The sequence below is a fragment of the Euphorbia lathyris genome, chromosome 2 (genome assembly GCF_963576675.1).
Source record: "Euphorbia lathyris chromosome 2, ddEupLath1.1, whole genome shotgun sequence".
Classification (NCBI taxonomy): domain Eukaryota; kingdom Viridiplantae; phylum Streptophyta; class Magnoliopsida; order Malpighiales; family Euphorbiaceae; genus Euphorbia; species Euphorbia lathyris.
Genome location: NC_088911.1, coordinates 79,415,740 through 79,487,828, shown reverse-complemented (window position 1 = coordinate 79,487,828; position 72,089 = coordinate 79,415,740). Strand labels below are relative to the sequence as shown.

The 72,089-nt window shown below is 39.0% G+C and overlaps 2 protein-coding genes across 3 annotated transcripts; both read right to left on the bottom strand.

The window, feature by feature from the left end:
* Positions 1-2,780: 2,780 nt before the first annotated feature.
* Positions 2,781-3,982, bottom strand: LOC136218697 (protein LIGHT-DEPENDENT SHORT HYPOCOTYLS 4-like). Its single transcript, XM_066005751.1, has one exon. It carries the CDS (start codon positions 3,688-3,690, stop codon positions 3,070-3,072), a length of 621 nt encoding a protein of 206 aa, XP_065861823.1. The 5' UTR covers positions 3,691-3,982; the 3' UTR covers positions 2,781-3,069.
* A 32,893-nt stretch (positions 3,983-36,875) lies between these two features.
* On the bottom strand, positions 36,876-40,805 carry LOC136218696 (putative E3 ubiquitin-protein ligase XBAT35). 2 transcript variants are annotated; one of them, XM_066005749.1, is made up of 10 exons: positions 40,562-40,805; positions 40,274-40,388; positions 39,890-39,970; positions 39,536-39,624; positions 39,324-39,415; positions 39,068-39,149; positions 38,653-38,755; positions 38,417-38,470; positions 38,064-38,149; positions 36,876-37,584 (listed from the first exon to the last, which is right to left on the bottom strand). In XM_066005749.1, exons 1-10 carry the CDS (start codon positions 40,661-40,663, stop codon positions 37,015-37,017), a joined length of 1,374 nt encoding a protein of 457 aa, XP_065861821.1. In that variant the 5' UTR covers positions 40,664-40,805; the 3' UTR covers positions 36,876-37,014. The 2 variants fall into 2 exon arrangements, with proteins under 2 accessions (XP_065861821.1, XP_065861822.1); XM_066005750.1 differs by lacking the exon at positions 38,417-38,470.
* Between the last annotated feature and the right edge of the window lie 31,284 nt (positions 40,806-72,089).

Sequence of the window (72,089 nt, the reverse complement as noted above, 5' to 3'; positions counted from 1 at the left end):
TAATTAAACTTGGATTTGAGTCTTTTGAGCCTTAATTCATGATCTGGGCTATCTAATTAAAGATGTAGCACAAGATCCAAAAAAAAAAAAAAAAGTAAAAAGAAAGAAAGAAAAGTGAAAGTGAAAGATCCCCAGTAAAGTAAACTTCCAAAGAGATATGGAATATTCAGTTAATTATTTATCAGGTGAATTAAATCACAAGTCACTTCACTTGTACATACAGCTGAACAAGATCAGCAATACTCAACATTTCCAAAGTACACTACTCCTCCTCCTCCTCCTAGCTACCTAGCTACTAGGGCTTTGCTTTGCTTCTTAAGTATAGATACATCCATGCACCAACTTCATATCTAACCTAATCAACTCCACTTCAATCCCTTATCTGATGCCTACTCTACTCTTCAATGTCAAAACCATTCTTCTTACTTATACAATATACTTTTTCTTTTGCTCATATCAATGCTATTTCAGATCAAGACTAATCTTTTTAGGTAACTCTCAGGCCCAATAAAGCCGGAGTTCTCTTCTAAAATGAACCATTTAAATCAAAAGCACCTGAATGATCTCTCCATCTTAATACTTTATGCAAAATGTGTACTCAAGTTTATGAGCATTCAACTCCAAGCATATATTGTTCTTGAGAGAGTGAGAAGACAGCATTTCAATCAGTTAAAATAAAAAAAAGGAAGGGTGAAAGGGTCGGACATTATCATGACAAATATAGCTACAAGGCAAAGCAAAGCAATTTTCATAGCTTACCATATAATTACTCTAATGGAAACTGGCGCCTATAACTTAGCTTCTTCATGCTATATTTTCAATCATTATCTACTAAAATTTATATCATTCAATTTCTGATAATCAACTCCAAACCCCTACCATTATATAATCAATACATATTAGGAAACTTTCACTCCAAAAATTCTGGTCCTTCCCAAATTACTCCTACTACACATTTACTATTTTTAATATATATATATATATATATATATATATATATATATATATATATATATATTGTATCTTTGGATTTAAGTTTAAGTTTTTGTTTCAAATGTTTTCTATATATATATAAACAGGTTGAATGCCTCCATTAATTCACTTGAATTGATATTGGCTTTTCTTTTTTGCTGCATAAATCCAATTTGAAAGAAGATTGCAAACTTTTAATTAGAGGATTGAGAAATAGAAAATTCACATCAAAACATAACAAACACACACTTATATAATATATACTGCATGCTGTCTATTTTCAATTATTTAACTTGTTCAATATAATACTAATAAAATTCTCAAAACACTCCCCAAAATTATAACATACTTTGAAGGAAACAAAAAACCAGCACAAAAAAAAAAAACACATTAACAAATTTCTAACGATACAATAACTTCTATAGAAAGCAGGCAAAATAGTTGTTATAATAGATCAAACTAATGGGTCATATATATATATATATATATATATATATATATATATATATATATGGTGGAAGGTTCTATTAATCTTTGCTAATTTTAATTAAGAACTGAAGCAATCACCCAGACCTGCAACAAATTAATTCATTCCTAATAGCTCCAAGGAATTTGGATGATTTTTATTTTATAGCCATATTAGTTTCTGAGATGACAACATAATTTATATAAATAATCCATCTAATACAATCAGTTTGACACAATTGTAGTTTTTATTGCATTATATTACATATAATAATGTAAAATACATAAATCAATAAGATGGTTATGATATGACAACTTGTTTTGTTTTGACATTCAAATTTTTTAATGATATTCCCGGATATGATTCTAATGAAAGGCTCCATATATCATACACGTTCACATTTTTGTGTGGGTATATATACACAGTAAGACAAACTTTCAATAACAAAACATAGCCAAATTTATACTTGTCTGGTATTGTTGCATAATACTAATTTGGTATGAACGTATCTTACAAAACCTAATCCAATCTACTAGCTTTGTGCATTGAATTTGTTTGTTCTAAGCTAAAATGTGTTAAAACTCCATATACTAAACATCAAACTTCCTCTCCATTGGAATTTGTATATGAAATTCGGAGATGTATCAAAATTTGATGAATGAAGAAAAGGTTAAGAAAGAAGTAGTAAAGAATCATGTGATAAGAAGTCCATGATATGGATACTTAGAATAGCATATTTATATAATGTGATTGATTTCAGCAGATAAAATAGATGTAATAAAGGGAAGGGAGTGATGTAAAAGAAGCACTAGTGATGGGTATAATAATTGAAATAACTAATTAACTAGATTGCACTGTTTGGGGTTTAATGGGACTCTCACTTATTTAATGATATCTCCTCTTTAGGGAACATACAAAGATTTGATATGACACAACAGAGAAATGGGATCATGTGATTAATAATATATTAGTAAAAGCCAAAGAGAGGGCAGACCAGACCAGACCATGCAAACCAAAGAAAGAAAACAGTCCATCTTTTGCTAAACTACCTTGGAATGTTGAGAAGAAGCAACATTATTACATCTTTTTTCCCTTTATAAGTAATCAATACAAGTTTGCAGGCTCTCCATTTTAAGCTCTATTCAAAAAAGCAATACTACTGAGTCATACACTACCAAAAATAAACAAAATACATACAGAAACAGTGCTTTCACAAATCTGACATATAATCCTTTTTAATGCCTTGAATCATTTTCCAATCCACCCATTTTAAACCATGTCACATTCTATAAATAAACCCATTTGATCCTCAATATCTATTGCTTGTACTTGATAGATGACCTTTCCAAATTCATATCCGTGACAATTTCAATTCTAACTCAGAATCTTTGTTTCACCTGTTTAAGCTACTATCAGAAACTACTAAATTATAACAAATGGAACTTAATATAATGATAATCCATCCATTAATTAATTTCCCTAAACAACACATCATACATATGATCATGCAACAACATGGATCGATTGAAACTAGAGATAGTACTTATCTTGCAAATAAAATAGCTGAGTTATTATCCTCATGATTCTTCTTCTTTTAATCGGAAATGGGTGACTAGGGACAACTTAATTCCTTACTGATCATCGCTTGAACTATTAGCGGCAGCTGCATGTGGCGGCGGCATCAGGAATGTAGGACTCTGGTGCTGGTGTTGCGACGGTAATTGCTGAGGAGGTCTCTTTCTCTTCTTTTTCTCGTAGCTAATTCCTCTTGCTTTGGCTTGTGAATCTCTAACATCACGTAAATAAAGCCTAACTGCACGAGCACCAAAAGGGTTGTTCTCCGGCTGTCCACCGTGCTCTTCAAAGGCAGCACGGAGGCGGCCAATGAGTGCATCAAGGCTACCCCAGGCCTGCCGGAGAGGACACGGGCAAGGAGCCGGAGGATTTGGGTGTCCAAAGAAAGGGCAGAGCTGAGTATGCACTTTGGTTTTCCCAAACTGATCAAGGTAACGGAGGAACTCCAGAACATGGGCTCCGCTGCACCGGGAGAGTGAGAGCGGAGGACGGTGGTTGCGTAGGTATTGTCCGAAAGTGTTCCAGTCTCGCCGCTTTTGGTTCTCATAGCGGCTGAGAGTGGAGGTGGAGGAAGAAGCAGAAGAGAGAGTTGTGGCGGTGGTGGTAGTAGTAGTAATACCGACGGCGAGTGGAAGTGTGGTGGTGGTTGTGGAGTCTAGATCTTGAAGTGGATCCATTTGAAACAACTAAACTAGAGGTTGATCAAGTTGAACATATAGATTTGATGAAAAAGGGTATCAGAATTTAAGCTAGCAAGCTAGGGTTCAAGATACATGATCAAGTCAAGAGAGAATAATTGTGATGAAGAAGAGGAAACAAAGAAAAGAAAAGAATTTGTTTTCTTTGAGGTTTATTGTCTGAAAAATGAACCCTAGAACATAGTTGATATGTTAGTGGGGTGGGGGAGAAGAGGGGAGGCTTGTCCCTCCTTAGATAGATTTATTATATAAACTTAGTTACTACAAGGTTATATTTTTTTCCCCTGAAAAGAGGGAAACAAATGGCCTCCTAATAATTAACAGAGCAGGAATATAAGTCAGAAGGAGATAATTAAATAATTAAAATCACTGTTGAAATTGATAGTAAGAGATAGAGATAGAGACAGGATAAATAAAGGTAGTGGGTTTAAATAATACTACAAGGGAATGGGAATAATATGATTTTGTTTTCTTCAACTAGTAATAGTATTGATTGACAACTCCTCTTTTCCAACTACCTATATTGCCCTTTTTTCATTTCCACTTCCAACCTTTTTATTCTAAAAAAACAAAAAATATTTAGAGCAAAAATTATATATAGACTTCAACAATGACAGCGGAAATCGAATTTCTACTTAAACCACCTTTATAGGCCATAACTTGCAATCTAATTTCAAAGCTTAATGCATATATATAATTTTATATGGAGCTATCAGAGATTTTAACAATAACAGTAGAAATCAAACTCATATGAAAATACTATAAGAGTCATTATGTTACCGATGAAACCACCCTTACAACTTGCAATCTAATTTCAAAGGTTAATGCATATATGTGGGGCCATTTGCCCAAAAGAACTGCTTCTTATCACTGTACATGAGGCATTCACAACAAATCAAATCTCTAATGATGGAGATTATTGAACAAATCTTCGAACTTTCACAATCAACAAATTTTTGCATTTAAAAAGAATCAACTTTGCAAATCTTCCAGTGATCATGATTATATATATGTATATGCATCTGTTTACAAGGAAAATGCCATTTCTTTTCCTTTTTGTGAAGCTGTAATTGTGGTTTACACTCACATATAGGTTTTGCTTTTTCACTTAAATTTAATTAAGGACAAAGTATAAAAAAAATGCTCGTGGTTTGCCTTATTTATAAATAGAGGTCCGTGGTTTAAAAGTTTGCAAATAAAGTTATGTAGTATGTTTTTTTTTTTTACAAAACAAAGTATTTAAAATTACATTGTTAAAACGTTTTCAAAAAAAAAATTACATTGTTAAATTTTGATAACAATTAAGAGCATTTTTAATTTTTTTTTATGAAATTACATTTATATATTGACAAAACATAAACCCAAAATTAAATTGCAACTTTGTAAAATGAATTTTAATATTAATTTAGTTCATAAACTATCAAATTAGTAAAAAACGTAAAATATCCACCATATGATTTATTGTTCGATTTAGAGAGTTGTTTTTTGGGGGGTTTATATTTTATCGATATGTAAAAATAATTTCTTAAGATAAAAATATATTTGGTTGTAATCAGAACATAAATGTGTAATTGTAATACTTTGTTTTGTAAATAAAATATATCACGGATCTCTATATATAAACTTTTAAATCATAGACCTCTGTTTGTAAATTGGGTAAACCACATACATTTTTTTCGTACTTTCCCCTTTAATTAGAGTTTGTAAATTGTAAGTAAAGTACCTACTAAATGTAGGGTACGAGCACGTAAATACAAATGAAATTTAACAAGCTTTTATATCAAGTCACCTGGAATTATTCATATATCATTTCTTAACATATTCTATCGTACTTTTACTTTTGAAACAATCAAATTTTAAGTTTGTTTAGGAGTAATATATTGGATGAATCAATTATTGTTATATATATATATATATATATATATATATATATATATATATATATATATCAATTCATGCTTGTATGGACACTTTATGGAAGTGTCAAGGAACCGATTGAACTAAAAGCTCGAGCTGATAGTTAAGGCCCAATCATATATCTTATATTAATCTCCGACACACCCCCACACACAAATGCCCATTGGGCTTGCAGCGTGCACAACATAGGCCCATCCCGCCATGTGTTTTATTAATTCCACAAATTAATGAGGTTGCCGGGACTCGAACCCTCGACCGTTTGATCATAGTGGCTCTGATACCATGTCATGGAACCAATTGAACTAAAAGCTCGAGCTTATAGTTAAGGCCCAATCATATATCTTATATTAATCTCCGACAGGAAGCAACTTGGTCACTTGGCGATGGAAGAAGCAAAAAGTGGTAGCAAGATCATGCACAGAGGTAGAATTTCGAGGAATGGCTCATGGAGTGTGTGACCTTATATGGGTAAAATGCATTTTGAGTGATCTAGGGATATGTCATTAGAAACCTATGCTATTATATATAATAAGGCAACTAAATAATTGCAAATAACCCAGTTCAATATGATAGAACCAAACATGTTGAGGTTAATCAACGTTATCAAAGATTGATGACCCGCGAGGCTAAACCGGGTCATATTCATTTCGCAGGCCCAGCCCATACTTAGACCTATGGTCTAAGATCGGATGAGACCCGAATAAAGGAAGCGGGCGCAGCGAGTAACCGCCCCGAATGGGACCCGAATAAGCGGAAACGGGTGAAGCGAGTAACCGCCCCGAATTCCTAAACGGAGCATCAAGACTCCCACTCAGAACCACGTTCGTTGCCATGAAAGCCACGAAAGGGACATGGCCTAAAAAGGGGGAACCGCCCTCAGAACGTGGCCCACTAAGGAGTAACCGTCCTCGGCGGTTACCTAAAAAACACCTATAAAAGGCCTTAAGAACGAGGGAAAAAGGTACGCTCACAATTTTCCTCGCAATACTATTGTCAAATTACCAACCTTCTTACAAAAACTGACTTGATCGTCGGAGAGTTTTTCCGAAGATCCTGTCTCCGGTTCTGTTTTGCAGGTAACTCTGGCAGAGAATATCAAATCGGATCCGGCAAGTTATCATTGGTGCGGTGAGCGTGGACCTTTTTTACCAACATTTGGTTAAAGGTACTCGAAGAACATGTCAGAACCATCACGAACGACCGGCGTTACCACTAGATCAACCAGTATGAACTCCAGGGGACCACGGATTGCGAATTCGCAACCTGCAAGTACACAGCCTGTGGTGCCTAGCTCATCGGGTCCTTCGGGACAATTGAGTCCCTTATTGGAAGTCCAAGTGCAAACTGAGATGGAAATGTCCAATAGTGATTTCGTGCAGATGGCAGGACAAGTCTTGGCTTCGAACATGAGCCAGGCGGCTGGAGATCGAATGATTAATTTACTAACTGCCCTCGCCGAACACAATACCGCCGTGGCGGCTGCTCCTCAAGAACCTGTGGTTATCTCAAAACAATCACCGACTATCCCTGTCATATCGGCCCTCCCGCAGCCATCTCAGGCGCCAAATCAAGTGGGCCAGAGTAGTCGCACAAACCCACACAGCCACCCGAGCAACTACTCGCACCCAGATCTCATTACGACGATACATCCAACCTGGCAGCCATCCCAACCGTTGCCAGGAGTGCAAGGCACTCTTCCGCTACAACAAGTGGAACCTTTTCCTCACAGACATTCGGAGTTGATGACTCCTGGGCGAGAGCACACATGGAACTTTGATCCTATAACGGGACAGCGGTTAGTCCCCCAACAGGCACACGTCTCAACACCGATGGGCGGGTGGATGCCACCCAGAATTCACCAGCAGCGGATGGAAGAAGTCCGGCGAATACCCGATATTGACTTAGAAGATCAATTACGAAGCATGATGGAGCGAATGGGGTACTCGCCTAGGCCGAGAGCAGAGGTCCAGAGAGATTCACCTTTTGCCCCTTCGTTGCGGGAATTCATTCCAGATCACAGAATCAAAGCGCCCGCGATACCTAAATACTATGGGGATCCAAATTCTGATCCTGAGGCTCATGTCAGGAACTACAGAGAACTAATGGATGTTGCAGGAGCGAGTGAAAGCATCATTTGCAGGTTATTCTCGACAACTTTGGGCGGAGCCGTATCTGATTGGTTTCGATCTTTACCCGCAGAATCTATTCACAATTGGCATCAATATAGTCGGGATTTCTGTGCGAAATTTGTGGGCTGTAAAGCAGCGGATGTGACGGATAGGCAGCTGAAGGAGATCAAACAGAGGAACTATAATTCCCTAAGGGAATTTGTTGTCGCATTCAACGATATTCTGGTGCGATTGCAAAACCCGGATATCGTGAGCATCCGCAACATCATGGCAGATGGAACCACAGATTGGAGTATGCGGGAGGAAATCATCCGCAACAAGCCGCGCACAGTGGCCGAGCTCATGAAAATATCAAAGGAATTCATGGAAGTGGATGATGTCAACAGGGAACATAGGGGTCAAACCCGGCGAGAAAGAGATGCCGCTAGATCCACTTCGGACAATCGGCGCCAGACCCAGTCCAAAAGTAATTTTGTTCGAAGAGGCGATTGCCCCTTTCAAAGTGGCGGATATCAGACACCATTAAACACGACTCGCCAGGAGGTGTTACTTTGGATCGAAAAGAGCCACCTGAAGAAGGATGTGCGGTTCCCCGAGGTAAAAGGTCGAACCAGTTTGGGGCGACATCCTAACAAATATTGCAGGTTCCACAGATTGAACGGCCACGACACGAACGATTGCTATGAATTGAAGAAGGAGATTGAAAGGCTGATCGAAAGGGGCAAGCTGAATCAATTTGTACGAAAGGAGACTAGTGACGAGAAAGCAACGTTACCACATGAAGAAGAGGCAAGGCCCGAAAAGAAGCATAAAAAAGGAGTGATAAACGTGATAGTCGGCGGGATCTATGAGCCTCCAATAAAAAGAGCTCGCCGTGAACAGCGAAAAAGCAACACTCATAGGGGGGATGCCCTCAATTACTCATTCGCGCGAATCACGGAGCCGCATGCGGATGCTTTGGTGATTACAATGGCTGTAGAAGGATGGGACGTCAAGCGGGTCCTTATTGATACTGGCAGTTCTTGTAATGTTATTACTCGAACTGCATTCAACAAGTTGGGAATTAATGACGAGCGAGTGGAACATACATTCATGGATGTAACAGGTTTTGGGGGTCAATCCTCTCAAACAAGTGGACAGGTGGTGTTGGAGGCAGAAATGGGCGATAAAAAGCTAAAATGGCGAGGTGATTTAGAATTCGCAATTGTTGATCTCCCATTGGCCTACAACATAATTCTGGGACGCCCATTCCTGTCAGAAACGGAGTCGCTCATCTCAATGAAGCATTTAACATTACATTTACCAACACACCAAGGGCGAGTCATAGTTGAAGGTGATCAACTTGTATCTCAATAGGCCTATACATTGTCACTTGAACCAAAGCCAGACGAGGAAGATAGGGTAGAGGAGAAGTTGCCAGCGGAAGCATTGGGAGAAACGGAACTATTCGCCATCTCAAGCGACAAAAATGTGCGAATAGCGACGGGCCTCCCCGAAGAAACGAAGAAAGCCATTGCCGAGGTGCTGGTCCAATGTGAGTCGGCATTTGCCGCCCCAAATGAAATACTGAAAGGAATAAGTCCAGACGTAGCAATCCATCGTTTGAATGTAGACAAAGGTGCAACCCCAGTGCGACAGAAAAAGAGAGGACATGCTCCTGAGCGGCAAAAGGCGATTGAAAAAGCAGTGGCGGATTTGCTAAAGTCAGATGCAATTCGAGAAGTCACCTATCCGGAGTGGTTAGCCAATGTGGTGCTAGTCAAAAAGCCAAATGGAACGTACAGAATGTGCGTCGACTTCAAAGATCTGAACAAGGCATGTCCAAAGGATATGTATCCGCTTCCTAACATTGATATATTGGTAGATGGAACTGCAGGATATGAAGCTTTATCATTCACCGACGTGAAATCCAGTTACCATCAGATACCCATGGAGAAGGCGGATGAAATCAAAACATCGTTCATAACTCACCAGGCGACTTATTGCTTCAAGGTGATGCCCTTTGGATTGAAAAACGCGGGAGCAACATACCAGAGGATGATGAACAAGATATTTTCAGACAAATCCGGCGAGAACTTCTCGATCTACGTTGATGACATGATCATCAAAAGCAAGAAAATGCAAGACCACCCGCAGGATATCAAAGAAATCCTGGAAGTGCTAATCAAATATGGCCTCAAATTGAACCCAGAGAAATGCACATTCGGAGCAAGAGCGGGAAAGTTCCTGGGTTTCATTGTTAGCGGCAAGGGAGTTGAGGCGAATCCCGAGAAGGTTAAAGCAGTAATGGAGATGAAAACGCCGAGGAGCATAAGAGAAGTACAGAGACTAAATGGGCGGTTGGTGGCATTAGGGCGATTCATATCATACTCAGCTAGGAGATGTCTACCTTTCTACAATGCCATCAAAAAATCCAAGTCCTTTGAATGGACGACGGATTGTCAAGAAGCATTCGAGGGGATAAAGCGATTACTGTGTTATCCGCCCTTAATGAGTAGGCCGAAGGATGGAGAAGATTTATTTCTCTACGTATCCGTCACCAATATGGCGATATGCACTGTGATGGTGCGAGAAGAAGAAGGGCAACAATATCCAGTGTACTACGTGAGCAAAGTCCTGAAGGATGCAGAACTCCGGTATTCGAAGTTGGACAAAATGGCCCTCGCAGTGATAACCACGGCGGCTAGATTGAAACCATACTTTCAGGCGCATACCATCATTGTGAGAACTGGCATCCCAATGCGAAAGGTATTACAGAAACCTGACGCATCCGGTCGGTTGATGGAATGGTCAATTCGCCTGGGAGAATTCGATATTCGCTATGAAGGGAGACCAGCTCTAAAGAGCCAAGTACTCGCCGATTTCGTGAACGAATTCACCTGGGATGACGATGAATGTCCGAAGGCACAAAAAGAAGAGTGGAGCATGTACACAGATGGGGCATTATCTACAGATGGAGCTGGGCTGGGAGTCGTCATCAAGGGCCCGGAGGTTATTCGCCTGTGCTATGCAGCAAAATTAACTTTCAAAACTACCAATAATGCCGCAGAGTATGAAGCAATGATATGCGGATTGAAGTTGCTCAATGAACTCACCCCAGAAAGAGTGGTAATCTACAGCGATTCCAAACTCTTGATAAACCAGATCACAAAAAATTATCTGGTGAAACAGGAGGAGCTAGTAAAATACCATCAGGTAGTCGGCAGATTGACACAAGAGTTAACGCACAAGGGAGTCGTTTGGGAGATGGTGCATGTTCCGCGAGGCCAAAATGCAAAGGCTGACGAATTGGCAAAAGCAGCGGCAAGTAGAGAACCATGGAGTCAAAAGGCATGCAATTTGGAAATAAAATCGGCACCAGCATTCGAGGTCGATCAGATTATGGTCATCGAAGAACTGGAAGACGATGAAGATTGGCGGATGCCCATTCGCCAATATCTGGAGCAGGGAGATTTACCGGTTGATAAGAGCTTAGCCAGAAAGCTAATTGGGCAGTCAGCTCGATACTCAATTCGGGATGGAACTTTGTATCGGAAATCGTACACATGTCCATGGTTGAAATGCATTAGTCGCAACGAAGGAGACTACGTGCTGCTAGAATTACATGAAGGAATTTGTGGCGCGCACGAAGCTTCGGCGGCGTTGGTAAGAAAGGTCAAACTGATGGGATACTACTGGCCCAAGGTGGTGGAAGATTCCCAGAAGATGGTTGCGGAATGTCACAATTGTCAAATACATGCGAATGAAAAGCATGTTCCCGGAGCCGAACAAATCGCTATAATGATGGCGTGGCCATTCGCAACATGGGGAATCGATATAGTGGGTCCATTCCCAGAAACGACAAAGAAAAGGAAGTACTTGATAGTCGCAGTTGACCACTTCAGCAAATGGGTAGAAGCGGAGGCAGTAACCGCACAAACACCTGAGCGAATGATCGAGTTCTTACGAGAGAACATTATCATGCGATTTGGAATCCCGCAAAAGCTTATAACCGACAATGGCACCCAGTTCAACTGTGCCAAGTTCAAAGCATACTGCGAAAGCATGGGGACAAAAATCATTTTTCTTCCGTAAACCATCCCCAATCGAATGGTATGACGGAGGTTACCAACAGGGCCATGATTCAAGGCATCAAGAAGCGGCTAGGAGACAAAAAAACAGGTTGGGCGGATGAGATACCCCATATGTTGTGGGCATACAGAACCTCTGTAAAGGCAGCAACAGGTGAAACACCTTTCTCGCTAGTTTATGGAGCCGAAGCAGTCCTACCTGTTGAAATCAAGTCGCCCACAGATCGGATAATTTATTATTGCGACACACAAAATCCTATCAACATTAGAGATGCTTTGGATTCTGTGGAGGAACGAAGAGAAAAAGCTTACATGCGAATGGCAGTATACCGCAATAGAATCAAGAAATATCATGACAGAAGAGTGCGAAAAGTAATAATCAACGAGAACGACTTGGTCTTGAAAAAAGCGGATAAAATACAATCCAGAGATGGCAAAGGCAAGCTGGGCGTCAACTGGATCGGACCATACAAAGTATCCAAGAAGCTGGGACCAGCCACTTTTGAAATAGAAGAAATGAGCGGAAAGAAGCTCCCGCGCACCTGGAATCTAGAGAATCTACGCCTATATAAAAAGGCCGAGTAGTTCAAGGAAATGACGAGTACTCTTTTTCCTTTTATGAGTTTTTCCCATTAGGTTTTCTGATAAAAGGTTTTAATGAGGCTTTGATCCCACACAGTTGGTGTACCTATGTAATAAACCTTTTCTCTTTATCAATAAAGGTATTCAATTATTACATTTATTCAATATGTTACGCCCGAATGCGGATTGTTCTTAAAAACACATAAATGTGTTGCCTATTAAAGAAAGGCGGATGCATGGTTACGCATCACTCGCAAAACCCTTAGGGTTAAACTCAAAAAACACATAAATGTGTTGCCTATTAAAGAAAGGCGGATGCATGATTACGCATCACTCGCAAAACCCTTAGGGTTAAACTCAAAAAACACATAAATGTGTTGCCTATTAAAGAAAGGCGGATGCATGATTACGCATCACTCGCAAAACCTTATGATTAACCTTATGATTATATTATTTTCGAAAGAAAAATAATAGAGTAAGGCATAAAATTAAGCGAATAAACGAGTACTTAAAAATTGCAAAAAGGGTTTGGCCACCCTAGCGAAAGCAAAAATTACTATGAAGAATTACAAGTATGAAGTCGGCAAAAGGCAAGGATCATACATGAAAATAAAGTGACAATAATCGCACGTATAGGCAAAGCGGCAAGTGAAAGAAAATTAATATATACGGGCAGTTTGTTACAAAAAGTCCAAATATAAATTAAACTATGCTACAGCTTCCTCTCCTTCACCCCTATTGCTTTCCTCGCCTCCAGCGACTCCCTCATCTCCTCCAGTGGGCGGATCTACTTCAAGCGAATCCTCAACCCTCGAATCAATAACTGCTTCAGAGGGCGGTACCTCTTGCTCAAGCTGAGAGATGTCCTGCGGTGCCCCTTCTTCCGCATTCTGGGTAGGGATCTCGCCGATAATTGGAGATTCCTGAAAACTCTTCCAATCTAAGAGGAGTACCTCATCCATATCAGCATCCTCGGCTTCCAGCTTGTCCCACTTCTCAGTTAAATCCTTTTCAGGGATGGGAACCTTGGGGCGGTTAAGTACGAGACCCTGATGTCCATGCTCATAAGCGGCATGAATCCGCTCCCCATACCAGTAGATGCGGGCACCGTCTTCAGCCAGAATTTCCTCAGCCCTCTTCTTTTGTGTCTCCTTGGAATCAGCTAGATCATCGAGGGCCTTTCGCAGCTCATCGAACTTAGCCTGAAGAGATTTAAGAGCCTCCTCCTTCTCGCTCACAGCCTTCTGAAGGGCGCCTTCTAGGACCTTCACCTTCCCTTGGACATCATCATAAAGCGACTTCTGAGTCGCCAATTCAGTACCAAGACCTTCCAACTCCTTGGCTCGCTCGGCATGCCTTCGGAGAATGCCCTCAGCGAAATTGATAATCTGCATATAAGACGGCTCACGAATAAAAAAGGGCGAATAGAAATAGGCGGTTACAATGGACGCAAGATCCTTGAAAGAGAATGACAAGCAACAATATACCTCTACAGAACGCTTCTCGATCCCCTCCACAGCGGTAGGGAGCGGTACTTGTTCGCGCACACGGGAAGCAGAGGGAAGCCGCCCGAGGACATTGCATATGGAAGAGACAATGTCCTTGCAAGAAAAACTCACGGCCATGCCAAAGGTCCTAGTCCACCATCCGCTGATGTCGGGAATTGGCTGCAAAGGCGTAAAGAAAAATATCAAGAGAACAGCAGATAGCTCATGAGGAAAAAAGTAGCAATATAGAAAGAGGGAATAGATCAAGATACCTCATGAATTGGGGTACTGCTCTTTCCTTTGGATGAGGTGGATACGGGTGTACCGCCAACAGTAAGGGACACGGAGGTGTTCTTCTTCTTGGGATGAGAAGACTCTGTATCCGCACTTATCTTCCGCTTCCTCGTCAAAGGAAGATCCTCGGAGGTAGAAGCGGGACCTTGTGAAACGGAGGCCCTTACAGGAGAAGCCGCCTCAATGGAAGGAATCGTTCCTCCAGAAGAATCCACCCCTACAACGGAGGCGGTTCCCGCCATCCGCTTCTTCCTTCTCGCTAGGGCTTTAGCCTCCCGATCTGCAGCGATTTGAGATAAAGGATCACCCCTGCAAAGGGTTAAAAGAAATCATCAACTTGGAAATAAAAAGTACCTTGTACAAAAACGCGATAAGGGATATAGACCACGCGATCCCCCTCGCGGTAGGCAATCGCTACTCGGCTCTTTAGCATATGGAAGGCCTGATCATATGTCCATACAAAAGGAGGGGTACTCTTCAGGAACTTGATGACGGCGGATTCTTCCTCGTTGGGATAACCGAAGTTCAAACTCTTCACATTGGGCCGGCCCCAATGGCGAAGGAAGTTCGGATTTCCCTCATTAAACTTGATAAAAAAGTAAGAGCGATCCCACTCGCGGATCTTGTTCAGCTTCTCGTCAAAACCATAGTATCCGCTCTGGCGGATGAAAGTGAAATACCCCGCCGAACTCTTGAAATGATGAAGCTTGGAGAAAATTTTAAGCGAGAAAGGAACCTCCAAACAATCCGCCAGAAATTTATCCAGGGTCAAGTCGGCCCATCCATTTGGATGTAACTGCCCGGGTGCGATTCCGTAACCGCCGAGGACGGAAGCAATCTCATCCGCCAGCGGATAAGTGAAGCCGCAGATAATCTGGGCGACGAAAATGGTGAAATACCCCTTTGGGTAATCGCCCGGTCCTCTATCCTCCCCGGGAATGATGGTCTCGAGACCTTGGAGCCAAGGATATTGCACCCGCAAATCCTCAATGGTCTCACGACAAACTAGGCTTCCCGACCTGTCCCTCTTTGGTAACAAACGGGGGGTTGGGACAGGTGGCGGAATCAACTTCTTAGGGTCAAAACCTAGACCCTCGTCGGTTGTATTCGCCAGGTGGAGGAAGTCAGCGGGGTGGGAATCAGACCCATGAGAACTGGTGGAAACTTCATCAACCATCTCATCAACTTCATAAGAAACCTCGCGGACGTAGCTCTCATCGAACGGTGCGAAGTCAAGGTCGGGGTTCGACATGTTGAGGAAAAGAAATAAACAGAAGTAAAAAGCCGAACGAGGTACAAATTATGAAGAGGAAAACTTACATGGGAAAGACAACACAGAGAAGTGACGGGAATAAGAGGTCAACGCCGGAAAAGAAATAACGAAAGAGGAAAAATTCACAAGTTTTTGAATTTTGAATAGACAAGCAAAAACGAAGCGTCCCCTATGAACAGACCCTAAAGGGCTCTTGTATCAAACTAAAGGGGAGGCATGTGATGACCCGCGAGGCTAAACCGGGTCATATTCATTTCGCAGGCCCAGCTCATACTTAGACCTATGGTCTAAGATCGGATGGGACCCGAATAAAGGAAGCGGGCGCAGGGAGTAACCGCCCCGAATGGGACCCGAATAAGCGGAAACGGGTGAAGCGAGTAACCGCCCCGAATTCCTAAACGGAGCATCAAGACTCCCACTCAGAACCACGTTCGTTGCCATGAAAGCCACGAAAGGGACATGGCCTAAAAAGGGGGAACCGCCCTCAGAACGTGGCCCACTAAGGAGTAACCGCCCTCGGCGGTTACCTAAAAAACACCTATAAAAGGCCTTAAGAACGAGGGAAAAAGGTACGCTCACAATTTTCCTCGCAATACTATTGTCAAATTACCAACCTTCTTACAAAAACTGACTTGATCGTCGGAGAGTTTTCCCGGAGATCCTGTCTCTGGTTCTGTTTTGCAGGTAACTCTGGCAGAGAATATCAAATCGGATCCGGCAAGTTATCAAAGATCAATGTAACAATGGTACAATCAACCTTCCATTTGTCACCTCCCAAAATCAACTAGCAGATGCTTTAACAAAAGTGGTTTCAGTAAAAGACTTCCAAATCTCACCTCACAAATTGGGTATGATTGGCATATACTCACCAACTTGAGGGGGGTGTTGGTCTAAGATAAATATCCCTTTAATTTAGAAAATGATTAATGTATAGTTATATAGAAAGAATTTAAGGTGGTGATAAAGTTACTATAGAACTCTGTAAATAGGAAGCAAGTTGTATTACAACTGTATCTTAGTCTTTATATATACTGTTGCTCCTGCCTTTTCGGATTGGTGCGAGCATGCAACTAATTTTGTCAAAAAATTACAAAAGTATGAAATCCGACTTCTAATAAAAAAAAAAGATTGTGTCAGTGATGCGTATTTTATGTATACATGCATGTGAAGGCAAGTGCACCTTAATTGTGTATCAAGTAATAAAGTGAAAGTAGAGTACTGTTCCGACGAGGATGGTGATTATAAGTACTAATGTCTTTGCTTACTATCTATTATTTAAACAATCAAAAGATAGAGTTTGTTGGGTAACCAAGTTAAGACTTAATTGAGAAGTGAGATGAAAATTGTACAAATTAGGTGAGAGAATACTTATAATGAAAGAAACTAAGGCTTCTAACTTCACTTAACCTCTTTGCTTGGTAATATCATTTAACCCCTTTTAAGTTGTTGTATCCTTTATAAGATAGCGATTTTTCTTATTAACTAATAGACTTTCGAGATTGGTTCTAAACTCTCGATTAATTACTTTACTTTGGTCCGGCTCAAGTAATTAATCTAGAGAAGCATTAATTTTTATTAATCTAAACCTTTTTAACCTACTTTACCTTGGTCCATCTAAAGTGATTACATAAGATTCAAGAAAACTGTTCGAATAATTAGTTCTTAACTTTTGATTAATTACTTCACTTTGGTTCGGCTCAAGTAATTAATCCAAAGAAGCATTAAGTTTTCTTAGTTCCAAAACTTCGATTTATTACTTCATTTTGGTTCGGCTCAAGTAATAAATCTAAGATTTGTAATAAGATTCGTGAAAACCCTTGGAAAACCAAGAAGCCACACTAAATGGTCATTAGGTCCAACTTATGAGTTTCGATTAATCAATTTAATCACGATCAAATATAAACGATTAATTATATTCGAGTAGGAATTTGGTCCATCTCCAACAAGCATTAAGAATTATAAGTTAGTTCTTAAAAAGGATAAATATAGCTTAAATAGGTTAAACGTAATTACCATATAATTAAGGTTAAGATCTGCTTTTAGCCTTAGTTAAGAGGGTTTTAGCCCATGATTAGATTAAAACACACCTTCGAAAGATAGATAATGGAGTTCATAGTAATACAAAAGATTAAAGTTTAGAAGAAACCGTAATGACGATTGCCGAACGAACTTCTTTGGTAACTTGAAACTTACTTTTATTTGATGAACTTATGCACAAACAACAACTTAAGAACAACAACAACAATTACAACAGAAAATACAAATGATTCTTGAAGAGAAGAATCAGCAAAGTAACATTACAGAGGGAAGAATTAAGCCTAAGTTTGGTGTGTCTTCAAATGGCTCCCAAGGTCTCATTTTATAGTAAAATGGCTCATATGCTTCCAAATACCAAGTCTTCTTATTTCCTCTAACTCCCTAATCTTCCAAATTCATCTTTAAAGAGGGCGGTGGAAGACTTTGACAATTTAGGAGTTGAAATGTGTGAAGGTGGGAAAGCAACCTTAGGCTTCAACATGTACATCAAGTTTGGACAATTTTTTGAGCCAGTTACACTTTGAATTTGGAGATGATTATCATTAGTCATTTGTACATCTTTCTCTTAGCTTTCGAACTCATTTTGACTCGCCTCAATCCGAGTTTGTATGAAGGATATATGATAAAAATACGAAAATGTGTCAAATTTGTCCGCCATGTGAACAAAGAGATTTTGTAACTTACAGCTCCCATCTCGATGAAATGAGTGTGCATCTCGACGATATGCATGCTAGAAGTGAATAAAACTCATTTTTTGCTCCGTTTTACTTCTAGGTTCTCGCCTTAAGCAATGACTTTGGTTATTTGTGCCAAAACCTTACAAAAGTGCATGGAAAACACACGAAAAATGACTTAGATACATAAATGATGAAAATACAAGAAAAGTATCATTAAAACTTATTAAAATGGTACAAAATAACTAGTAATTAAGTATGAAAAATACTATAAATTACGACGATAACAGTTAGCTAAAAGAACGAAAAGCTAAAAGACTCAAAATTAAAACTGTAAAGAAGATGACTTCTAAGTCTTAAATTTCTCGGTTAATATTATCTCTTTTCTTTGTTTTTTGCTTAGGGAAATAAAAACATGAAACTAAAGCTAAAATTAGCCTTTTATTTCTCTCTCTCTCAATATACTTCTAAGTAATCTCCTCAAACAACAAGATATCCATTGGTCTTTGCCTAGTCCAAATGGATAAAGAATTATAAATAAAAATATAAATGTTGTACCTTAAAACCAAAAAACTGTACATTTGTTCAAATGGTAACTTACATTTAAGGATGTCTCTCGAGTCGAATGAATACTTGAGCTTCTTCTTAGTGAGATCATCCTGCTTCTTCTTGTGGAGATCTTTTGTGGGAAGTTTTTGTTCAGTTTTTTGCACTTGGACCGACATCCCAAGATTGTTTTCTCCCACGCAAGATTTGTGTTTGCATCATCGGACTCATTTTTTGACAAAAGAGTGGGATAGTGTTTCAATGACGAACTGCTATGGATATCGCCAACACATTTTTTTTTGTGGTCGGCTAACCACTAGTATGTTGGTTTTCTTCTAACAAAAGTATGAATTGTTTTAAGCATAAAGGAATGCCATCAAAGTCATCCATGTTATGTTTAAAGCAATCTGACATCTTGCGTATCAACTCCTCCACACTACGTTTTCTTTGTGTCATATTTTTAGCGTTGTGCACCATTGCTTTGACTCGAGAATCTTGCTGTGTGTTAACAAGCACATTTTCTGCATCTTGCGACACAACAAAGTTTTATTTCTTAATTAAATTTATGATTTCTTAATGTGAGCATATGAGTAACTTTGTCAAAAAATTACAAAAGTATGAAATCTGACTTCTAATAAAAAGATTATGTAAGCTAAAAGGACGAAAAGCTAAAAGGTTCAAAATTAAAACTGTAAAGAAGATGACTTAATTAGAATAAACGGTGTCGAATCGAAAATAAAAGCTTGAATACTTGAAATTGAAACTGAAATTGAGAGATTGTAAACTTAGGAATCAAGAAGGAAATTGAATGCTTACAAACTTTAGGAATTGAAAAGGAAATTGAAAGACTTGAGATTGAAAACTGGAAACAGAGATTTGACATTGAATTTATGCAGAGTTTTTGTGTTGATTTTGTTGTTGGCCTCCCTTTGCTGCACTTTCTTTCTCTTTTATATTTGAAAATCAACGTAAGAATAATTGTTGCCCACTTTCTTCAAGGATGCTCCCATAGTTATGCACTACTTATTGTTTACAATTATGCTCACTTCGCCCAACATTCTCCTTGATTAATAAATGCTCATTGAATCTAGTAACTCCTCCACTTCTTTTTTTTTTGGTAGAAAAGGAAAGGAAAGCAAAGCAAAACAAGCAACTACACCGGGATTAGCCTAGGAAAGCTAACCCCAATCCTATCCTCTAAAAGAAGAGGAGAAAGAGCGATAGGGGGAATGGTAAGGGTAGAAACACCTAACACCCCCTCATGGCCTGCCGCCACCAAGTGATCTGCAACACGGTTCTGCTCCCAGAAAATGTGGCTGAACTCAAGGATATCAAATGAGGGGCTAAGCCTCTTAATAGCTTTAATAAGGTTGCGGCTATGAAGACCCATGGCATGACTATCCAAAATCATATTGATGGCCTCCAAGTTATCAGACTCCACAGAAAGCCTCTTAACACCCAGCCTAATCGCCAGCTGGATCCCAGAGAGAATGCCCCAGAGCTTCGTAGAGAAGGAAGAACCCAAACCCAAATTCTAGGTAAACCCAGAAAGCCAGGCGCCTCCCGCATCCCTAAGAACACCTCCGGCAGCAATCTTACCATTACTGAGGCAGGAACCATCAGTATTCAGCTTCACAACCCCCTCTCTCGGCCTGCTCCAGCTCACGAGGTGGACATCACTACTCGGGGAAGATCTGGCAAGGGACTCACCTTTGAAACTATCAATAATAGAGGAGAGTTTCTTCAAGAAGAACTCAGCTAAGTTAGGCAAAAGCACAGCTTTATTATCAAAAATCTCCTCGTTCCTCCATTTCCACACTTGATGACAGATAATGGCAAAGAAAATGTCCCCATGCTCCATATAAGACAATAACTTTCCCCTAATACCATCTAAGAACCAGTCGTTCACAGAATGGGACATGAAGGAAGAGAAAGTATGATGAGGGAGAATTTTCTTCCAAACCTCTTCACTCTTAGGGCAATCCCTAAGAGCGTGGCACAACGATTCAACATGGCCTCTACATCTACCGCAAGCTCCAGAGGTCGCCAAATGCCTTCTGTATCTATCTGAGTTAGTAAGTAATCTGTCTTTAACGCCCAGCCACAGGAAGCTCCTCATGCGGTAGGGGATTTTAAGGGACCAAATGGTCTTCCAAATATCCGAGGGATTATTAGTCCTGTTAAGGGAAAACGCTTCAAAGGCAGATTTGCAAGAATAGACTCCATTGTTAGTCAGCGCCCAATAATGCTTATCCATGTCTTCCTCTTGATTACTCACCTTCACTCCTCTAATTTTAAGGAGAGTCTCAAGGCTAAAGAAAGAATCAAATTTAGGCCAAACCCAGTCCCCTTAAGAGTCCACCACATCGGCTAACCTCCAGTTTTGGATATCACTAGGCGGGGGGGGGGGGGGGGGGGGGGGGGGGGGGGGGGGGAAGTGCACACATCCACTAAAGGTTTATCCCCAATCCAGGTATCAAACCAGAAGCTTATGGACTTACCATTACCCACATCCAGACCAACCCCCGAGCAAAACTCAGCAAAAACGGCGCTAAGCCTTTTCCAGAGGAAGGAACAATTGATAACTCTCTCTTTCGGGCCCCCAAAGATCTTATTTTTTCGATACTTACCACAAAGAAGGCGAACCCAGAGAGAGGAGGGGCATTGCCACATACGCCAAAGGAGTTTCATTAATAAAACTTTATTATTATCCTTAGCTCTCCTAATGCCCAAACCCCCTGAATCTTTGGGCTGACAAACCTCACTCCAAGGCACCAGGTGGATCTTTCTTCCCTCCGCAGCTTTCCCCCACAGGAACCTTCGGTTAATCTTATCAAGATCATTAAGCACAGGATTTGGAAGCTGACAAGCCTGCATGATGTGGTTGGGAGCAGCAGAATTCACAGATTGAATTAAAGTCAGACGGCCAGCGAGGGAGAGAGTCTTGGCTTTCCACGTGGCACACCTCGTATTGGCCCAAAGTATCTTTAAAAGAAACTTTAGACACTCTCTCACTATGGAGAGGAATCCCCAGATACTTCCCAAGAGAATTAGTAAGAGGAATACCAGACAAATCACTTAATCTTTTACAAATTCTCGGATTCATATTCTTAGAGCACATCATCCTAGATTTCTGGATATTAAGTCTCTGACCAGAGGCCGAACAAAAACAATCTAGAATATCCATAATGACACTCAACTGCTCCTCATTACCTTCAAGAAAGATAAGGACATCGTCCGCAAAGAATAAGTGAGTAACTCCTCCACTTCTACATGTGCTAACTTGATTAAATTAACTAATTAATATAATCGACCAACTAATTAATGATCAATTAATTTAATTAATAAAAAAATCAATTAATTAATTATATATTAATTAATTTAGGTACATTATTTCATTAGGCTAGAAAAAATATGTAATTACGAAATCTGCCATAATTAAAATAGGGGTGTAACAACTGTATATTCCAATTAGAGTAAATCAACGAATTAAAATCTTATAATCCATTGTATCATATTGCTCTATATTTACACTAGAAAATTTTGAATAGGTGTATTTGTGTTCACACTTCAAAATAAGATCTATCTCAGTTTTTTTTTCTTGGCAAAGTAAAAGTAACCCACTAATTTTATTGTATGCTTAACGTGTCACGTCATTCATATGTGCAGTCAATAATTTAATAGTATTTGACACTTCAACCAATGAGATATTTTTTTTTGGTAGAAATAAGAAAAGAAAAGAACAAACAACAAACAAAGAAACCTAACCTGGGATCAGCCTAGGGAAGCTAACCCCAATCCTATCTTCTAACAGAAGAGAAGAGAGAAAAATAGGAGGATCAGAAAGGGTTGTGACACCCAACATCCCCTCATGACCAGCCGCCGCCAAGCGATCAGCAACCCGGTTCTGCTCTCTGAAAATGTGGCTGAACTTTATGAACTCAAAGGAAGAGCAGAGCCTTTTAATAGCTTTGATAAGGTTACGGCTATTTAGACAAATAGCATGATTATCAGAAATCATTTTAATGGCCTCCAGGTTATCAGACTCAACAGATAACATCTTCAAACCCAGACTCTTGGCAAGCTTTATACCAGAGAGAATACCCCAAAGCTCCACTGAAAAGGAAGAGCCCAACCCCAGATTCTGGGTGAACCCAGACAGCCAGGCGCCCCCAGCATCTCTAAGAACACCTCCAGCAGCAATCTTCCCATCATTGAGACAAGAGCCATTCGTATTCAATTTCACCACCCCTTCTCTCGGCCTGCTCCAACCAAGGAGGTGGACATCTCTCTTCTGGGTAGACCTAGCAAGGGAACCCCCTTTGAAACTCTCAGTAATATTAGAGAGTTTTTCCGAGAAGAACTCAGCTAAGTTAGGAATATAAATAGTTTTATCACCAGAAATCTCCTCATTCCTCCACTTCCAAATTTGGTGACAGATGATAGCAAAGAAAATATCACCATGCTCCAGGTTAGCCAGTAACTTCCCACTAACTCCATCAGAGAACCAGTCACGCTGAGAGTGGGCAAGGAAAGAAGAAAGAATGTGGTGGGGGAGAATTTTCCTCCACACCTCTTTACTCTTAGAGCAGTCCCTAAGAGCATGGCACAAAGTTTCAACATGGCCTCTGCATCTACTGCAAGCTCCTGACTCCACCAGATGCTGTCTATGCCTATCCGAATTAGTAAGCAGTCTGTCCTTAACCCCCAGCCACAGTAAGCTCCTAATGCGGTAAGGGATTTTTAAGGCCCAAATGATTTTCCAAGTTTCAGAGAGAGGAGCGGACCTATTCTGGTTAAAAGCTTCAAAGGCAGATTTGCAGGAATATGCTCCATTATTAATCAAGGCCCAGCAATGACTATCCTTATTTTCCTCCTTATTACTTATCTTCATTCCTCTAATTCTAAGGAGGGTATCCAGGCTAAAAAAAGTGTCAAACTTAGACCAAATCCAGTCCCCCTCAGAGTCAACCATATCGGCGATCCTCCAATTACGGATATTACTAGGCGGAGGGGAGCTACACACTTCTAATAACGGTTTGTCTCCAATCCAGATATCATTCCAGAAGCTGATGGATTTGCCATTACCCACCTCCAAGCCAACCCCCGAGCAGAACTCTGCAAACATAGCGCTAAGCCCTTTCCAGAGAAAAGAACAATTGAAAACTCTCTCATTGGGGCCCCCAAAATTTTTGTCTTTACGATACTTCCCACAAAGAAGACGAACCCAAAGAGAGGAAGGGCATTGCCACATTCTCCACAGAAGTTTCATTAATAAGACTTTGTTATTATCCTTAGCTTGTCTTATCCCAAGCCTCCCATACTTTTCGGCTGGGAAACCTTCTCCAAGGGACAAGGTGGATCTTTTTCCCCTATCCAGAATCTCCACAAAGGAAACGCCGGTTAATTTTGTCAAGTTCATTAAGAACAGGCTCAGGCAGCTTACAAGCTTGTATGATATGATTAGGAGCCGCGCAATTGACAGACTGAATTAACGTAATACGGCCCGCTAGGGAAAGAGATTTAGCTTTCCAACTGGCACACATCCCATTAGTTTTCTCCAGAGTCTCTTTAAAAGAGGCTTTGGAAACTCTGTCACTGTGGAGGGGGACCCCCAGATACTTACCCAAGGACTGAGTTAGAGGAATACAAGATAAATCACTTAGCTTTTTAGAAACGCCTTTATCCATGTTTTTAGAGCAAAGCATCCGAGATTTTTGGATGTTGATCTTCTGGCCAGAAGCAGCGCAGAAACAATTGAGGATATCCATAACCATACCAACTTGCTCCTCGTTCCCTTCTACAAAGATCATCACATCGTCAGAGAATAACAAAAGGGTAATAGGAGGGCAGAATTTGTTGATGGACACAGGATGGAAATTCCCATTGCTCACAGCCTCTTGGATCAGGTGCGATAACCTCTCCATCGCAATAACAAAAAGGAAAAGGCTCATAAGGTCCCCTTGACGGATCCCCCTAGAGGGAGAGAACTCATCTGACATATCTCCATTGATCAAAACCTGAAAAACAGGAGAAGAAATACAATCCTTAATCAATCTCCTCCAGCTATCCGAGATACCAGCTCTCTTTAAAATATCCAGAAGAAAACTCCAGTTTAAACGGTCATAAGCTTTCTCCAGATCCAGTTTAAGAGCCACAATACCTTTCTTACCCTTCTTCATCTTCATGGAGTGCACCATCTCCTGGGCAATAACCACATTATCCATCATTTGTCTGCCAGGAACAAAACTGCCTTGATTCTGGCTAATAATCTTAGGAAGAATACACCGGAGTCTATTTGCCACAATTTTAGTAATAGCTTTGTACAATACATTGCAAAGACTAATCGGCCTCATTTGTAAAAAGGAGGAAGGTTTCTCAACTTTAGGAATCAAAACCAGAAGGGTTTTATTCACCAGCCTAATATCGTTGGATCCACCGAAAACACCTTTAACAAAATTGTAAATGCCTTCCTTCACAGTTACCCAGTGTTTGTGATAAAAGCTAGCAGGAATACCATCAATCTCAGGAGCCTTAGTATCTCCGATACTAGAGAAAGCCAGATCAATCTCTTTTTGGTCAATAGGATGGAAAGCTTCCATAATAGTTTCCTCCTCCAACCGAGGAAAAGAGATCCCAGAACATTCTTTGTCCAGATCCACATAATCCTCTTTAAATAAGTCTTTATAAAAGTCAAGGGCCAAGCGACGAATATCTTCGTCCTCATAAACCCAATCACCATTAGAATCTTTGATAGCATCGATCCAATTCCTCTGCCTTCTAATAATAGTAGAAAGGTGGAAAAACCTGGTATTTCGGTCTCCATCCTTAATCCAAGCCTTTCTTGATTTTTGAAACCAAAGAAGCTCTTCCTGTCTAAGCACAGCTTCCAACTCATTCTGGAGAGATCTAAGGTGACAATTCAGACTATGATCAAAACGGAACTCCAAACAGCGTTGAATGCCTTCAATTCTTTTTAAGAGCTTATTCTTTCTTCTGATAATATGGCCAAAGATGTTTTTATTCCATCCCACCACATTCCTTCTAAACCCCTCAGCGGCAAGGAGAACATTGGAATGAGGCTGCCAATTGTCCTTGACAAAATTTTTAAACTCAGGATGGGACTCCCAGGCTACCTGGTACCTAAAAAGTCTATCCCCTTTAAGCCGATGACATTTAACCAACTTAACGAGGATAGGACAATGGTCAGAGTGGAGGAAAGGAAGATTCAGCACATTCACTTCGGGAAATCTATAAATCGCAGCAACATTCGCATAAACTTTGTCCAACCGAACAAACACGCTATTACGTTTCCAAGTAAACTTGTGACCAGCGGCTCCCAGATCAGACAGCCCGCATAAATCCATATTCTGCTTGTGATTGAGACACCGGTTCACATATGATTACCCCCCCCCTTTCTGATCACTCATAAGGGCAATATCATTAAAGTCCCCAGCCACCATCCAAGCATCCACTATGCTTGTACTTATAGAATACAGGATCTCCCACAGCCTTTTGCGGTTAGCCATAACAGGATCGGCATAAACAAAGGTGAAAAGGAAGGGTTTATTACCATGGTAACAAACTTTACTATGAATAAATTGTTTATCCATACTGATAATATCAATTTTAACACGATCTGGCTTCCAGAAAAGCCAAATCCCCCCGGCCCGACCAGTAGCCTCAGATCTGACACAACTCCAATTCTTAAACTTCTAACCACCTCATCTGCTTTGCAACCACTAATCTTGGTTTCAAGCAAAGCAAAACAAGAAGGATTAAATTGTTTAATTAAATCTTTAACATGGATGCGGGTAGCCTTACTAGCCGCACCTCTAACATTCCAAACAAAAAGGTCCATCGGAAAGGAAGACTACTGACCACAGGCCCAAACCCTAGACCAGGTATTTATTCGGGGCTCCTGAGAGCCTTGAAGAGGTGCCAGTAGGCCCTCTTTTATCCCAAGAGTCCAAAGAACTATGGTTCTTTTTAGGATTAGCCTTAGGTTTCTTCATATTCAACTTATTGACTCCCATAGCCTTTCCATTTGAGACGTTAACATAAGTTTTCAAATTACTAACCTCATTGGTCTTCAATTTTCCAGTTGAGCCAGTATTCTGGGAGCTCCCCCATGGCAACAACTTTAGAGTCGAACAGAGGATTAATAGAGTCACCTAGGATGGTAGCTGGCTCAGCAGATTCTTGGCCTGGCATGCTTAACTCCATATGCTCATTAGATAAATCCGAATCCTGGCCATCCTCAATAGACAGGACCCCGAATCTTGACCCTGAACCGGAAGCTGATTCAACACCAGCACCAATCTTGATGTCGGGGGGCCTGACCTTGATCTCAGGAGCAATTTGGAGAGAATTCATCTCCTTACTGATATCAGGGGGTTGATTTCGAACAACATTTGCCCGTGGCTTTCTTCTAACCGACCTTTTAGCCAGCATCCAGGGGCCAAAATTCCTCCCTTCTCCTTGACTCTCCTCAGCTCTAACTTTATTAGTCACCATCACCTCCTCAACCACCTTCATTCTCTTAGGACAACCATCATAAGTATGGCCAAACATACCACACTCATAGCAAATATTGTGAATACCTTCGTATTCAATATGATAAATCATATTCTGAACACAGAATTTAGACAGAAGAGGCTTAGCAAGATCAATGTCGATACAAACCCTGGCAAACTTGCCTCTCACTGCCCCAACGGTAGTTTTGTCCACATGGTGAACTTTCCCAACAAGGCCTCCAATTTTATTAAGAAATCTTTCGTTATAGTATTCAATAGGTAAGCCTGGGAATCTAACCCAAGTAAGTATCCTATTCACAGAGCAGTCATGAGGATTAAAATTTGGGACCCATGGCCTTAACGCCAAAACATGATTGGATATGATATAAGGGCCACCATTAACAACTGCATTAAAATCCTCCGCCCTTGTAAATTTAATGACATAATAGTCATTCTCCAGGTCCGTAATGGTAACCTTCCCTTTCTTCGCCCATTGTGCCTGGATCCTCTGAGCAAAGTAATTAAAGTTAATCCTTTTCCCAAGCACATTGACAATTAAGGCTAATTTCCATTTAGATCTGAGGGCGCGCTTATCTTCAGAGGAAAGTCGGATCACAGGACACAGCGGGTCCTCTTGTTCACCATCCTCAACATCAGAGTCGGAAAAAACTTTCTCAGACTCATCCTCGATAATGTCTTCCTCCATCATGGGTTCCTCCTCGACCACCCCCATCACCTTATCTCTCGAGGAAGATTTCCCCAAGCCTTTCTCAAAAGTGAAATTATCTACCCTATCCACAATTTGTCGTGAGCCCGGATTAGCAATAGAATATGTAACATTTTGACCCGCAGCCCCCTGGGCCAACGACCCGCCCATCGGGGCTGCCTCAACCTGCCTCACTGCCCTAGAACCAGGGGACACAGCCGGTTCCCTCGCCTGGGCAGCCTCCACCACTACCGGCACTCCCGCGGCAGTATTGCCCACCTCTGCTCCAGCACCAGGGCACCACACGCCAATATCCCCAGCCGGATCATTGCCCAGCGCTGCGCAGAACACCTCCGCTCCAGATCCAGGACGCCGCACGCCAATATCCCCAGATCCGGATCCCCTTGCCGGCACCCCATACATACCCGCTACTGCCTTCCCGCCCCCAGCAATCCCTTGCGCCGCAACCCTAGCACTCCACTCCTTGGCCCTTTCCGTCCCCAAATCCCCTTCGCCATCCATGCTTGTTGCCGGATCCGGCCCCTCGCCCCCCTTTCGAGCCGACCGATCCCGCTCCCTTGATCGATCCCTAACCCGTTCGCCGCTCACACGTCTCTCTCTCGAAGAAACTGCCGATCTCCCTTCTCCCCTCGCCATCTCCCCATCCGGCACTGGATCCGCGTCCAGCTCCTTCCTAGCTGCCCGATCCACCATCCCCTGCCCCGATCGGCCGCCCGCGCCGCCCAGCGCCATAGCCGTCCTTACCCTCGCTTTCTCTCGTTCTTTCGCCATGCTAAATTAGAATATATTACAACTCTATTACTTTGTCAATTTATAATTCTATACTACCAATGAGATATTAATATTGTATAATTAATTTTTTTTATTTATATAAAATTTTACACATTTTTTTGACAGAAAATTTTTACACATTAAAATATATACTTTAAACTCTATAATATATAATGCAAGATTAATAAAAAATTATTAGTAGGAAGCATGGATAATGGATGTGGGTATAGTATTATTCAGTAGTGTTCACCTGGGCATTCACCGTTAAATCCAAACTTATTAAATTTAAGCCTTAGGATGATTTGTATCTCCACCACATGATCCTAATAAGCTTGGATCTAACGGTGAATGACCAAATTCATTTGGTCATTTAGGGTCATCACATACTGTCAGTATTATTTATGTTTGAGATATTCAACTGATATTAGGAATTAGTGGGGGGTTGTAGCGAAGCCTAATTAATTGGGCCCAGAAGTTAAGCACATGTGCTGCCTTGTATGAAGGTCACTTCATATGACTGACTAAGAAATTCTAAAATCTAAAATTGACCATAATCAATATTTCCCCAATTCAAATTCCATAACATAAGATATATAGCCATTTGCCTCCTCGTGATGTACTCAATTTTTACTACCTACAAAATATAAACTAATAAGAAGACTGTTGTTTGATGTTCATAAATTTTGTCTATATATGGAAAATATTTGGCACTTAAGAACTGCTCAATAAATAGTAAGTAGGTTTTTTATAATGATGCCAACTACTAACTAAATATGTCTAATCCCATAAATACTATTCAAATCTTACCTATTTCCCTTTCATTACCAAACACTTTATTTCTTCTCATCTCCTGTTCCTGTAACAAAAACCATGTTATTAATTTGCAATTTACTGTTCCTGTAACAAAAACCATGTTATTAATTTGCAATTTATGTGATGCAGCGTGGATTTCACTGAAATCGTGACGTGTTAGTTTTAATCGTAAACTAACAAAGATGTTCTTCTTTAGCTAAACTAGAAGGGGTGAATCCCAATTTCATGGACTAAATCCATAGGAATAATAAAATCCCCATTGTTGAAGGTAGAACCTTAACAAAGTTTCTTCAAGAAGAATTATATTTGATTGATAAAAAGTTAAGAACAAATACAAGAAAGAGATGTATTTATACCATCTCAACCCTAAAACCAAAATTACATAAAAGCCTATCTTACATAATTAATTAAAAAGTAAGGTTATGGGTAAAATGGGGTAATAATAAGGAGGTGGCATAGGTGTAAATAGTGACGTGGTAGAGTTGTAATTAGGGAGTGGCAAAGGTGTAAATAAGGAGTAGCAGGATTGTAATTAAGGAGGAGTTGGAGTAAGGAACAAGTTCCTGAAAAGTGAAAGTACGCGGGACATAGTTTGGCTGATGAGCTCTTCTCTGGATCAGTACTCATTCTACGCGGGACGTGCCCAATTCTACGCGGGACGTACTTTGGCTGTTGAACTCTTCTCCGGATCAGACACTCAAGTACGCAGTGCGTGTTTTCTTCCACGCGGAGCGTGCCCAATCCAAGCCCTGCGTATGTGACCTTCTGGACTTTCTCCGGATCAATCTCAAATACACGCGGAGCGTGCCCAAATACACGTGGAGCGTGTCTGAGCTGCTGTGTTGTATTGTTTTGGCCTCTTTACTCGCTTGTTGCTCGCGTTTGGTTCTTCCTCCGACTTCCCTCATCCGGACTAGATCCTAGGGAAAGATGCCCCGCATCATTATGCCTTCTATATTAAACAAAATTCTACTATACATAGGGTAAAGAATGATATCATGGAGTTGATTTCTTGTTAAGAATTAAATATGTATAAATGACATCAATTAATAAATCGAATGTATAAAAAAAAGGAGTTTGACTATGCTTACTTTGTTTTTAACAAAGTAAGTCTTACTTTGTGTGTTTTCACTATTGGATGAATTTTACACTCCATCATCCAATAGTAAAAAAAACAAAGTAAGGTTATATGAATATGAATAAAAAATAATAATCTAAACAATTAAATAATTTAAAATAGGGTTAAGGTGCAAAAATACCCCTAACGTTTTGGACCAGGAGCAATTTTACCCCTAACGTCTAAAATGGTGCAACTTTACCCCTAACGTTGGAAGCCAAGAGCAATTTTACCCCTAACGTTAATAAATTGGGTCAATTTGAGAAATAATTCATCAAACTGTCTTCTCGGTCATGAATCTTGTCATCTACACTTCATACGTGTGTCATTTTATCAGTAACAAATCATAAACATAGGTTGAGATGTGAAAAAAAATAAAAAAATATACTGTCTTTTTATACGAATTAGATAAAATAAATTCAAAAAATTCACCATATTTATAAATATTAATCTCAAATTCTATTGTTAAATTATAAAAAACATAAAATCTTTTTTTCAGAACGAATTGTTATGCAATTGGTGCTGAATAAGGAACAAAAATATCTGTGTTTTATAATAGTATCTGAAATTGATCCAATTTATTAATGTTAGGGGTAAAATTGCTCTTGACTTCCAACGCTAGGGGCAAAATTGCACCATTTTAGACGTTAGGGGTAAAATTGCTCCTGACCCAAAACGTTAGGGGTATTTTTGCACCTTAACCCTTTAAAATAATATAAACTAAAAAATCATAAATATTATTATTTTTTCAAAGCAATTTTAATACATTTTCATTTCAAAAATTATTTGTTCACCCATTGAGCATTGGTGATATTCTTTCCTTTTCCTTTTGCTCTTATCATGTCTTTAATGATTTCAATACGACAGTCTATGTTAAGGTTCGCTGGTTAGCCTTGTATCTCTTAATTTTAATAAAGTTGGTTATTGTCTCTTGTGGTGTCAAGCTAGTTGGAAGGAGTTGAGTTATGGACCGGCTCTAGATATAGACTAGGAGTGCGACCGTCTAGGATCTAGGGTCAAAATAGGTCCAATTTTTTTTAAGTACTTTTTTTAAAAATAAATGTAATTATAATATCCATTTAGATTTACAAATGAACCAAATAATATGATATTTTAGGTATAAAATAGGTCCAATTTTTTTATTTTAAACTTTTAAGTATAATTTTATTATTATTAAGGATCATTTATCTCTTATTTTGTATAGGATCCATAAAATGTTAAGACCGGCCCTAGTTGAGTTACTCCAATGCCCGCACAATCCTTTTACTAAAAAATATTTTTGTTATGAATGATGAGAGTGTAATCTCTGATATAAAATTCATTTTTAGGATAACTTAGTGTACATAAAATACATTTAGTTAAACAATACAAGCTTATCAGAATCAAATTCAGTAGGCTTTAATATCGTTTTAAAAAATTTGTGTTCCCCTTTTTGTTCTCTTCTTTTTGAAGAAACCAAGAGAATATCATATATAGATTATATGCTAATCAATCCCTTAATTTACCATATTATTCTAATTAACTTTTTTTCTAATACCTATGCTGAGAGATTAGCCCTTTTAACTATAGGGCTAATCAACTTTTAATCTTACAGTTCAGATGAAATCAAAATCTGATCAGCAGTCAAAGTAGACAACTGAGTTTTAGGCACATATATAGTTTTTTTTTCTTACTTTCATGTTCCCTCTCAACTTAAATTGATACATCAGAACATGTTAGAAAAAGTTTGATTAGTTCTCTAAACTTTCATATTGTCTTGATATCCCCTCAATTTGGTTAAAAAGCAGCCAATTAATCTCGGGTTTTGTTATTTACCGCCCCAAATTACTTATCACCACCTCCATTTGGACAATTTTTTCCCTTTTCATAATTTTTTTTCTAAACTGAATATTCTTTTAGAGAATCGGCTAAAATTTGGCCTAAACAGATGCCGCATCCGTTCGGCCCATGGCAGGGGCGGATGCGGCTTCTGTTTAGGCCAAATTTTGGCCGGTGTAAAATCGTAAAATTTTTAGTGACGAAAGCTACTAAATCGTTCAATTTTTTGTGACAAAAAATGTAAAATCGTCATAAAAAATATATATGATTTTCATGAGTTCTTTGATAAAAAAAAACGTAAATTTTAATGTTTCCGACTTGTAATCATCCATTTTCGGGATTCGGGTTGTCACACATCAATTTTTTTTCATAATTTCAATTATTGTTGTTCGGGTTTATGATTTTGGAAATAGAATTTTCGGTTTTTTATCAAAATTATGAGAATGGCAAAAAAAAGTCCAATAAAAGGCGGTGATAAGTAATTTGGGGGTGTCATTTAGCAACTCACGTTAATCTCCCAATCCATCAAACACACATTAGAGCCCTTGAGTGTGGCCCACACGATGTTGACTAGTGAAAACGGTAGCTAACTGGTGCCGCCAAATTTATGAATTGCTATGTATGAAAAGAGTAAAAATTAGTGGTGGAAAAAATACATTAAACATTCGGCGGAATAACTGAAACAATCAGTAAAAATCCCAAGAAATTGAGAGAATCTTGAACAAAGAGTTTTAATGTCTTCAATCACTAAACACAAGAAATTGTTACCATTTTTTGTTTAGGATTTAAGGCTGAGAAAGACTAGGAATTTCAGAATTCAAGCCGTTATATTTAGAAATTTAAATAGAAAATGTCATTCCTTCTAATACATTAGACGGAAAAAACATGCATTCTTGTTGCGTGTTACACGCTCGATGCAACATCAGATTAAGGGATCAATTGACCACATTTTAAGTAAGTTGGATTATCGGACAACTTGAAAGTTTAAAGGTCAATTACACTTTTTTAAAAAGAAATTAGAGATTAGTTGACTGCATTTTAGATAAATTGAATAGGTTATTGAGATAATATAAAAGTTTAGAGGATAAATCAATTTTTTTAAAATAAATTCAGATGCTGACTGATGTATTAAATTTTTTTCATGTAAATCTTTTATAAAGAAAAGAAGAGGAAGACATGATAATAACACTTCCTTTGTTGATGATATCGTCGCCATTGGTGAGACGCTGTTGGATTCGGCCGTGACACTTCCGATGGTAAAATCAGAAATGGAATTTAGGATTAATAGGTATTGAAAAATATTCTGAAGAGTGTTGTTAACTTACCTCTAAAAATATCCTGAGAGTAGGGATGGAACATGTACTATACTCGCGGGTACCCGACACTACTCGACCCTAATGGAACTACTCGTACTCTGTATAAAAGGGTATAAGACGAGTATGAGATCAAAACCTTTACCCGTTAGGGTAATGAGACGGGTATGTGAATACCCCCTAGGGTACTTGGTACCCGTTACCCTTCATAACTTTTTTATATATTAATGAAGGGTAAATTTCATCAATGATGTACAACCTTTGTTCTATTTCACACTTTGGTATACAACCTTCAATTTGTCTCACTAATATGTACGAACTTATAGGTGACCTCTCACTATGGTGTACAATAGGTAAAAATGACCGGTCAACCTGAAGTCAACGCGCCACATAAGCATTTTTCATCAAATTCATTAGTAAAAGTGAGACCCACAAATTATAAAGAAATTAATTTTATCATTTTCTCTCTTTTACCCTCATCCCTTTCATCTCTTCATCTTCTTCCCTCTATTTCTTTCTCTCTCTTCATTTTTTTCTCTTTCTATAACCTCTATCTCTCTTCAAATTTCTTTCTCTCTCTAACTTATCTCTCTCTAACTTTCTCTATTTCTAACATTATTACAAAAAAAGAAATAAATACGGATGATCCAGATTACATGGCTCTCTCAAGTGTCAGCAATTACTTTTTAGAACTTCTTATGCCTAGAAGTAGCAAACACATCACCATTAGAGGCCATAACTCATGTCCAACCTTATATTATTAATCAATGTCTTCAAAGGCCAGAGCATATATTTTTTTATCCAGATTCAATTTTTTTTTTTTTTAATAATGTTAGAACATGAACCACCTAATTAAATAAAAATGCAAAACCCCTAAAATCGGACCGATGTCCACCGCTTGAATATGAAAACAGATAAAACATTAAAATCCTTCTTGTTGATCATAAAAGGACACCATCAATAATTAGCCGCAAAAAACCCGAATATTTTGCAAAATTCAGCAGAATCAAATTAAAGATTCACAATGCATTGAATAATATTCAGATGGAGTAATAACAAACCGGATATAAATCAAGTTTTTGTAATAATGCTAGAGAAGATCAGAGAGAGATGAGTTAGAGAGAGAAAGAAATTTGAAGAGAGACAGAGGTTAGAGAGAGAAAAAATGAAGAGAGAGAAAGAAATAGAGGGAAGAAGATGAAGAGATGAAAGTGATAAGGGTAAAAAAAGAGAAAATGATAAAATTAATTTCTTTATAATTTGTGGGTCCCACTTTTACTAATGAATTTGGTGAAAAATGTTTATGTGGCGCGTTGACTTCGGGTTGACCGGTCATTTTTACCTACTGTACACCATAGTGGGAGGTCACCTATAAGTTCGTACATATTAGTGACACAAATTGAAGATTGTATACCAAAGTGTGAGATGGGGCAAAGGTTGTACACAATTGATGAAATTTACCCTATTAATGAATATCATTGTTTTTTAGATGTAAGACGTGAGATTTGAACTCCAATCTTTTGTTTTTCAACTATTGAGTTATACCACTAAACTACTTTATTCTTATTAATTAAGGTTCAATTTGTTCAATTTTTAGATAGATGATTTATTAAATTTATACTTTGTTAAATTAGTCTATTTTTTATTTTATTTATTGATTCTTAATGGGTAAGAGTACCCCGCGAATTAAATGGGACGGTTATGGGATGCAAAATGTATACCCGTTAGGGTAATGAGACGGCTACAGGTAATTAAAAAATAAAAGGGTAAGAGTTTGGGATTGACATTACCCGCGGGTACCCTACCCGTTGTCATCCCGACCTGAGAGTGTTGTTAACTTACCGCCATTGGTGAGACGTTGTTGGGCTATTGTCGTTACTCCAATTAATTATCATTACTCCTCCTTATAGAAGGAATAACTGTTTTCTCGGATTCTGTATAACCATACAAGAGGTACACTGATGTGGCAATGTACATCCGTACCTTCTTTCGATCGACGTCTGGTGAATCCCTTAGCCGGTCTTTCATGCGGATCTTAACAGACATGGCTTTTGGCGATTGTTACGGGGTAAGATTTAACCTCCTCTTTCTAAATTCCTATGTTCTTCTTCCCTTCCTTTTATTCCCAATTCTCAAGTTCTTTGTCTAATTCTCAAGTTCTTATCACAAATCCAATACTAACGATTCTCTTGATACAAAGTTCGTTACACGGATCTCTTGTTATAGGATTTTGAAGGTGAATTTTGTCTTATGCAGATTCACCTATTTTATTGTGAACATTGTATGATTTTATAATTTTTTATAGAATTTTTTTTATTAATTTAGCACAGGTTTTTCAAATCTTAAAAGCAGTTTTTTTTTTTTTTTTTTAAATTTTCCAGCAAAAAAACGGCGTTAGTAAAAATAAAAGTATTTTTCTTAAAAGCTAATAAACCTGCTTTTAGGAGAAGTTATATTTAATAGCTTTCACGGCTTATAAAAAAAGAAAAGTTAATATTTATTTTTTTCTGCATAAAAATAGGTATAGTTTTCAATTTAATTTCAAATATAACTCAAACTTTCAACTTAATTTAAAAAAAAAACAGTCTTAACTTTCAACTTTTGTTATATATTTATCTTTGAGCACCTCTTGAACATAGTAATACCAAATGAACAGCGTTAGCAATAACCATTCTGACTTTTGTTGGTGAAGTAATAAAGTGTAGTAAAACACAATAAAAAGGATCAACTTTTCAAAATTTCATGGAATAAAAAAAAAATAATTAACAATAGAATAGATAGTGATCTGTAATTTTTCAGAACCAAAATCATAATTTCCCGCCTCCATGCACCAGATCTGGCGCTTCAACAGTGGCCTTTAAACTCTTACATTTTGGATTTTAAGGAGAAAGTTAGCAACGACCAAGTAATGACCAATAGAGTTGGTACGTGTTAAACTTTTTTTTTTTGAAAATATGTTAAATATTACTATTATATAAAAAAAAATCAAGTCTGGATTCTGATTTTGGTGTTTCTTCTTTAGATTTTTTATATAATAACGAGTTACATAGAATACAACCTTGCAAGTAAGAGAGTAGAGATGTACAACCAATATTACATACAATACAACCTTTGATTTAAAGTTTTTCTCCATCTACACACAATAACTATGCAAGTTTTCACAAATGTTTTTTTTTATGAGGAAAGCATGTATACCTCCCATCCATTTTACACCAATCTTCAAACAGCATACAGTTTTACAACCTGATCAATCTTGGCACGGCACACTGGGCAACCCCATTTCTTGGCTTTTACCTCCTTTAAACACGACATGCAACCGGCCATATGCCCACATGGGATACAAGCCGCTTCTACTGGAGCATCCAAACATATCACACATGATGATGAAGAATCTCCATCTTCTTTTTGTTTCCCAGACCTACCTGCTAATTTCTCCTCAGGTAGCGAAGTCATATCAACCGGGCCAAAATCAATTGATGGATACTCAACTGGCCCATCTTCTCTCATCTCATCAATGATAACTGGTGCTGATGGGACCGGTTCTGGGGCTTCAACTGCACCAATACTATCATGGTCAGTTGCTTTTGACGTCTCCGTATTCACAGGGTTATTCCAACTGCTGGAAGCACTTGCTTCGCTAGGGTAAGTTTCGATAACAGGTGTCTCTTCCATGGAAGATTGGATTGAGGCATTGATTGCCATTGCTAATTCAAACTCTTCTTCAGGGGGTGCTGTTGCTTCAACAGTTGAAGCCCCATATGTCTGCAAAAACGCAGGAGGATGTACTGCCTGCAACATTCCAGAATTTGAGTTAGTTGTAAATAAAGGAATGTTGATTGCACATTTAAGCAGATAAACAGCTGTGCTAAATGCCAATAATACAAGTTTAGTTATCAATATGATAAATAATCATATTAACCTTGCAATTTCTCATTTTTACGGGAAAAAAGAAAGCCTGAAAAGCAGTGACCACCAAATGGTTATAAACTTGTAATTGAAAGGAAAAATATACAGAGGAGAATATTTTTAAGTTGAATATTTTGAGGAAACACAAAATTTCAACAAAGAGAAGAAACATTGTGCTGGGTGCATCAGTGCAACAACTAAAGATCATATCAGAGGATTTTTAAACAGCGACCACTTGTATAAAGACGAGCCTATAGCACTATAGAGCAGGTAAACAAATAGCAAAGCTTCAATTTGAAGTATAACTTCTAGCATCATAAGTGTATTTGAGAAGAAAGCATAGAAAATAAAAACAGAAGTACCTGTGGAATTCCCTTGCACGCATCACAGAACCATTGAAGCTGCTGCCTGTCACCTTCTTTTGCTGGGGCAAGTTTAATGCGTGTTTCTGAAAATAATTGATATTAAATAAGAGATTCAAGCAAATTGAAGGTAATTAATTTTATTGAAAAAGAAGAAGACCAAGCACGAATCAAAGCACTTGAGATACAGTTGCTTTTGAAATTTTAAGCAAAATAGCATAAAAATCACAGGTATTGTTTTTCCCTAGCAGCATTTCGAATTAGAGGCTGGAGCACAATGAGGGTACAGCATATCCCATTTTAAGCATTCATTTATATCTAGCTTAAAGTAATTTAGGAACTATCATACTTACGACTAACTGTTCGAGGCCTATGCCTCACTCTTCTACGCCTCCTTCCTCTTGGGACTATGCATGAACAAAAATCACTTGTAAATGTAAATACTAGGAAATGAATGCTATATCAATTCCAAGACAAATAAATTATTGTATACAAGAGAATAAAGATTGGTAAGTGAATGTGAGATACTAGCAAGAAAAATAGTTTCAGGTATAAAAATTGTTGTTGTTGTTGTTGTATAAGAATTTACTCGTAGATCTGTCATCAATTATAACTGAAGGATCAGAATGGCGAAACTTTGGTTCCTCTAGATTAGCTTTCCACAATGCAATCACTGTACGCGGTTGGGCATCCTGGTCATTAGTTAACAGAAGTTTATAAGTAACTTGTAATAATTCAGACTTAAAAGGACTGAGAACATGCATGCCTGGCTGGATTCAGACAAAGGTTAAAGCCATTATGCATATTAAACTGAAGTTGGTAGATTGTTTCCAATTCTATAAAGGGCACTATTGATAAGAATCGGAATAAGGAATCAGCAAGCCAATATAAAAGTGCTCACTGATAAAACCATTCATAATATCACTTATCCAGCAACTTAGCTATAATTTCTGACAGAAGATCAAAGCAATACATTACTTCAACAGTGACATATGGTTGCACACCTGTGGACTATGATATATGGCAAGTTCCAGCTTGAAAGGCTTATTGTTATTACGGGAACCTGTTGGTAAAACAGCAACCCATCTGCAAAATAATAAAACAGCAGCAGTCATAAGTACCCAACGTGCCTCATTGACAAAAAAAACTTTGATTGCAAGTTGGTAGAAATCAGCATTCCAAATTTCTCAAATGTCATATCTCAAAATAAAATAATAAAAACAGGAATCAAAAAGAAGTTACTATGAGCTTCACACTTACACGTTTCTTGAAAGAAACTGAGGAGCCAGTACTTCCAGAAATCCTGGCCCATAGAACTCACGCATCCGACCAGAGAATAAACAAATATGACTCTGCAAAAGAATCATATGGAAGGAAATCTTACTTAAAATTTAGCTCTTCTTCATAGAAATAATAAAGGAAAAGTTGTCATATTGCCGCTTATAACACATGAAGTATCGTAAAAGGCATACCTCAATTGTACGGACAACATTGTTGTACCCTTTAGCTCTAGCAACTTCTAGAGGGGTTTGGCAATCATCATTCAAGATTAATGCATTCGCTGAAAATGTCGAACATGCTGGTTATAAAAATGGTGACAGCAAGAGACAACAATAATGATGGAAACCTATTTTTATTTTCTGTGCATATATAGGCATGAAATGTTCATCACTCTCACAAATAAAATAAGAAAGAGGAATTATCCTCCAAGCTTAAGAAGATACTTAAACCTAATGTAGTAAGAACAACAAACACAACCATTATAATGTCTACAAATCTATTCCTCGAACACATAATTTTCATAAATGACAAAGATTACAGCTTACCTCCATGGGAAAGAAGTAACTTAACAGTATTATCAAGGCCTCTTTTTGCTGCATGATGTAAAGGAGTGCCCCCATTGCGACCTGCAGCTCAATGAAGAACAATTAATTAAAAAAACTAGAAAATTCCATCTACCATGTTACTATTATGCTTATGAACAGCAGTTAGCATGCCAATTAAATTGCTGAAGAATTAATTCTTCGATTAACTTAAGAATATACTATATTGCTCGTCTTTATACTGCAACGGAGCTCCATTTCATTATGTCCCAACTTTTCAAAAGGAGGTTAAGCCGATTCAGAACTAAAAGTACCAATATTTATTGAAAGGCATACCAGAACCAAATTAGATAAATTTGTATAATAAGAAGCAGAATCAACACATACCAGGGCGGTAAGCGTTAATATTAGCACCGAGCTCTATCAAAGTTTTAGCCACATTGTAGAGCTCAGAATTCAGGCAAGCTAATATCAATGGCGTTTTACCTTCCTTATCAATCCACTGCACCGCCAAATAAATAAGAGGGCAAACATAATCAAAATCAAAATGATAGAGAAAAAGTCAAAATTGAAATCTTCAATTACAAATACAAAAAAGAAGAAAAATGCAAAATCCCCAAAAAAAGTATCATCAAATTTAAATTTCACAGAGAAGAGAAGAAAAAGATTAGGCACCTCAAGTTCAGCGCCTTCCTGGAAAAGATTTTTGATTCCTTCTGTATTCCCATAATTAACTTGCTGGTACAGCAATTCACCTTTGGATTGCTGTTGCCCCATGTTTTGATTGTTTCTCTCAAAAGAATTTGGGTTTGTTATGAAGCATAAATGGTGAGTGGTGTTTTCCGGGAAAATTCAAGTTCCTAGATTGCTTAATGGTTACGACTATAATAAAGTCAATTGATTGTCATTTAATAATTTGGGTTCGGAATGAATGGATTTTGGGGAGGAAAAAACAGTTGAGCCGAACGAAAGTGACGTGGTGGGGCTACAAACCCTCATTACTAACTCACTGAGTCATGGGTTACGCTTCATCTCATAAACAACGACAAGTCGTTTAACTTATCTACCCACAGACAGTACATTAATTGTTCTAAAATGTTGGGTTAAGACAACTGTCGTTTTGTTGCGTATGAAAACAGGTGAGTTCCATCCTATCACAAACACTTTCGGAAAATGAGGCGTTATGGATTGTTTAAGCGAAATCGAGAATCCATCTCATTTTTTTTTTTTACTACTAGTCCATCGATGTATTTTTTGGCCCCTAGCTAATTTTTAGCATTTTGGGTTTCGTCTAGGTCGTATCGACACCGTCTATACAACAATGAACACAAATATTTTTTACTGTGAAATTATTTTGTACTTTATTATAATTTACCTTTTGAGTTATTTCAATAATAATATTATTGAAATACTGATGTTTGCGTATTTTTAAAAATATATGTGTTTTTTATATGGATAAATAATTTATTAGTTTTTTCATTTTTACCTAACACAGAGTTTAGACTCTATTTTGAAAAACACATTATAAGGTCTCTATTCTTTTTTACTATTAACCATTTGGTCATTCTGTCTAATTTTTTTTATAGATTTTTTAACTATTATATTTGGTATAAACACAAAAACATAAAATAATAGAGTAACATGATCATTTTGTATCGTATTATGGATGTCCTGAAAGCTAAGATATGTTCGGTTAAAAATCGAGAAAATACACAAAAGGATCAAATGGTTAATATTGACAAAAGATATGGACATTATAATATGTTTTTCAAAGTAGAAGGACTAAACAATGTGTTACGTAAAAATGTGAGGACTAATAAATTATTTACTATTTCATATTGATAATTTTATATTATTATTTTTTAGTATTATACTACATATTTTAATTGAATTTATATAACAATATTTTATTAAAAATTAAAAAAATACAAATTCGATTAATCTCCAATTAATTCCCGACTAATTCTCAAAAGCATGTCCATCCGACTAGCACCTAACGTTTTTTACAACCTGATAACAACCCAAATTATTTTAGAATGAGGAATAAAGGGAAAATTAATAGAAATAATGGCAAACCATTATTTCCTATAAAAGTGGGATTTATGAATGATTAATATGGAATTAATGATAATTAATGCAGGATTAGTGCAGGGATCACTAAACCGTTATCAAGGAAAAACCCCCGACATTGATGATACTAACAACTCCATTAATACTAAAACCATCGAGTATAACTAAAGTAACATCAAAACCCACATTCAAGGATAATAAAAAGGATTAATGCGATTGTTACAGAATTGCATATAAATACCCCAGCTTCCTGGGATCAAAGGTACACACATTGTTCTAACCCTACTTTGTGATTACAGATTATTCTCTCAAAAATATTACTAACTTAGGCATCAGATTGTCCCCGGCCGATCCCAACGGCGCCTCATAGGGAAGTGCTCCGATCAAGGATTTTTTCACAAGTTATCAATTGGTGCGGTGAACGTGAAATTCTAAGATTAATAGAATTTTCACGATGAACATAAAATGTCTTCAGAAGGGCTCAACCCTCCCACTGGAGGAACCTTTATATTAGCAGTCACGGGAGGGACCCCATAACACCATCTTTTGAAGGGATCTCTAACAAACAGAAGATCACAAAATTTTGATTGTATAGAGTTTCACAAAGAACAAAACAATGGAGTCAACGTAATAGGAATCCCGATCTCAAACCTTGGCTCAATCAGTACAAACAAATCTATCCAGAGATAGAGTTATCTATATATTGATGGGAAAAAGTTTTCTACATTAAATCTTGAATTTTATGATAAACAAGATAAGTTTCTTCTCCTTTCTTGTTCCATTTTTAATGAAAGAAATTTGAAATTCCTTACCCTTATGAAATGTTATGAATATCATATATGTTATTAGATAAATCTAATAAATTGTGAAAGATGAAATCATAGAGATAGATCTTTCATTAAATCTTGCATGCTTAATATGTCTCATATTTTTATGCATGACATGTGTAATAGGCTATTATAATTGAATTAGTACAAAATGCATGTATAAGACCCGAAATCTTGGGATTTTATAAAAAAAATCTTATCCATTCAATGTGATTTGTCATTTGATATTAAAATATCATAAAAGGACCCGTGTAATTACAGATGATTTAGGTCTGATCAGTCTTTTGGATGAACATGCATATAATTATTAGAAGAAATTACAAAGAAAATCATATATGGTTTTTTCTTGTACAGTTCACCATCATCTATGTATGGTTTTTCTCATATATAGTATTTTTAATTTAAAATATTAGAAATTCACGTTTTTAATTATTGTTTTGTCAAACAGTTATTTCATCCATTTTTTACAGTGACGTGTCTATTCATATAGAAACTGTTTATTTGACATTGTTAGAATTTCATTTACCAACATAAAGGGACTTGCAAATATTGAGTCTATTTGTGATTATCCTATAACTGTCCCTAATTATTAAGGTCATTATGGGCTGATGAATTACTAAATTGGATAAACAAAACTTTCATGTCCTGAGCTAACTAAAAAAGAATGCAAGTGTCAGTTTCGAATGAGAACATTAATTTATGCAAAGTTCTTAGGCTATACATAAGTGTTCTTTAAAGATTATTTGAATGATGGTAGTTGAAGGTACGTGAGGGTGAATTTTGGGTACAGTCTCTTCGACAATGGCTTGAAGAGTCTGCCTCACTGAAGATGCTCAAATACAGGCCGAAGCCTTGGAGGTCGAACTTGTTACCCAAGTGAGGGTGAATTTTGGGTAATTTTCCTTACACTCCAAATTGAAGGAGAATCATGGTAGATATCTTTTTCTTCCAAAACTACCCTTTATCTTTTATTTTATTTATACAAATGAAATGATATAAGATTAATTTTATATATAACTATATTATTAAATCACCGCTTCCCTTACTTTAATTATATTTCATCCAACCGAAGCCTTAATGATCTTTGAATGCCATTAGTGCATGATAACGTAATGTTAGTTACAAGTAAAAAGTAATTATATCTTACCCAATATTGAAGGTTATAATGTTATCATATTTAAAATAAATTTATTATCTTGGGTGATAATGTGCATTAAAATGTAAAAGACATTGTTTTTAACCTTTGTCATTATGGTTATTTATTATTAAAAATTCATTATGATATTTATATGCAATAGTAACCTTTATGGTTATGACCATTATATATGGTATTATTAAAGCAAACACGATTAAAATTCTATTATGAATTTGTTTCGCATATAATATTTACTTGGTTTTATCCTTTGACTAAGTTCATTTTAGAGTCAGGGACTAACGTGAATGAATTACTGAGTTGATTCAAAGATGAACTAAAAATTCCATAAGGGGACATTGCATCATACATGATATTTGCCAACGAGGCCAATGCAAACAGTCTTTCGCTATGAAGTCTGTTCCATGGATCAAGCCATTGATCCCTAAATGCCAAACACTAGCATGAAAAATAAAGCTCAATCCAGAGAAGTGTACATTCGGAGCCACTTCAGAAAAAATTCCTTGGTTATGTCATTAGCCAAAAAGGAAAGATCCAAAGGTTGAACATGTGGATCATTGTACTAGGAAGGTTCATACATTGTTAACAGGAATTCACCATCCACAGCACGGATCCTGGGGTACGAGGTGGACAAAAGGTTTAAAGCTCCCAACTTGCCACAATATAAAGAAGAAGAGTCCTTATAAACGGGACATTACATATCCCGAACCCAAAGGAGGGGAGCATGTACGCCAAGGCGAATTTCAGGTTCTGTAGAAGAAATGGCCATGACACAGAAGCTTGCTGGAGATGGAAAAGTAGAAGATAGATTTGTCTAGAATAACAAATAACAAGACAACGACAACAAGCAAAAGATAGAGCCTAGAAAGAAATCCAAAAGTGTCAGTAATGTCATAGCAGATGGACCAGGGTATCAGCCACCCGTGAAAAAAAGAAGTCAAAATATCCGCCCTGGATAAAACATTCCTCAATCACCCTTTTTGCAGAAACAGGTCCAGTAATCCCTCCATATGCAGATGCATTGGTAGTAACAATGGCGATTGAAGGATGGGAGATGAAGCAAGTCATTATTGACATGTAAGCTAAACATGGCGGAAGATGCAACTGCAGTTTCTCAGAAAAGACGGAACCATGGGCCTCAAAATCAGTATTTTTACGTATTCTTATATGTGCATTAAACTGTTATAGTATCCTATATTTTATAATTTATTCTTTCTCGCCATATTTCTTATATTCATTTGCCTAGTTTTGTTCTATTTCTTTCCAAATTCTATAGAAGAAGAAATAACAAAGATGAAAAAGGCGGATGCAATCAAAGAGGTGATATACGCCCAATGACTGGCGAATGAAAAATCCCACAGGCGGATCAGCTACCTCAAAAATAGGACAAAGTGATCCCCCATCTAGGGCGGGTCCACTTACCTCAAAGATAGTACAAAGTGATCCCCCCCATCAAGGGCGGGTTTTAACAAGGCTCTTAGAAAGACCGGTATCCATTGTAATAAAGGCAATGACATTGCCCCATTAAATAAACTAATCTCTGTTATCAAACGTGTTTATCATTTTGTTTGCAAAGTTCACAGACAACATAAATGTCTCCATACATGGGGAGGGGAAACAACAAAGTAAAAGTCCCATCAAGGGTAGATTCTCTTCCCAGTGAAAGAAATCCATAAAGCTTATCATAAGCTTCTAGAGGACGGCTGGCCACCTACCCTAGTAATTAAGAGAAAATCTATGGTGAATTGAAAGCGTAACAAAAGTCCCACCATGAGCAACTCCCCTGAAAGCTCAAAACTCTTTTCATAAGAGAACACAAAGTCCCATCATAGGCAGCTTCTCTGAAAGCTTAAAAATACAAAGTCCCTTCAAAGGGCAGATTTTCTTCCCCGTGAAGGAATCTTACACGAAGTCCATTCAAAGGGCTAAGGTTTTAATGAGGCTCAAAAAAAGATCATCCTCCGTTGTAATAAAGGCAAGTAATTTCTTGCTCATTAAATAAATTACTCTTGATTATTAGTTTTGTGTAATATTTCTTTTCGGCGTGCTAGCAATACATAAATGTCTTCTTACTAAAAAGGGGGGGCATGGATTCAGATTCTCTTCCCTATGAAGAAATCTTACACAAAGTCCCTCCAAATGGTAGATTCTCTTCCCCGTGAAGAAATCTTACACGAAGTCCATCCAAAGGGCAGATTCTCTTCCCCGTGAAGAAATCTTACACGAAGTCCATCCAAAGGGCAGATTTTCTTCCCCGTGAAGAAATCTTACACAAAGTCCCTCCAAAGGGCAGATTCTCTTCCCCGTGAAGAAATCTTACACAAAGTCCCTTCCAAAGGGCAGATCCAATCAAAAGTACCATTACGAATAGATTCACTTCCCTGAGAAGTGGTCTATCAAGGGCGGATACATCTTTCTCAAAAAAAGAGAAATCCTTAAAAGCTTATCGCAAGCTTACTGGGGGACGGCTGGCCACCTACCCCGGGTTCGGTGGAATAAGTTTAAAAACTTAAAAATATCTTCTCAAAAGATCAAACGTGTGATTCAGTGGAATAAGTTTAAACACTTAAAAATATCTTCTCAAAAGATCAAACGTGTGATTCGGTGGAATAAGTTTAAACACTTAAAAATATCTTCTCAAAAGATCAAACGTGTGATTCGGTGGAATAAGTTTAAACACTTAAAAATATCTTATCAAAAGATCAAATGTGTGATTCGGTGGAATAAGTTTAAACACTTAAAAATATCTTCTCGAAAATCAAACATGTGATTCGGTGGAATAAGTTTAAACACTTAAAAATATCTTCTCAAAAGATCAAACGTGTGATTTGGTGGAATAAGTTTAAACACTTAAAAATATCTTCTCAAAGATCAAACGTGTGATTTGGTGGAATAAGTTTAAACACTTAAAAATATCTTCTCAAAAGATCAAACGTGTGATTTGGTGGAATAAGTTTAAACACTTAAAAAATATATTCTCAAGTTCAAACATGCGATTTGGTGGAATAAGTTTAAACACTGAAAAAATATTCTCAAAGTTCAACATGTAATAAAAGAAGAATAAACGAAACTCTTCACAAAATGCAAAATATGGCGAACCAAGGAAAAAGCCCCATGAGGCAAATGCCTAGATGGCAAAAGTAAGGCCTATCAAATGGCGAATGGCGCAAAGAACGCCTAAGAAGAAGCCCGGTGTGGCGAATGCAAAATATGGTGAACAAAAAAGCCCCACGAGGCGAATGCCTAGATGGCAAAAGTAAAACCTATCGAATGGCGAATGACTCAAAGAACGCCCAAATAAAGCTACAATTAGCGAATCTTCTTCATCAAAAGTAATGAAAGCCCCGTCTTCATCTAAGATAATGAAGCCTCTGTTGGTCCCGTATGATTAGTCCCAAGGGGGGGTTAGGAACTAATATAAATTTTTCGCTTAATTATGCTGACTTAAGACAATTCTTTAATAATTTTAACTTAGTTCAGGTCAGCACGGCAGAGAAGTGTAAGACAACTTTAGTCAGATGCTGACTAGAACTGTTTTACTCGTGAGTTGAGAATTAACACTTGAGGTCAGCTTCCAACTCAGCACCAAGATTACTCAGTGTCAGCTTGTACAATTTATATCCTGAGCAACTTAATCAAGCAATATATATATATAGATATATTGAGAGAGAGTTAGAAATTACTCAGCACGACTTATCCTGGTTCGGCCTCTCCGCCTACGTCCAGTCCCAAGAATCCCTCCGAGCTTTTTCAATCCAATACTGAGCTCTTTAAAGGTAGAGCACAAACCGTTTATAAGGCAGTTGAATATGCAAGAGTACCTTCCTCTATTCGTCTACTCAACTCCTACTAAGTGCTATAACCGAACACCTAGATTTCTCTACCGCTGAGTACTTAAAACCGAGTACTCAGCACCACTCTCTCAATTTTACAGTTGATACAAACTTGTTCTTTCTAGATGAAGAACACTTTAGATGATTACAAAATCGATCTAGCTTTTACACAGAGATAGAAATTTGGTGTAAGATCTTTTTCTTGTTTTGATGTGCTTTGTATGTATGCTCTTTTTCTCTTTTTGTTTCAGCAATCGGTAAAGGATCCAAGAATGAACTTGTCCTTTTATAATTGAGGTCTGAAGCCACAATCATTTGAATCCGGAATTATCCGTTGGATTCAAACGGCTCTTTCTTGCGACATTGTTCTGGTCAGCTTCAGATTTGCAGGCCAATCCTATCGTCTGAATTCCATAGGCATCAGGCTTGTCTTCTTCCTCGCAGGTGTGTCTTCTAGTGCCAGTTCGTCTTTTAGCAACGGACAGTTGACCCATGCATCTCGAAATTGACTCTGTGCGTAATTCCAAGGTTTCTATTATTGGTGCAGACAGTTGTCGGATCTTGTCTTCTAGCAAACGGATCATTCGTGCTGTCTCGACGAACACTCAGCTTGACTTTATTGACGTTGCTTTTGTTCATTGTTTCTGAGTCACTCTTACTCAGCTTCCGTGGTCAGCTTTGTCTGCAAGCATTAGCTTAGAGGAAGACTTCTCTTCTTTGATACTGAGTTGCGTTCCACTCAGCTTCTTTGGTTAGCTTTATCTTTAAGTATTTGTTCTGAAGATGACTTATCTTCTATTATGCTGAGTTGCACTCCACTCAGCTTGTGTTGTGTTCTCATGCTGGCTTCATCTTGTCTTACTGTTTGATTCTGTTTTCATTTATACTTATACTCAACATTGAACAAACATATTAGTACAATTAAATCAAAGCACTTAAATTTAATTGCCCCTTAATCATGGATTAACTTAAATAATTTTGTCAAATAAAAATCATGTGGAAAGGTGTTTCAACAAACTCCCCCATTTTGATGTTGGCAAAATATTTAATTAATAGAACTCAGCATTGAGATTCCCCATGGTTGAAATTCTTTTTATGCTTCTGAAGTTACTCCTTCGTAAGGGTTGCATCTATTGACTCAACTTAACTCTAAACCTTCTAAGATTTAATCGAGTAAAAATTAAGACATGCCTATACTGACTTAGTTCAATTCTAGACCTTCCAAGATCTAATTCAGATGAGCCTAGGTCGGCTTTCAGAAGAGTTCAATGCTTGAAACATATATGTTTACTCAGTTTGATACATGAATAGTTTAGGTATCAGAGTTTATGGAAGGATGTATCAGAGCTAATGTGTACTGAGTATGTTTCAATTTAATTTTGTTTGTTTGTTCAATTAAGACAGATCAACACATAGCACAATAAGTAAGTACGCATCATATGAGATTTGTCAATTTGAATAAAGGATGCATGAATATATATAGATGGTCAGCATTAACAAAACATAACATGCCAGATAAAACTACAAGTCAAAGCTACAACTAGCCAATCTATTTCTTCCTGTTGACTTGAGCTTGGTGAGCAGGATTTACTTTGCCTTTCCCTTTGGCGGTTTGTTGTTGCTGACCCTGAGTTCCTGAACCAGATGCTCCTCCCATTCTCTGCTGAGTTCCAGCAGCTTGCATTTCTTTCTCCCCCGTTTTGCCAGCATCAGATGAAGGGGGAATAAAGGTCTCGCGAAGAACAGCACGAGCCAGCTTTGCTGAGTATGATTGAAGTTGACCTGTACTCTCCCGAAGACCATCGAAGACGGCCATGCAATCGTCCAAAGTGGCAGCAGGGATCCTAATGGTAGCACTCAGCATGCTCAGAAGATACTCCTGAGATTTCCCGATCCAAGTAATGGATTCTGTCAGCTTGGCATATGATTGATGGTACATTTTTAGCAACGCAGAATCGTAGAACTGACGTTGAGCATTTGTATGCCGGACATGGTTGAGTGTGGCTTGAGAGTACTGCAGAATCTCATTTGTTTTTACTTGGTCAGTATCCATTTCTTCTTTACTCAAGTTGAGTAGGCGAACAGCTTCGCTAATTTGCCCAATGGAACACTGGGAGGAGGAGGAGACTAATTCACGAGTCCCGGTCAGCTCAGAACTTAGCTGGGTGAAAAGCTGATTAACCTCAGCAGAGGTTGCATAGACTGAGTTTGCAACTGACAAAGTGTTGAGTTGGCCCTGGATAGCATTCATATGATTGACCATTGTCAGCTGGAGTTCAGCCAGCTTTATGATAGATTCTTGCTTGGGTTGTTGAGATTGGAAAGATGTCATGACACTCAGTAGATCCTTAAGACCCTTGATTTCAGTTAAAAGCTGAGTGATAGAAGAAAGTTGAGTTGGCTCAACATTGACAGACCTAGCAGCATCGGCATTGGATTGATGAATATCTTGAATTAAGGCTTGAGCTGAGTCAATGATTCTTCGACCAGACTCAGTAGCATGCAGGTAAGCATAAGATTCATCATGTTGAGGTTCAGAAGCCGGAAATGGAATAGGACCGGATGGAGGAGGAGTATTATGTTGTCCAGACTTGGATGTGCCAGCTCGGTCAGCAGCTAGGCTTTTATTCAGATTACCAGACGGAACTGACTGGTTGTCATTCTGCGATAAAGGAGTAGGAATAGGTGGATCGGCAGCGATATTGACCTATTCAGAGTCAGCCTGAAGCTGAGTAGTTACAGAAGTTTGAGGTAAAGCAGAGCTGACCTGAGCAGGATTTTCCTTTGCTAACTCGTTGTCTTGAGTAGCTTGGACTTCGAGCTCTTGCTCAGCAGGAATTGGATTTTCAGGAGTCTTGGCTTGTTCCTCAGCTTGAGAAACAGTGGCTTGCTTTTCCTCGATTTGGTACAAAGTTGGTTTAATGGCAGTGTTGGAAAACTAGAACTAGAGTGTGGTACGGTCAGAGATTGGTTCCCTTAGCGGAGAATCGTCCAGAAGATCAATAACTGGAGATTTTTGAGCTTTTCGCTTGAGTCATTTGCCAGTGCTGGTCTTATGAGTTGGAGGAGTTGGATCAGCAGCAATGGAGTCAAGGGACTCAGAAGATGAGTTCAACCCAAGGTCAGCATTGAGATCTTCCACAACTCTGTCTTTCTCTGTGGACTCAGCATCAACTGTCTTACTTGGCACAATTGGATTCTCAACCTGCTCAGCATTAACTGTTTGATTTTACTCAGCATCAACATCCTTACTCAGCTCAACATCATCTGTCCTCTCATCATCAAACTGACCTTCATCATTTCCCAGTTCTTCTTCATGGTCAGCAGGAGTTTTCTCAAGATCAATCTCTTGACTTCTTACAAAGTGTGAGTCCTCAGAGACTAAAAAGTCTAGAGGAGTTGCATCAATTGGCTTTAACCCAGAAGGTTTCTTCTTCTTTTACAAGGGTTGCTCAGGGGTTTCCTCACTCTCTTCCTCAGGCTCAACTTGCCTTTTCAGTTTTTCTGCTGACTTAGGTACTCCCTGACCTTGCTCAGCATCAGCTTTTCTTGCACTGGATACTATTCTTAGCTTCTTAGGGGCTGTGTTTACATCCTTTGCGGACTGGTCAGCTTTTCGCTTTTTGTCCTGCCGAGTGCGGTCAGCAGGTTCCTTGCTTACCACCACTGTCTTTCCTTTCTTGGTGGGAATAGCTTGTGCTCCTCCTTCAGCATTACCTGCTTCCTCATTCTCTTCAACAACCCCCTTTCCTTTCTTAGACTTGAGGGGTTGGTTGTATGCTAACCCAAACAGCAGTGCCGCTGTGATCTCAGTACCCCATGACTCAGCTTCACCAACCGTGTTTATTTGTTGGTCTTCAAGAATTCTCATGATGAGGGAGCCCATCCTGAGTTTCCCAGTACTCCGTTGGAATGCACCGATAAGAAATATGGGCATGTTGAGTGGTTTGTAGGTCAGCATGTGCCAGATGAAGTTTTGCTCAAAATTGGAGGCTGATGAGGCAGAGTTGACCTTGGGAAATATGAAGTTAGTCAGGATGTAATGAGCCATTTTTTTATCATGACCCATACATGTACTGGCTATTTCTCCTTTGTGAGTCGTCGGTTTACAGAACTCAATAGGGTAGTCAATTTTGACGTTTGTGGTTCTGAATTCTTTACCTTTGTTCGGCAGCTTTAGCAATGTTGCTAGATAGGATGGGGTTATTATGATGTCCTTGCCCGTGACCTTGGTGACTAGATGGTCGACATTGTCCTTATCCACTTTGAGATTGGAATAAAATTCCCTTACTAACCGGGGGTAAGTTTTATCGGACAAAGAAAAGAATTCTGACCACCCGTTTTTAGAGATCCATTCGCAGAATGGTTTTTCAGCTGTTACGGAACTTGGGGAGAACCATCGGCAGCGAAGTACCTCACAATTTTTTACGCAGTTGTAAACCTGAACAAATTCCTTTTCCGTTGGTTGCTTGTCTTTCTTTTCCTTCTTCTTTTTCTGTTTCTTGGATGGAGTTGCTTGGTGACGCGGCCTTCCGCGGTTGTGGAGGAAGGCCGACCTTAGGGATAAGTGTACCCCGTCATTATCAAGTAATAAAATTCTGGAAAAGTCCAGGTATCGTCCACAGGATTTATTTCTGCAAGTATCAAATTACTTAGTCTCAGGTGTTATCTAGGCTTTGGGGGTTTTGAGTTTGGTTTTGCTTAAGTTAATCTACTCCTAGGTTGAATTATACTATTCCTAGCTAAGTTATCTAATTCTAACTAAGTTATTCTACGCCTAATTAAGTTACTCTACCCCTAATTAAGTTAAACTACTCCTAGGTGATCTTTTACCAATGCAATTATCCGAAGGAACATGAAGGGATACGATGATAATGAAAATAGATTGTTGAAGCAATTGAATTAAAACCTAATCTAAGTCACTTGTGTCCGAGGCGATTAACCCTACCTATCCTCCTGAGGTCCCTAGTTCGTGATTCCCTTGTAAGGCCGAAACTAGCTCTAAGGCTCAGCAATTTGGGCTTAATCTTCTATAGGGTCGTCAATCCTATAGGCACTGACTAGGTCAGATTCAGCTCACAATATGTGCCAACTTAATTTTGGAATTATCGAATGAGTTAAACCAATCAGACAAAGGGTAAGACAAAGATTAAAGCAATAAAACAATTGAATAAACAAAACTATAATATATATCAAAGATGAAAGTATTGTCACGAAGATATAATGAGCCTAGGATTCATAACATGGATCAGAGGCTAGACAGAATATAAAAGAAGAAAAATCCCTTTCAGGGAACCTGTCTACCAATGCAGGCGTCTTCCTAGGACTTAAGGATGGAGCTTGAGCAATCCTCGGTGAGCGGAGCTTCGGAGGTGTCTTCAATGGAGGTTTGAAGGATATGGAGGAGGTGGAGAGGATTTCTCAAGGTGAAAAGCTAAGAAAATTACAAAGATAAAAGATATCTAATTTACATTGGAAAAATCCTATTTATAGGCGCGGCTCGGGCCCTTTTCTTGACCTATTTCATGTCCTTATGCAAGTAGGAAGTCGTGGGGCCGGTCGTGGAGTCGTGGGGGCGGAATTGGTCTTTTTGACCAATTCCCGCAGGTCTGCTCGCCGAGCAGGGCGAGCAGGCTCCCTACTCGCCCGAGCAGGCCTCTGAGGGCCTGCTCGGCGAGCTGGCCTAAATAGGCCAGTTCGTCGAGCAGTCTTGCTCGGCACGCCTCTGCGCGGTCGCTGAATGCCAAAAGTGTGTTTTTTAGCCCGAACTTATCCCTGCGCATGCACAAAAACTCCAGATAGCATTAGTCCAAAGGCTAAATTGACCCGCCAATCGCTTATTTTGAGCAAACGCTTCGTTTGGTGCGACTTTTGACGGATCAATTAGCTTCAAAAGATAACGGAATTATAATATGCATGCCATTTTGGCCGTATTTGCCTAAATTGGTCATAAAACGGGCCTAAACAACGAAAAGTAAATAAAACATTTAAAATTTCTAACTAACTCACACAAAAGCATTTAAATGCGAGAATTTCTCGCTTATTAACTAAATAACGCTAAAAACCGTCCTAAAACCGTGCCCAAAGATAAGGGTTTTTGACCCCTATCAAACCTCCTCGCACTTAAAACTTTACTTGTCCCCAAGTAAACTAAAAAACTAAACCCGTAATCACAAGCAAGCTAGAAAACCTCCCGGTTTGACTAGGTGCTTGACACAGTTTCGAGCATCTGTAATTACATGCATTCGGAAATACAGAGTAGAGACACGATATCCAAAAGCCGCATTTCAATTATCATAGGTCATATGTTTTAAGAAAAAGGAAACATGTTCAATTAAACGAGCTTGAGGGGATCGCTAAGTAAAACACCTCACGATAGGTAGTTCACTCATTTCACACAATTTTGGTGGTTAAAGTGTTTACTCTCGGCTTATGTTCTTGCTTAGGATTACGTTGATTTTGCACGTTCATCCGAGTTCCTCTACTATGCTATATGACTCCGATGATATCAAAAACAGCCTCGAATTGGGGTTGTAATGTGGTTAGAGGGTTAAAGGTACAACAAGGGTTAATAGTTCTAGCGCTAGAAAAACAAAGTTAAAATGGCTTTAGCAAATATGAAGTGACTGAGCTTTTTATTCATTATTATCTCTTTTTTTTCTTGAGACGTTTTGATTTTAAGAACTGAGGAATGAAGTTCTCCCCTTTTGTTCGTCTCTTTTCTTTTCTTTTCTTTTTCTCTTTTTTTTTTTCTTTTGGGATAGTGATGCTCATTCACTTCTTAGCCTTTTAGCTTGCTACTATGATGCCATAAACAAAGATAAAGCGCTAGAAGACAACAAAGGCTCGATGTGAGCTTTGCAAAAACTTAGGGTTAAGTAACAAACCAAGTGATGGTTTGCAAAAATTGGGTTATGACGAAAGAAAAATCTATAACCTACAAAAATATAGGCTCAAAGGGCTTCCTAGAGTGGATGAAAAAGAGAAAATAAGGTAAAGAAAAGGGTTAATTCTAATGAGGCTGATTTCATCGTCTACCATCTCAAATCATTGCATGTAGGTTCAACACAGTATTAGGTGCAAAATTGATGCGCCCTCACCTAGTCTGAGATGAAGACTCACTAAGGGATAAGTGTACCCCGTCGTTATCAAGTAATAAATTTCTGGTTAAGTCCAGGTTATCGTCCACAGGATTTATTTCTGCAAGTATCGAGCTATCGGTTTCAGGTGTTATCTAGGCTTAGGGGGTTTTGAGTTTGTTTTGCTTAAGTTAATCTACTCCTAGGTTGAATTATACTAATCCTAGCTAAGTTATCTGATTCTAACTAAGTTATTCTATGCCTAATTAAGTTACTCTACCCCTAATTAAGTTAAACTCCTCCTAATTGATCTTTTCACTAATGCAATTATCCGAAGGAACATGGTACGAACGATAATAATGAAGATAGATTATTAGGTCTATTGAATAAAAACCTAATCTGAGTCACTTGTATTCAAGGCGATTAACCCTACTTACCCTCCTGAAGTTCCTAGCGCGTGATTCCCTAAGGCCGAAACTAGGTCTAAGGCTCAGTAAATTGGCGCTTAATCAACTAAGAGGTCGTCAATCTCCTAGGCTTTGACTAGGTCAGATTCAGCTCGCAATATGTGCCTACTAGATTTTGGGGCTTTTGAATGAGTTAAGCCAATTGAATAAAGCGTAAGAAAGAGATTAAACAAATAATCATAGAACAAAACAAGAGCTAAATTATTATTAAAGGCGAAGATAAATGTCACAAGATACAATAAGTCAAGTTCGGCAACTGTATCAAAGAGTACAAACAAGGAAAGATAAAAGGAGATACAAAAATCCCTTTCAGGGAACCTGTTTACTCTGCAGCCGGCGACTTAATCTTAAGGACGGACCTTGATAATTCCTCGAGAAAAAGCTTTGAAGGAGCTTCAATGGAAGTCGAAGAAGATGGAGGAGATGGAGAGGAATTACAAGGGGAAAGCTAAGATAATTTACAAAATTGAAAGATATCTAAATTACATTGGAAAAACTCTATTTATAGGCGTGGCTCGGCCCTCTTTTTGACCTATTTTCGTGTCCTTATTGGTGTAGGAAGTCGTGGGGTCCATCGTGGCTTCGTGGGGGCAGAATTGGTCTTTTTGACCAATTCCCGCAGGTCTGCTCGCTGAGCAGGGCGAGCTGCTCGGCGAGCAGGGCTACTCGCGACGAGCAGCGCCCTGCTCGCCGAGCAGGCGCCTGGCGGCCTGCTCGGCGAGCAGGCATGGCCTACGGAGGCCCGCTCGTCGAGCGTTTTCGCCCGGCATGCCCTTGATGCTTGCCGAATGCCGTCGATGCCCTTTTTCGCCCGAACTTAAACCTGCGCACGTACAGAAACTCCAGATAACATTAGTCCAAAGGCTAAATTGATCCGTCAATCGTTTATTTTGAGCAAACGCTTCGTTTGGTGCGACTTTTGATGGACCAATTAGCTTCAAAAGATAATGGAATTATACTATGCATGCTATTTTGGCCGTAATTGCCTAGATTGGTCATAAAACGAGCCTAAACAACGAAAAAATAAATAAAACGTTTCCAATTCCTAACTAACTCACACAAAAGCATTTAAATGCGAGAAATGCTCGCTTATTAACTAAATAATGCTAAAACCCGTCCAAAAATCGTACCCAAAGATAGGGGTTTTTGACCTCTATCAAACCTCCTCGCACTTAAAACTTTACTTGTCCCCAAGTAAACTAAAAACTAAACCCGCCATCACAAGCAAGCTAGAAAACCTCCCGGTTTGACTAGGTGCTTGACACAATTTCGAGCATCTGTAATTACATGCATTCGGAAATACAAAGTAGAGACACGATATCCAAAAGCCGCATTTCAATTATCATAGGTCATAGTTTTAAGCAAAAGGACACATGTTTAATTAAACGAGTTTAAGGGGATCGCTAAGTAAAACACCTCACCATAGGTAGTTCACTCATTTCACAAAATTTTGGTGGCTAAAGTGTTTACTCTCGGCTTATGTTCTTGTTTAGGATTACGTTGATTTTGCACGTTCATCCGAGTTCCTCTACTATGCTATATGATTCCGATGATATCAAAAACAGCCTCTAATCGGGGTTGTAATGTGGTTAGAGGGTTAAAGGTACAACAAGGGTTAATAGTTCTAGCGCTACAAAAACAAAGTTTAAATGGCTTTAGCAAATATGAAGTGACTGAGCTTTTCCTTCATCCCTTATTTATTTATTTTTTTTTTCTTTTTGGGATGTTTTCTTGAGACGTTTTTGATTTTTAAGAACTGGGGAATGAAGTTCTTCCCTTTTGTTCGTCTCTTTTCTTTTCTTTTTCTGTTTTTCTCTTTTTCTTTTTGGGATAGTGATGCTCATTCAGTTCTTAGCCTTTTGGCTTGCTACTGTAATGCCATAAACAAAGATAAAGCGCTAGAAGAAAAGAAAGGCTCAATTTGAGCTTTGCAAAAATTTTGGGTTTAAGTAGCAAACCAAGTTGTGGTTTGCAAAAATCGGTTAGAACGAAAGAAGAATCTATAAACTACAAAAATATAGGCTCAAAGGGGCTTCCTAGAGTGGATGAAAAAGAAAAAAATAAGGTAAAGAAAAAGGGTTAATTCTAATGAGGCTGATTCATCGTTTATCATCTCAAATCATTGCATGTATGTTCAACACAGTATTAGGTGCAAAATCTGTAATCTTCCACAAGTCAAAGCATTCACACAAAAATGTCAAGAAAAAGAGCTTTTTGATGTTCGCTCTTAGGCTCAAATTCAACTCACAATTCTTTGGGTTTCAATTTTGTGTTTACTAGTTTTCCCCAAACTCAAGTTTAATGTCACATGCCTTCAATTCTTAAGTTATCTACCTAAGTAATGATTTTAGCATTTCTTCAAAAGTAGGGTCTAAAAGCAAACCTTAGCTCATGCTTTTACAGATACAAGGGTTGTGTCCTACACCTAAACTAGTTGTCATGCAATTTTAGATTCGGTTCTCATCCCTCAAGGACAAATAACGAAGTTTAGATTCGAAGGAGGTTCACGGTTTTAGGTCCTAAAAATGAAAAACATAAACAAAACCCGAAAACGCTAAACTAAACTAGACACGACGCAACAAAAATTTTAAAATTTATACAATTTTTGTAAGTTTGTCTACCCCTCCTCCTCACACTAAAAATATGCAATAAGTTCCAACATTGCATCACAAATCATGAAGTACGAGTGTAAAGAGTTAGGGTGGAGAAGACAACTTACTGATCGGCTTCCCATTCTGTGCTTGTCTGTAGGCGCAGAACTTGTACGTCCGAATCGTTCTTGCCAAGATAAAGCTTTAGGCGGTGCCCATTTACCTTTTGGGTGGCCCCATCCCTCCCTTTGATTTCAACCATTCCGGAGGGGTGTGCGTTGATGACTGAGAATGGCCCGTGCCATCTACTTTTGAGTTTGCCCGGGAAGAATCTCAGTCGGGAGTTGTATAGTAGTACTTGGTCACCTATTTCAAAGGTTTTCTTTTGTACTTTCCTATCATGCACCCTCTTGGTTCGTTCTTTGTATAGCTTGGCATTTTCGTAAGAATTGTACCGGAGCTCATCCAGCTTGTGCAGCTGAGTTAGCCATAGTTCACCTGAAAGTTTTGGGTCAAAATTCAAATATTTTAGCGCCCAATAAGCCTTATGCTCTAGTTCAACCGGTAAGTGACAAGATTTTCTGAAAACCAAACGATAGGGGGACATTCCTATTGGAGTCTTGAAAGCTGTCCAATATGCCCAAAGAGCATCATCCAGCTTAAGGCTCCAGTATTTTCTAGCATTCCCTACTATTTTTTCAAGAATACATTTCAACTCTCTATTTGACACCTCTACCTGGCCACTTGTCTGAGGGTGGTAGGGTGTTGCAACCCTATGAGCTACGCCATACTTTTGGAGCAACATGTCAAATTGCCTATTGCAAAAATGGGATCCCCCATCACTGATGATGGTCCGGGGGGTCCCGAATCTAGTAAAAATATTCTTTCTCAGAAATCTCATCACTACTCGAGCATCATTTGTGGGTAGAGCTTCTGCTTCTACCCATTTGGAAACATAATCAACCGCCACAAGAATGTATTGGTTGTTGTGTGACATGGGGAAGCGTCCCATGAAATCTATGCCCCAAACATCAAATAGCTCACACACGAGTATACCTTGTTGAAGCATCTCATTTCTCCTAGAGATATTTCCTACTCTCTGACATGCATCGCAGTATTTAATATAGCTATTAACATCTTTATGCATTTGTGGCCACCAAAACCCACTTTAGAGGATTTTTGCCACTGTCCTATCTGGCCCGAAGTGGCCACCTGGTTCCCTAGAATGACACATATTAATCACTGAATCTACCTCCTCTTCAGGTATACATCTCCTAATTATGCCATCAGTGCAGAATCGAAACAAATATGGTTCTTCCCAAAAATATTGTTTGTTTTCAAACATAAACTTACGTTTTTTGCTTGCATCTAAATCAGGGGGAAGAATGTTACCGACTTTGTAGTTCGCGATGTTTGCAAACCAGGGGAGAGATCGTACCGAATACAATGTTTCGTCCGGAAATACCTCCTTGATTGCCTCATGTTCTAAGGTTTGTTGATCTGACTCTAACCTGGATAGATGGTTTGCTATTACGTTTTCCACCCCTTTTTTGTCTCTGATCTCGATGTCAAATTCTTGGAGTAGTAAGATCCAACGGATCAGCCTAGGTTTTGCATCCTGCTTGCTCATCAGATATCTCAAGGCTGCATGGTCAGTAAAAACAATTACCTTAGATAGCACCAAATAAGATCTAAATTTGTCAAAGGCAAAGACTACGGCTAACAATTCCTTTTCAGTTATTGAATAGTTTTGTTGTGCATCATTCAAGGTTTTGCTAGCATAGAAGATTGGACGAAAAAGTTTATCCACCCTCTGCCCAAGACAGGCTCCTACGGCCAGATCACTGGCATCGCACATTAACTCAAAGGGAAGGGACCAATCCGGGCTTACCATAATAGGTGCTTCGATTAATTTCTTTTTCAGTAATTTGAATGCAGACATACATTCTTCATTGAAATTAAAATCAACATCTTTTAGTAATAATTGAGTGAGGGGTTTAGTGATTTTCGAAAAGTCTTTTATGAACCGTCTATAAAACCCTGCATGTCCTAAAAAGCTCCTAACCAATTTTACATTGGTAGGAGGTGGCAGTTTTTCAATTACCTCAATTTTTGCCGGATCGACCTCGATCCCTTTTCCCGACACCTTGTGTCCTAGTACTATACAATTTTGGACCATGAACTGGCACTTTTCCCAATTAAGTGCCAAGTTCTTGTCTTCACAATGTTCTAGGACTCGGTCCAAGTTTTCAAGACATTGGTCGAAAGTAGGTCCTACAACATTAAAATCATCCATGAAAATTTCTAGGAACTCCTCGACCATGTCAGAAAACATAGCCATCATACAACGTTGGAATGTGGCAGGGGCATTACATAATCCGAAAGGATTCCGCCTATATGCGAAAGTCCCATAGGGGCAAGTGAATGTGGTTTTCTCTTGATCCAAAGGGTCCATAAGAATTTGCATATAGCCGGATAGCCCATCTAAAGTACAGAAAATTCATGCCCTACCAACCGTTCCAACATTTGATCAATAAATGGTAAAGGAAAGTGGTCTTTACAGGTGGCCTCGTTTAATTTTCTATAATCTATGCATACACGCCAACCCGTAACCTTTCTAGTTGGGATTAATTCCCCTTTTTCATTTTCCATTACCGTTGTTCCCCCTTTTTTGGGCACGCATAGAACCGGGCTTACCCATTGGCTATCAGAAATCGAAAAGATGATACCTGCGTCGAGGAGTTTTATAACCTCAGCTTTTACCACCTCTTTCATGTTAGGGTTGAGCCGTCGTTGAGGTTGGGCGGATGGCTTGATCTCTTCCTCAAGGAAAATTCTATGCGTGCAGATTTTGGGGTCGATGCCTTTGATGTCGTGGATTGACCATCCAAAGGCCCCTTTATGTTGCATCAGCACCTCCACCAATTTTTCTTCCTGTTCAACTGTCAACAAAGAAGAAATAATAACGGGTAAATCTGTGGGAGGTTGAAGAAAAACATATTTCAGATTGTTGGGCAATGGCTTAAGCTCCAATTTTGGAGGTTCCTCTAACGAGGTTTTGGGTTTAGGTTTGATCTCACGATCAAGGTCCTCTTTTCTACCCTTAACCCAATAACATTTTTCAGGTGGGAGATCTTCAAATGGTTCATTCGAGTTTTCACATTCCTCACCACCTAGACCGAGTTCTAAAGAGGCATTTCTTATGTTAAGGTCAACTTCCTCAATACATTCATATATTAGCGCATCTACAAAGTTACAACTTTTGGAGCGTTCTTGAGGAAATTTCATAGACTCATAAATGTTAAATGTTATCTCTTCGTCCTGCACCCTTAGGACCAATTTACCTCCATGGACGTCTATCAGTGTCCTACCGGTTGCAAGGAACGGTCTCCCAAGAAGAATGGGGACGGAGTCATCTTCTTCCATGTCGAGGACCACAAAATCGACCGGGAAGATCAGTTTGTCCACCTTCACCAATACATCTTCAACTATGCCTCTAGGCCGTGCGATCGACCTATCCGCCAGCTGCAGTGTCATGTTTGTTGGTTTAGGCTCTCCGAGTCCCAATTTCCTGAAAATTGATAAAGGCATAAGATTAATGCTTGCTCCTAAATCGCATAATGCCCTATCTATGTGCATGTTGCCTATCCTACACGGGATGGTAAAGCTCCCTTGATTTTTAAGCTTGGGGGGTAATTTATGGGTGATTATGGTCGAGCATTGTTCTGTTAAAGCCACTATCTCATTTTTCCTAAACTTTTTCTTTTTCGACAACATGTCTTTAAGAAATGTTGCATAGTTCGACATTTCCTCTAGTGCTTCCATTAATGGAATGTTTATTTCTAATCTACTAAGGATTTCCGAAAACCGAGCAAATTTCTTATCTAGGTTGGCCTTTTTCTGTTTTTGAGGGAATGGCAGTTTTGGTGTATAAGGCCTAACTACTTTTTCTACAGCTACTTCAGGAGCTGGAGTTTCAGATGCGGGACCGGGGTTGCTTACCACTTCTGATTCCCTACTTACCTGAGGTGACGGATATGTTTGCGATGGAGGTGCCACGAGTGTGTCTACTTCCTTGCCGCTCCTTAGGGCGATGGCTTGAATTGCCTCTTCTTGTAAGAGGAACACCTCTTGACATTCCCTTTCTTCTTGTCTGATTGTGGCAAGCTGGTTACTCAGGGTCCTGCATGCCTCCTCGTTGGCTGCCAGTCGGACTGATATCTCTCTTAAGAGGGTCATTATTCCTTCTGAGTACTCTTTTTGCCTGCCACAAAAATCAGAGTTAGAATGGGGACATGGAAGGGTATCCACGGGTGCCATGTAGGGTGCCGGTGGATATCGTGTATGCTCCTGATCGTAGTAGTTGTAAGTTGAGGGTTCAGAATTATACCTTTGATGATTACCCAAGTAACTTACATTCTCACCTCTAGGTACGTAATAGTTGATGTGGCATACCCTACCGGGGTGATTCTGGCCGCATCTCTCGCAAAATGGTGTCCTTGGTTGGTTATTATGGCTGTATGAAGCCACTAGGAAATCCATTTTTGTGTTGAGATCGTTCATGGGCGGATTTGATGCTCTGTTGTCCATAGTTGCTGGAAGAACGATTTTATAAGTACAAGTAATGTTACAGAATTTAAGTAATAGTATATCAACAAGTATTTATGTATACAAGTATAAGTTATAGTCGAATATAAGCAAGTATATATAAACAAGTATAAATGATATTAACACAGAATATTCACAAAGAATGCCTAAACTAACAAATCGACCATTAGTTCGATATTGCAGAAGAAATAAATCCCCAGCAACGGCGCCAAAAACTTGATGCGCCCTCACCTAGTCTGAGATGAAGACTCACTAAGGGATAAGTGTACCCCGTCGTTATCAAGTAATAAATTTCTGGTTAAGTCCAGGTTATCGTCCACAGGATTTATTTCTGCAAGTATCGAGCTATCGGTTTCAGGTGTTATCTAGGCTTAGGGGGTTTTGAGTTTGTTTTGCTTAAGTTAATCTACTCCTAGGTTGAATTATACTAATCCTAGCTAAGTTATCTGATTCTAACTAAGTTATTCTATGCCTAATTAAGTTACTCTACCCCTAATTAAGTTAAACTACTCCTAATTGATCTTTCACTAATGCAATTATCCGAATGAACATGGTATGAACGATAATAATGAAGATATATTATTAGGTCTATTGAATAAAAACCTAATCTGAGTCACTTGTATTCAAGGCGATTAACCCTACTTACCCTCCTGAAGTTCCTAGCGCGTGATTCCCTAAGGCCGAAACTAGGTCTAAGGCTCAGTAAATTGGCGCTTAATCAACTAAGAGGTCATCAATCTCCTAGGCTCTGACTAGGTCAGATTCAGCTCGCAATATGTGCCTACTAGATTTTGGGGCTTTTGAATGAGTTAAACCAATTGAATAAAGCGTAAGACAGAGATTAAACAAATAATCATAGAAAAATACAAGAGCTAAATTATTATTAAAGGCGAAGATAAATGTCACAAGATACAATAAGTCAAGTTCGGCAACTGTATCAAAGAGTACAAATAAGGAAAGATAAAAGGAGATACAAAAATCCCTTTCAGGGAACCTGTTTACTCTGCAGCCGGTGACTTAATCTTAAGGACGGACCTTGATAATTCCTCGAGAAAAAGCTTTGAAGGAGCTTCAATGGAAGTCGAAGAAGATGGAGGAGATGGAGAGGAATTACAAGGGGAAAGCTAAGATAATTTACAAAATTGAAAGATATCTAAATTACATTGGAAAAACTCTATTTATAGGCGTGGCTCGGCCCTCTTTTTGACCTATTTTCGTGTCCTTATTGGTGTAGGAAGTCGTGGGGTCCATCGTGGCTTCGTGGGGGCGGAATTGGTCTTTTTGACCAATTCCCGCATGTCTGCTCGCCGAGCAGGGCGAGCTGCTCGGCGAGCAGGGCTACTCGCGACGAGCAGCGCCCTGCTCGCCGAGCAGGCGCCTGGCGGCCTGCTCGGCGAGCAAGCTCCTGCTTGCCCGAGCAGGCGCCTGGCGGCCTGCTCGCCCGAGCAGGCCTCTGGCGGCCTACTCGGCGAGTAGGCCTCTGGCGGCCTACTCGGCGAGTAGGCCTCCAGGGGCCTGCTCGGCGAGCAGGCATGGCCTACGGAGGCCCGCTCGTCGAGCGTTTTCGCCCGGCATGCCCTTGATGCTTGCCGAATGTCGTCGATGCCCTTTTTCGCCCGAACTTACACCTGCGCACGTACAGAAACTCCAGATAACATTAGTCCAAAGGCTAAATTGATCCGTCAATCGCTTATTTTGAGTAAACGCTTCGTTTGGTGCGACTTTTGACGGACCAATTAGCTTCAAAAGATAATGGAATTATACTATGCATGCTATTTTGGCCGTAATTGCCTAGATTGGTCATAAAACGAGCCTAAACAACGAAAAAATAAATAAAACGTTTCCAATTCCTAACTAACTCAAACAAAAGCATTTAAATGCGAGAAATGCTCGCTTATTAACTAAATAATGCTAAAACCCGTCCAAAAACCGTACCCAAAGATAGGGGTTTTTGACCCCTATCAAAAATGTGTAATCTTTCCACAAGTCAAAGCATTCACACAAAAATGTCAAGAAAAAGAGCTTTTTGATGTTCGCTCTTGGGCTCAAATTCAACTCACAATTCTTTGGGTTTTAATTTTGTGTTTACTAGTTCTCCCCAAACTTAAGTTTAATATCACATGCCTTCAATTCTTAAGTTATCTACCTAAGTAATGATTTTAGCATTTCTTCAAAAGTAGGGTCTAAATGCAAATTTTAGCTCATGCTTTTACAGATACAAGGATTGTGTCCTACACCTAAACTAGTTGTCATGCAATCTTAGATTCGGTTCTTGATGCGTGCGCGCCTAGGTAGAGTTTTCTAATGACGATTAAATGTGTATTGCGGTGAATGTGCTATGAATATGGATGTGATCTTTCAAATGTTCTTAACTCTACTAGATGCTACGGCTACTTAGGGGCAAGTGTACCCCGTCGTATCAAGTAATAATCCGGTTAAGACCGGGTATCGAATCCACGGGATTTATAACTGCAAGTATTAGACGACTCGGTTTTATACGTTATTTAAGCGGTGAATACTTTGGGGTAAAGTAAGACACAACTACAAACTACTCCTAACCTATTGGTGACACAGATTTATGTAATGGAAAACTCCACGGAATGATATGGGTGACGATAAGTTATAAATATAACATGCAATAACTCCGAATATATTCGGTTGACGATTTACTCTTGCAAAGACGACTACGTGTAGTTCGACCGACCCGTGAAGTGCTTAGACTACGTGGTTCCTAGTCAAGGCGTGTCTAATGTTGGGGATCAGAAACTAGGGCTCGTAAGTTCCGTGGCTTGTCAATTCCTACGGTTTCCGGAGCGTCACTTCCGATAAGGCAACACCTATATGACTCCCTAAAGATAGCCCGAATGGCGTCGAAAATCGCGTTCCCCTACACAATAGTCAATTATGAGTATCAAAACAAGCAATAAACATCAACACGTATACAGAAACGGAAATTGCAAATTATATATTATAAATATGAAGAGTGAGAATATAGAATACAACCAAGCCTAGTACATAGGAAGAGTGCAAGCTAGTTAGCAAGCGAAGAGGGAAGAATCGGCCCTCGGAACTAGCCAACCGAACTCAAGGCCGTCTCTTAGGACTTGGAGGTGGAACTCTCGAGCTTGGTGATGGATGATGAAGCGGAACGTTGATGGGACGCCGGAATAACCGAACAAGCTCTCGAGGTGGGAGAGTTTTATTACATAAACTGAATCTAAAACCAAAACTATACAATAACTATCTAGAAGAAGCAAAAGGTAGCTATGTACAAAGTAAGGTAAAGGTGTAGTAGAGATAGAAGGTAGAAGGTGGTGTCGAAGGTAGAAGGTGGTGTCTCAAATGAGTGCTAGTCACTCTTATTTATACATCAAGCTAGGGATTGTAACTTCACAAGGTACAAGTATGGAGCAACATTATTTGGTGCAGAAATCCCATGATACGCCCCGCGTAAGGTGAGGCACGCCCCGCGTGTTTGAGTCTCTGAAGTTTTATTGCTCAAATTGGGGCTTTTACGCCGTGCGTAGTTGAAGTACGCCCCGCGTAAAAGAGTTGACTCAAGGGGACAGCGCAGTCTGACTTTCAGGATTAGGCCAATTATTTCCGACATATGTCATACGCCTCGCGTAAGGTGTCATACGCCCCGCGTATGCTGAGTCAGATCTACGTGGTGTCTGCGGATAAGGCAATTATTTCTGACGCCGTGTTTTACGCCCCGCGTAAGGAATGTTACGCCCCGCGTATGGAGTGGATTTTTGCTCCTTTCTCGTACCTGAAATACAAATCTTGAGAGCCGAGTTAGCTTGACGTTTTTATTTCCTAAACTAATAAAAAACGAGAAAAATTAACTGAAAGTACGAGATTTATTTTTATTTCTTTATTTTATCAAAACACTTTATTTTTGTAATTAAACTTATTTATTTTATCCAAAATCAACCCGTAAATCACGCTAAAAGATAGGGGTAAAATACCCATATCAAACCTCCTCGGACTTTAAAGTTTTACTTGTCCTCAAGTAAAAGAAATCGAAAGACAAGGGATTGAGATAATTGAGAAACAAACCGAAGGTTGGTTTTACCAAGTGCGTGATTTCAAAGTTACGGTTTTATGCAAAGGTTTCGGTAAGTACCTACGCAAGCAATTGAGTACAAAAACTTATTTGAGACCTCCATGATTAAGTTTAATAGGCGATATTAACGGGAGCCGATCATCTTTTGAGAACTCGGTAGTACCTCACCAAGGAATTTCACTCTTATGCTCAATTTTTGGTGGGTCGGTGTTTTCGCACTCTTCCTTGCACTTACTCAAGATCATGTTGAATTTGCATTTTCATCCGGGTTTTTCCTCCTAGAGCATGGTTAGGCAACATTAAAAATGAACCCGGAGGGGGGTTGTAATGTGGGTGGCTTTTTAGTGGTTAGTTTAAAGAGACTCAAGTTCCAAAATACCGACTTATGATCGCACCGTATTTTGCTTCGGCCTTAGCGAATTTTACAAGACATACTTCAAAATTGCTCGGGTGGAGCTTGAGAATGCCTTTTTACTTTTATTGTATCCTTTGTTTTGATAGAGGCACAAAAACAATATTTTGAAAGCTTATAGTGCTCATTTGCTAAGGCCGTGACTTATTTCGGGTAATTCGGGTGCAAATTGATTTTGTCGGTATTTGAACAAGAGGAAAAAGGGTTAAATGTTAAAAGGGTATTAACAAAAAAGTTGGTTAATAGGCTCGAAGGGGTTTCCTAATGTTTAATGAAAACGAAAAAAATAAATTAAGAAAAATTAGCCTAAGTAGGTTCAGTTTATCATCTATTGCCTTTTTACCAAAAATAAGTGTACTTAACCCGGAATTGGATGCAAATTCTATGAGTCGAGTGAAGTCAAAGCTCTTGAAAAAATTGTGAAAGAATTAGAGTTCTCGTACGGACTCTTTTAGGCTCAAAAATACCTCACAAAGATTCGTGTTTAAATTGTGTACTATCAAGTCTTCGCTAAATTCTCAACTATCCCGTTTTTATTTCCTTTTTAAAGTTTATTATGGAGATAACATTTGGGTTAAGACTCAATGCCTTAGTTTAGTACTAACCTAAGCTTTGCACAAATTCCCTAATTTCAAAACCAAGACTAAAATTCCTTAATTAGATCATCCCCTTGTGTCGACGTCTTTTATTTTTAACGACAAATAACGGAACTTTAATTAATTTCCGAGGGAGGTGTAGCGTGTCGGAAGAATTTCAAGAGTTAATAAATTTGTTTAATTATTTTGATAATTATTTGATTTTGATTTTTGTTTTTGTTAGTGCAAACCAAACTAAAAGTGCGGGGTTGCACGTCCCTCCGCGTTATTAAAATGACGCCTATTCCAAGGGCGTCGCAAAAAGAAAACAAAACAAAAACAAAAATAAAGAATGAGCTGAAAAAGGGACCCTTAAGGTCAGATCCTACGCGAGGCGTATCCCTGGGGGCGCCCTGCGTAGAAGAGGCTTTTTAAGTGCACTGGGGCCAGAGACTCAGATACGCGGGGCGCACGTAGAGGGACGCCCCGCGTGTTCCGAGCTTTGAGCCATCTTATTATGGAAAAGGTGGAGCACGCGGGGCGTAACAAGGATACGCCCCGCGTGAATGTTATTAACTCACGCAAAAACAAAAATAACAAGCACGGTGCGCGGGGTGTATAGGTGTGTACGCCCCGCGTGGCTTATTCTCCTTTGGATAAAGTGGGATTTTTTTTTTTTTGGAAATGACATGCGGAAAATAAAAGTTGGGAAAGAAAACTCCCTTATTCAAGCTTGGGTTGCCTCCCAAGAAGCGCTACGTTATAGTCGGTGAGCTCGACTTAGCATTTCCTCCTAGTTATATGCTTCCATTCGCGTTAGAAATGCAAATTCTTGAATAAACAATCCGTACCTACAAAACGGATTGTTAGCTTCAAAAAAATTTAACAAAAACCAAAAACTATATTTACAGAAATTATTGAAGAGTTTCGTTTGCTCCCTTTTTGACTCCTTTGGTAGTTCAAAAAGAGTGAAATATTCCGAGGTAGAAGGAACCTCAAACTCTTCTAGCTTTGGATTTATTTCCATGGGCCCACACACAACCGGTTTATCGATTAGGATTTCCGGCTCCTCGCAGTTGAGACATCCTACATGACTTGGGGACTCCTCTTGAGAGGGCTCAATTAACTGGACCCCTACAACTTGACCACCCGGATTGGCGTCTCGAATTGATTTGTCCGCGGTTGAATCAATACGAGATGTCAATCTAGTGATTTGATTTCCCAAATCCCTGCAATATGCCTCATTGTTAGATAATCTTACTTGAATATCTTTAAGGATAGAGATTACCACATCAAATTACGAGGGAGATTGTTGGTGCAAACATTCGTCATCCATGAGATCGTTCCACAGATGACAACTATGATACCATGGAGAAGATTATTAGTATGAAACAAAATAAATTATTCACAAAAAGAAAGTAATATGTACAAATGCTTAGACTAACAATAAAACGTTTTTGTCTAATATTGCAAGAAATTATAAATCCCCGGCATCGGCGCCAAAAACTTGATGCGTGCGCGTCTAGGTAGAGTTTTCTAATGATGATTAAATGTGTATTGCGATGAATGTGCTATGAATATGGATGTGATCTTTCAAATGTTCTTAACTCTACTAGATGCTACGGCTACTTAGGGGCAAGTGTACCCCGTCGTATCAAGTAATAATCCGGTTAAGACTGGGTATCGAATCCACGGGATTTATAACTGCAAGTATTAGACGACTCGGTTTTATACGTTATTTAAGCGGTGAATACTTTGGGGTAAAGTAAGACACAACTACAAACTACTCCTAACCTATTGGTGACACAGATTTATGTAATGGAAAACTCCACGGAATGATATGGGTGACGATAAGTTATAAATATAACATGCAATAACTCCGAATATATTCGGTTGACGATTTACTCTTGCAAAGACGACTACGTGTAGTTCGACCGACCCGTGAAGTGCTTAGACTACGTGGTTCCTAGTCAAGGCGTGTCTAATGCTGGGGATCAGAAACTAGGGCCCGTAAGTTTAGTGGCTTGTCAATTCCTACGGTTTCCGGAGCGTCACTTCCGGTAAGGCAACACCTATATGACTCCCTAAAGATAGCCCGAATGGCGTCGGAAATCGCGTTCCCCTACACAATAGTCAATTATGAGTATCAAAACAAGCAATAAACATCAACACGTATACAGAAACGGAAATTGCAAATTATATATTATAAATATGAAGAGTGAGAATATAGAATACAACCAAGCCTAGTACATAGGAAGAGTGCAAGCTAGTTAGCAAGCGAAGAGGGAAGAATCGGCCCTCGGAACTAGCCAACCGAACTCAAGGCCGTCTCTTAGGACTTGGAGGTGGAACTCTCGAGCTTGGTGATGGATGATGAAGCGGAACGTTGATGGGACGCCGGAATAACCGAACAAGCTCTCGAGGTGGGAGAGTTTTATTACATAAACTGAATCTAAAACCAAAACTATACAATAACTATCTAGAAGAAGCAAAAGGTAGCTATGTACAAAGTAAGGTAAAGGTGTAGTAGAGATAGAAGGTAGAAGGTGGTGTCGAAGGTATAAGGTGGTGTCTTAAATGAGTGCTAGTCACTCTTATTTATACATCAAGCTAGGGGTAGGATTGTAACTTCCAAGGTACAAGTATGGAGCAACATTATTTGGTGCAGAAATCCCATGATACGCCCCGCGTAAGGTGAGGCACGCCCCGCGTGTTTGAGTCTCTGAAGTTTTATTGCTCGAATTGGGGCTTTTACGCCGTGCGTAGTTGAAGTACGCCCCGCGTAAAAGAGTTGACTCAAGGGGACAGCGCAGTCTGACTTTCAGGATTAGGCCAATCATTTCCGACATATGTCATACGCCTCGCGTAAGGTGTCATACGCCCCGCGTATGCTGAGTCAGATCTACGTGGTGTCTGCGGATAAGGCAATTATTTCTGACGCCGTGTTTTACGCCCCGCGTAAGGGATGTTACGCCCCACGTATGGAGTGGATTTTTGCTCCTTTCTCGTACCTGAAATACAAATCTTGAGAGCCGAGTTAGCTTGACGTTTTTATTTCCTAAACTAATAAAAAATGAGGAAAATTAACTGAAAGTACGAGATTTATTTTTATTTCTTTATTTTATCAAAACACTTTATTTTTGTAATTAAACTTATTTATTTTATCCAAAATCAACCCGTAAATCACGCTAAAAGATAGGGGTAAAATACCCCTATCAGTTCTCAACCCTCAAGGACAAATAACGAAGTTTAGATTCGAAGGAGGTTCACGGTTTTAGGTCCTAAACATGCAAAACATAAATAAAACCCAAAAACGCTAAACTAAACTAGACACGACGCAACAAAAATTTAAAAATTATACAAATTTTTGTAAGTTTGTCTACCCATCCTCCTCACACTTAAATCATGCAATAAGTTCCAACATTGCATATAAAACAATAAAACACATGTGAAAGAAGTTAGGGTGGAGAAGACAACTTACTAACCAAAGTTAAAAACAGAAATCTATAATTGAATTAAAAAGAAAAACAAACCTAGAGAAAGTTTAATCCAAACTTGGGTTGCCTCCCAAGAAGCGCTACTTTATAGTCGTTTAGCTCGACATGGAGTTCCTTCCTAGGTGTAAGCTTCTACCCGCATTAGGAACTTAAACTCCTTGAGAAATAACCCGTACCTACAAAACAGATTAAGAGCCTCTAATAAGTTTAATGAAAGCAGGAGGTCGAATTTAAACATATTATGAAAAATTTTGGTTTGCTCCCTTTTGGATTCTTTTGGTAGGTCGAAGAGAATGAAAACTTCTGAGCATGAAGCAAACCTAAACTTTTCTAATTTTTGAGGAAAAGGTAGTTCATATACACAAGCTTCGATCTGATCATTTATTTCTATCACATGATTTAGGATTTTAGGTTTTGAACCGGGGTTGCTTACCGCTTCCGGTTCTTCACTTACCTTGAGTGATGCATGTGACAGTGGGCTTGGTTCTACCTTTTTGTTGTTCCTCAAGGAGATGGCTCGAGCTGATTCCCTTTGTGGGATTTCTATGTTTTCCTTTATGCTTGGGGGAGCATCTCGGGATTGCTCTTGCATCTCATGGTTTATTTGAGCCAATTGGTTGCTCAAGTCCTTGCAAACCTCCTCGTTGATTGTAAGTCGGGCTAATATTCCTTTCAAAAGGGACAACACCTCATCTCGTGAGCTAGAGGGTTGTGGAGGAACTTGGCTTGCTTGTTCGTAAGGGAACATTCCCAATTCGTTTTCCATGTGCTCATTAACAAACCTATTTGGAGGCCTCAACATGTTAGGGTTCCCGTAGGACAGATTTGAGTGTTGAGGTCTCCTCCAATCACTACCATAAAAGCTGTAAGAATTGGGGTTAGAATTATACCTTTGTTGATTACCCACAAAACTTACACTTTCATTGGTGTTGAGGCTCAGTTTCGCCATTAAGATATCCATTTTCTTATTTAAGTCGGCCATGGAGGGATTGGGAGCCTCATTCTCCAGGGCATGAATGTAT

What these genes read in the sequence shown, in the direction of transcription:
- LOC136218697 (XM_066005751.1), bottom strand. Translation starts at nt 3,690, where the DNA reads ATGGATCCACTTCAAGATCTAGACTCCACAACCACCACCACACTTCCA.
- LOC136218696 (XM_066005749.1), bottom strand. Translation starts at nt 40,663, where the DNA reads ATGGGGCAACAGCAATCCAAAGGTGAATTGCTGTACCAGCAAGTTAAT. An exon ending in GTTACTTCTTTCCCATGGAG is followed by an intron (nt 39,625 to 39,889) that starts GTAAGCTGTAAT and finishes CGACATTTTCAG; the next exon opens with CGAATGCATTAATCTTGAAT. An exon ending in AATTGATGACAGATCTACGA is followed by an intron (nt 38,471 to 38,652) that starts GTAAATTCTTAT and finishes GTTCATGCATAG; the next exon opens with TCCCAAGAGGAAGGAGGCGT.